Source organism: Prionailurus bengalensis, chromosome B1 (assembly GCF_016509475.1).
Source record: "Prionailurus bengalensis isolate Pbe53 chromosome B1, Fcat_Pben_1.1_paternal_pri, whole genome shotgun sequence".
Lineage (NCBI taxonomy): Eukaryota > Metazoa > Chordata > Mammalia > Carnivora > Felidae > Prionailurus > Prionailurus bengalensis.
In genome coordinates this window covers 103,747,073-103,819,161 of record NC_057344.1, presented here as the reverse complement: position 1 = coordinate 103,819,161, position 72,089 = coordinate 103,747,073, and the positions used below count along the sequence as shown (strand labels likewise).

The 72,089-nt window shown below is 38.2% G+C and overlaps 1 protein-coding gene across 1 annotated transcript; it reads right to left on the bottom strand.

The window, feature by feature from the left end:
• Positions 1-20,420: 20,420 nt before the first annotated feature.
• On the bottom strand, positions 20,421-68,153 carry TNIP3 (TNFAIP3 interacting protein 3). The gene is made up of 12 exons (XM_043569364.1): positions 68,030-68,153; positions 57,645-57,731; positions 53,840-53,920; positions 51,847-51,912; positions 50,268-50,399; positions 46,978-47,106; positions 42,250-42,369; positions 39,250-39,375; positions 35,167-35,217; positions 34,154-34,252; positions 30,949-31,009; positions 20,421-21,285 (listed from the first exon to the last, which is right to left on the bottom strand). Exons 2-12 carry the CDS (start codon positions 57,708-57,710, stop codon positions 21,254-21,256), a joined length of 963 nt encoding a protein of 320 aa, XP_043425299.1. The 5' UTR covers positions 57,711-57,731; positions 68,030-68,153; the 3' UTR covers positions 20,421-21,253.
• Positions 68,154-72,089: the final 3,936 nt, after the last annotated feature.

The window sequence follows — 72,089 nt, the reverse complement described above, 5'->3', positions numbered from 1 at the left end:
AGCATTTTTTGTGAATTTTCCATTAAATGGTAAAAAAAGATTCCTTACAGGTAAATTTGAGAGCATATATTTGCTCCAATCACCAATCAGAGCAAACTTTGTACTACATATATCTTTGAACATGCAACTCTTTGAAGAACGCTGTCCGTTGGAAACAAGCACAAAGAGACTAGCACAGAATAGACTTCCTGGTGATGTCCACAAGCAGGTCTGGGAACCCACACAGATCTTAAATCAAAAGAGCCACCACTGAGATTCAGCAAGCTAGGCCTCACTCGTGCATTACTTAAGCATTCCTAGATTAAGTGGCTTATTTGGCCCCAAAGAAATCACTGAAATAATTGGAAACTGAAATAGCTGTTACACACTGTCCTTCTTTCTCTGACTGCTGAACGCATCTCCTCAGTATCAGGTTTAACCCGATGAAATGATAAGTAGATCAGAACTACTACGGAATAAGCTCAAACCGGTGAAGGGGTTTCCAATAATCATCTGTGAGTGAGTGACCAACCTTTCCTTAGTATATATCAGTTAGATAAACTGGTCTATTAATAGGTCACTTTCAATCTACAAGCTCATTTGGGAAAGCAGTTGGTAATGGAGGCCTCATTCAAATGGGAGAAGCGTAACATAACACTTACTCTGAAAAATAGCACTGTTGGTTCTGAAAAAGAAAATGTGTAGGCACTGAATAAGTATCATAGGAAACATGACACAGTCTTATTAGGAATGCCGTTGGAAGTAGCTGTGGTGGAGGGTGGGGCTCAGTCCCTTTAAGAGGAAGGTTGGGACTATTGAGTTCCAGCGGCTCCTCTCATTAAAAGGGACTTAAGTGAGGACTCCTGACTGCGAAGGGGAGGACAGCCAGGCTGGGTGAAGGAGGAGGCTTCTGCTAACAAGCCTGGTATGGGGCCTTACACAGAAAAACCACACAATTGACTTCCTTTGTTGTTTCTACATGGACTGATGTATGGGAGAGAAGGCCCTGATGGGTTAGTTAGGGATATCCCTTTTGAGGAGCCCTAGAAAAGGGGCCAGATGGTAAAATAAAGCCTAGCCAAGATCAATGTGACACAGCCTCCCCAGCACCCTTTAGTTGTGGCTCTGTCGTTCTGGAAAAAAACGTGTTTGTTCCCCTTCGAGCCACATACTCTGCGTGTGTGGTGTGAGTGTCTTGAATGTGCCCATATAAATGCAAAATGCTAAGACCAATGTAGAGTGCTATTTAACTGTACACACAAAGGCACCTCGATTAGCCCTCTTCCCATGACGTAAGTATTTTCAAGGTTGCCATTCCTCACTCTGCATATGGGCTAGAGCCAGGTAGCCACAAATCTCAGATGGACTGATCAGGAAAGACTCACTCCGAGCCCACTTCAGTCAAGCAGCTTGTGTTCTGTTAAGCACTTACGGTGTGCTCAGCACCCGTATGTTGTCAGCTCGTGTGAGTATTTGGGCTTCTCCACCTTGGAGGATGATCTGGTCCTTACAGTTTAGTCCCTTCTGCTTTGCTTTCAGAAGATGTGCTCATCCTAAGTGAGTCCAAGGAAAAGAACAGATTCAAAGCTGGATAGTCATTATTGCAGTATTATTTTCATCAGGAAAGTCTGAAGATGTCATGCATAAATTTGTTTGTCTCTTTTAGACCGAATAATGTTTTGGAAGGTGTGTGAAATCAATGGGTATAACCTGAAGAAAAAGCGGCCAGATGAGGGTCCTGGAGGCTGGAAATAACACGATAATGGTGATTGTCATTTTTATGGCTTCATTTTCATTGCTTTGAAGGGATTCCCTAAAGAAGTTTGCTTATTTTATCAAAGCAAGACAGCTGACTTTGTTTCAGAGTATCTATTGCCGACACTAACACTAGCTCTCCAATTTGCCAAATAAGAATTCTTGCCATATGTTTGGCATCTTTAAAGTAGCTTTTCTCCTTATCTTCAATCAGTGCCAGAAGTTCAGGGATCTGATACAATTTGCTACAAGGCTCTAGCTGTGGTGGTCTTGATCTTGCTGGATAGTATTGTGTCGGGCCATTCAACATGTTTCCCCTCTGCTTTCACTTCAACTATATTTCAATTAAAAAAAACTTGTTGATGTTGCTTTTTTAAATTGTTAAAAAAAATCCTTAACTTTTGGGGGTCAGTCAGAAATTTTAATTATGATTCCATTTTGTGAAGAATCACATGCAATCATGGTAGTTATGACATTGTTTATTGCCAGGTAGACTGCTTCTCAAGACTTAGGCATCATTATTAATTTTGTTCATGACAAACCTAACATGAGCATCCACAAAGGAAAACCACCATTATTACCACTACCAACAGCAAAATACTAGCTAGGGGATGGGGAGGTTACCACATAATAAGCTAAAAATAAACAAGGTATTCCAATAAGAAGATTCTGGAATGACTGAAAACAAAATATTGGGGGGGGGGGCAAACTTGTTCTACGAGACCTTCTGTGACCAAAAGCCCTGCACAGGCATGTGTATGACTTTGTTTTCATACTTGAAAATCTCACTTTAAGCGTGGAGATCTTAACTATTTGTTAAAGCATTTCTAAGGACATCTGAAAAGACTTTTGGAATGAGCTTTAGAAATGGAGCTCACAAAATTCAATATGTCAGGATTGCGTTGTCTTGCCAGCTAGTCCTCAAAATATTTTTTTCAACATGGTTTTGGTCAACTGTCCAATAAGGGTTGGACTAGCCAGTGCCTGAGCTATCACCCTAAGAGTACACTCTGCCCCCAACCTTTGTTCATCACTATCTGATTGACCTTTTCCACTGGCAGGACTTTTGCTGAGGGAAAGTCAATCCCAGGTGGAGGCCTGCTTCAAAACTCTGTTTTCTGTGGAGTTCACTAGGTGTCTCAGTAACATTCCACAGATCGGGTGCCTCATAAACAAGAGAAATTTATTTTTCACAGTTTGGAGCCTGAAATCCAAGATCAGGCTGCCAGCATGGTTGTATTCTGGCAAGACCCTTATTCTGGATTATGGAACTTCTGCCTGCTTCTCTCTGTGTCCTCAAATGGTGGAAGGGCGAGCTAGCTCTCCAGAGCCTCTGTTGTGAGGGCACTAATCCCATTTATGAGGACTCTTCTCTCATCACCTAATTACCTCCCAAAGGCCCTAATACCATCACCTTGGGTATTAGGTTTTCAACATAGGAATTTGGTGGTGGGCAAGGGGCACAAACATTCAGACCATAGCACCAGGGTATTTTTAAGATGGAAAGGGACACTGTTATGGGTTGAATTGTATCTCTTCAAATTTTATATATAAAAATCCTAGCCCTAGCACCTCACAATATAATTTTATTCAAAAATAGGGTCATTACAGATATGCTTAGTTAAAGTTGGAATGAACACATACTGGAGTTGGATGAGCCACTGATCTAATGTGACTAATGTCCTTAAAAAAAGAGGAATTTGTGGGGCACCTGGGTGGCTCAGTGGGTTAAGTGTCCAAGTCTTGATTTGGGCTCAGGTCATGATCTCACAATTCGTGTGCTGACAGTGTGGAGCCTGCTTGGGATTTCCTCTCTCTCTCTCTCTCTCTCTCTCTCTCTCTCTCAAAATAAATAAACTTAAAAAACAAAAAATAGAAATTTGAGCACAGGCATGCCCACAGGCAGCATCATGTGCAGATGAAGATAGAGACGGAGTGATGTTTCTAAAAGCCAAAGAATACCAAGAAAATGGCCAATTAACCACCATAAACTAGGGAAGATGCACAGAACAGATCCTTGCTCATATCCCTCAGAACTAACAACCCTGCTGGCACCTTGATTTCAGATTCCTGGCCTTCAGAACTGTGAGACAATACATTTCTGTTGTTAAAGCCACCCATTCTGTGGTACTTTCTTATGGCACCCCTGGCAACGTAACACAGATGCCATTGTCTTCATTCCTGCTGATGCTACGCACTTCGGATGATCAGCCACTTGTCAGGATTTCTCTGCAGACGGTAGTGGTGCCATATAGCATATTGGGAAAGATCTTTCGTAGCAGTGGGCCGAGTTCTTCCTATTCGTCTTGCTCAGGTCTAAGCCTGCTGAGAGTTTCTGAGATAGTTTTACCTCAGAACTCACCTCAGATGTCACCTCAGATGTCACCTCTGAAGGCCTTTTTGCTTTCTGGTTTCTCTACACCTGAACAAAATTCTGTGAGGAACTCTAGGCTGAAGCTGTTCACCGAGTCGGGGGGTGGGGGTAAAGAAGGGGATATTCTTTTTGTTCCTCTGAGCACTGACCGCCAATGATGCCAAAAGGCCTATCTTGGAGGATCCTGGAAGCAGCAGCAGAAGTACACGCAGAGAGCTGTGGGAACCCATTGCTTTAAATAGTTTTGCTTCAGACATTTGGAATTAGTCTTTTTTCTTACCCCAAGGTTTGTCACCAGATTAGTTAATCTAAGTACATTTTCAGTTTCCAATGAAAGAACAGTTAAATGGATTTGATTTGATATGGAAATATATTTACCACTTAAATGTTAGATACATAGTACACTGGAACATATTAAAATTAATATTACAGGTGTTAATAATACTGTTCAACCCCACCATATTTATGCCATGGTGATAATGTAGTTTCTGAGGCTTTGCTGAAACATGACTACTGCTAATTACTACTGCCTTTTGAATGACTACTATGTGTCAGGTGATTTATATGCATTATTAATCTTCCAAAAACTCTGTCAGAGGTGGAAGCCTTGCAATTAAGATATACAAATTCTATGGTTTAAAAAAAAAAAGTCAAGTAAATTGTTTAAGATTGTTGAAGTAGTCAGTGGAAGAGCTGGGATCAAATGTAAGTCTGTCTGACTCCAAATCCCATGTGTTTTCCACCACGACACTTTGCTGTTATTATTTCTTTACTTCTTTAAGAAGAGAGAATGATTTTCGTATATTTGGAAACAATCAGATATTTTCGTTAAAAAAAAAGTTCAAGGTTGAATACAGTATAATCTATCATAATAGAAAGTTTGGTATCCCAAACTCCAGGAAAATAATGGATGCTTTCCAAAAATGCATTCATTATCCTTCATTGATTTCATTAAATTTCACAAAGCCTTTTTTACAGCATTTATCCAGACAACTTAACTTCTAGATTCCTTATGGAAAATGCCCTTATTTTAAAGAAAGCTACTTTATGCATCTTCACATTTATGATGCTTTTTTAAAAATGTACTAATTAACTTATGGACATTGAACTAAAGAATTGTCACATTCTAGTAAATTCTATTAAGTGGTGGCACCTATTGACGGTCTATGATATTGCAGTCTAACATCATTAGACTCCCAATGACTGCAAAAAGATTTTAGAAGAGAAAGAAACTATTTTGTCAAGTTTTAAAACTACAGAATGTATATTCCTTGAGAAATATGGTATATCTGGAGTATAAGTAGAGTGTGGTCACAGAATATGTATGGCACATCTTTCTGACATCTCATTTTTATTCAATATTTATATATGAAAACAAATTATATCATGACTTAGATGGCAACATTGGCCTGAATGTTCTATCTATGATGGAAATCTTTCACAAAGTGTCTATATTGCAAAGGTATTCATTGTTGCTTTACCATTAGAGGTTCTTCAGTGGGAAACTTTTAGAAACATTGGGTCAAGTTCATTTTACTTGTGTGAAAGGTGAGAAAATGATGTTCAGTGCTGGGTGTAGGCTCAGACACAAGTGCGAGGAAGACAGAGTTCCAAAATCTTATTCAACATTCTTTCCTATTGAATTCACCACAGGATCCTCATTTATATAGTATAAACCCAATTAAAAGTAGAAGAAGTGTTAAATTTAGAGAATCACAAACGTGTGGTCAAAAAAATTTGGGAAAATGTGAGAAGTTCCATAACTTTGGAGTTACTGAAAATTGGTAGCAACGCTAGAATAAAATATCCCATCTGAGAAATCTTTACAAGTTCTCAAATGACTGTGAAGGATATTAACAAGCACGTTTTTGAACCTGACAGTTTCTTTTTGCTGGAAATTTTAAAATTCAGTTCTCCTTGGAGGAGTTTTTGGTTGGGAATATGCCTTTAATTTTATCATGCCAAACAACAAATAAATCACCAGCATTAGTTTCATAACACAGTCATCACTCTGAAACACATCTATTCCCATATGATGAAAATATTCAGGGGCACCTGGGTGGCCCAGTCGATTAAGCGCCCGACTTTGGCTCAGGTCATGATCTTGCGGTTCATGAGTTTGAGCCCCGGGTCCAGCTCTGTGCTGACAGCTCAGAGCCTGGAGCCTGAATCAGATTCTGTGTTTCCTTCTTTCTCTGCCCCTCCCTCATTCACGCTTTCTCTGTCTCTCTCTCAAAAAATAAATAAACATTAAAAAGTTAAAAAAGAGAATACTCAAATTTAGGCCAAATTTTAAGTTCAAAGAATAGCTTTGAAATAAGATTGTGGGTGAGTCTATTATTTGATTTGTAGCTAGTTAGATCTCCAGGGTTTTTTTCTCATATATGCCTTTTGTATTTTACTTTTTTTTTTTTCAAAAAGCAAAGGGACTTAGGTAATAGACCACTTCAAAAATTCCAAGTGATTGCTCAAAATGAAATCAGACCGAGGTTGGGAAAGATAAGAACTAAAAACTTACAAGGATGCATTATTATTGCAAATAGCCAAGCTGTCTCAAAAAAATTGCAAGTTAGCTTGCTACCATATTGCTGAAGAGGCATGCCTTTAGCTTTTACTCAAAGTGGCTAGGTTAACATGGAAACTTTATTGTTGCACTTCACTAGTGTTTCAGATGTAGAGAGACTCCAGGGTTTGTTAATTCAGCAATTTAAGAATGCCATTAAATAAATACTCAGAGTCTTTCCTTTTGTTCTACCAACCTTGGTATCTCTGATAGGCCTCTAATGTTTGCAAAATGATTCTATCTGCAAACCATACATCCTCACAGATCAATGTCCAGGGGCAAAACAAGCACAAGAGCTCTCTCTCTCTCTCTCAGGTCCCTTTTTTTTTTTTTTTCAACGTTTATTTATTTTTGGGACAGAGAGAGACAGAGCATGAATGGGGGAGGGGCAGAGAGAGAGGGAGACACAGAGTCGGAAACAGGCTCCAGGCTCTGAGCCATCAGCCCAGAGCCCGACGCGGGGCTCGAACTCACGGACCGCGAGATCGTGACCTGGCTGAAGTCGGACGCTTAACCGACTGCGCCACCCAGGCGCCCCTCTCAGGTCCCTTTTTAAGAGCATAGAATCTTTCCCTACAAGGTACTCCAGCAGATTTCCATTCTTGTCTTAGTACTTAGAATCGGGTCAGGTACCTCCTTCTGACTCAATTTCAAAATGGCAAGGGAAATAGAACTACTGTATTATGTTTGGTTGAAGGTAATCAAGATTTGCCCTCTGGGGCTGAGACTGGACAGGACTAATCTTCCCTGAGACTGAATACCTGTGCCAAATATGGGTTTTACAATAAGTAAAAGAGCTCAGTAAAAAAAGCAAGTGTCTGCTACACAGCACAGCATAGAGCAACAGAAGTCAATCTCCCCCAATGGGGAGAAACTTTTAGCATGGCAGGTACCATGCTAAAATAGAATGTATAAGTGAAAGATACACTTAGAGGAACAAAAGAAAAGGAAAAAAAAATCAATGTTTTCCTCTATCTCTTCTGCTATTTGGGAATTTAATCTCTGACTTAATTTTTTTTAATGTATTTATTTTTGAGAAAGAGAGAGAGAGACAGAGAGAGAGAAAGGGAACAAGCGGGTAAGGGGCAGAGAGAGAGGAGACAGAGAATCCCAAGCAGAGCCTGATGCGGGGCTCAAAACCCACAAGCCACGACCTGAGCCAAAGTTCAAAGATCCTGAGATCACGACCTGAGCCAAAGTCAAGAGTCGGATGCTTAATCGACTGAGCCACCCAGGTGCCCCTTAATCTCTGACTTCAGGTTGTCAAAAGCAAAAGCAGCCTAAGATCTTATGTCCACTTTCACAGCTAGTGCATACAAAAGTAACAGAAGGATTATGGCTTGCCCTGAAGAATGCTGGGAGAGCAATCGTGTTTGGCTCAGCTGCCTCTTTCCCCTGCACAACTCCATGTGTTCTTTGTGTTTACACATACACAAATTCATGAAGGCTACATTTAGCGTTACTGTGTGCCTGATCCTAGGATTGAGGTACCCTGTGGGAGAAACGGCACAGGTAGATGAGAAGAAAGCCATTTTTTCTCAGGAAGAATCATGAGCTCTTTAGGTTCTATGAATTCAATTTAAAAGTACTGTCAAATGAAGTAGACTATGAAGGTAACACAGTGGAAACTAATGTAGATAATTTTGTTCATATTGCATATTCTTATTATGCTCTACATTACCCTTGAAAACTAGATGATAGGATTTTTTTTCTCAGACAAGATTAAAAGGGCCAAAGGGATATATTTTAATAAATCACCAAGCCAGAATTACATGATAGTATCACTAGAAGAGTTCTTAATCTTCTCTTTGGAAACTTGAAAAGCATTAAAGAAAAGGAAACCTCAAGAAAATTTTCTACTAGAAACTGGTTATAAACATTTCTTAGCATAAAATAAATAATGTACTTGGATAGCCTATCTAATAGTGAGTAATGTCCTAAAACCATGTTCAGCTAAGCCATATTTATACTAAAGAGAGCTCAGGCTTCCTTCAGATAATGTGATTCTGATAATTATGCGATTCTATGAATTACTGAATGTGTGTTGTTCTCTTTGTTATTGAGTATATCGGAATTATATATATTTGTTAATTCAGCAAATATGCACTGAGTTCCTAATATGTTCCAGGCACTGTTCTGGGTACTTGAGATACGTTTGTGAACAAAATCAACAAAAGATCCAAACCCCGATGAGTTAACATTCTAGCAGGGATGATAAACATAATAAATTAATAAATGTACTATGATAGAAGGCGGTAAGTGCAATGGGGGAGAGAAAAGACATGATAGAAAATGTAAATTTGTGATAACTCATACACTAAATTGGTTAAATATTTTATCTCTGTGTTTTCCATGAAGGGCTTCTAATGTAAAATAACTCCAAAATAATATTTTTGTAATGTTTTTGCTTTTTCTTGGTTCTAATATCTTGCTTATTTCAGAACATTCAAAACATTAAAGAGAAAGAAAATAAAACCATCCATAATCCTACTGCTTATAGATAACTACTAATATTTTAGAAAAATTCCTTGCTTTCCTATGCCTGTACTCTTTCCTTTTCCCTTCCTCCCTCCCTTCTTTCCTCCTATCTATCCATCTAGATAGAATTAAAAATAAATATACAGATGAATAAATTTTTTTCAATGTTTATTTATTTTTGAGAGACAGAGTGTGAGTAGGGAAGGGGCAGAGAGAGAGGGAGACACAGAACTCAAAGCAGGCTCCAGGCTCTGAGCTGTCAGCACAGAGCCTGACGCGGGGCTCAAACCCACAAACCGTGATATCATGACCTGGGCCGAAGTCGGACGCCCAACCAACTGAGTCACCCAGGCACCCCGGATATGTGTGTGTGTGTGTGTGTGTGTGTGTTATATAAAGGCTGTAGCATAGGTCTTCTATCCCTTACCTGAATTTTTGGAGCCAAAGTATGCTTGGGAATTGAGAATTGATTGGCTATAAAAATATAATGAGATATAAACTGTGTATTACATAATAGCCCTAGTGTGGTCTGGGGAAGGACCCTGCAATCAAATATGTTAATACTGAAATTTTGATTTTTACAATAAATAAGATGAATAAAGACTATAAATAGCCTCATATAAATTCAGGTTATATTTTGCTATTAAATGCCTTACAAAATAGTTTTTGCTATTTGGAAATTCTTAGATTTCAGAATTGAAGATGAATTGTGAACCTAAGTAGGTTTTTTTTAAGTGGTGATTTTTCTTTACTTACATAGTTAAGTTAAATTAACATTCTACTATGTTAAATTTTTGTAGATGACTTTAATAATGACAAAATGGCTCGTGATGTGTTTCTTAACTTATTTAACAATTCTCATATAGATCTTTGATCATATCACTAACTCTTTAGATTCTTAGAAGAGGACTTTACTGGATCAAAGAGTAAGAGCATTATTAAAACACATGGTACATGGCATCAACTGCTTTCCAGAAAAGGTAAACTAATTTACATTCTCACTAGTAGTATATGAAGGTTCTAGGCTTATTTTAGATGGAATAGAATATAAGTGCTTAATCAATATTTGTTAAATAAATGTGCTTTTAAAAATTTATTTTTTATTTATTAAAAATTTTTTTTTATGTTTTTATTTATTTTTGAGACAGAGAGAGACAGAGCATGAGCAGTGGAGGGGCAGAGAGAGAAGGAGACACAGAATCTGAAGCAGGTTCCAGGCTCTGAGGTGTCAGCACAGAGCCCGACGCGGGGCTTGAACTCAGGAGCCGTGAGATCACGAAGTCGCTGAGCCGAGGTCGGACGCCCAATCGACTGAGCCACCCAGGCGCCCCTAAAAATTTATTAAAACTATTTATACATTAGGATGTTAGCCAACTGTCCATCATATGAGATGTACATATATATTTCTGGTTTATGTTTACACATTTATGTTGTTTATAAGATATTCACCTATATGTTACATGTAAATACCACATATGGTATTTATGGTGTTTGCCTACACGTTTTCCTAGTTTATAGTTACATATTTATGCTAGCATTTTATAAATCAAATATATTGGTTTCAGTTGTTGTTTCTTCCATTATGCTAAATATTGCTTATAGGGTTTTATGTATATATATATATATACATTTTTTTACTGTTTAATCCTTCTAGAATGTGTTCTTTAGCTACAATGTATGTTTAAAATATTTTTATTTAGACATTCACATGGATGATGTGTTTTCTGAGCTCCTGTATATGGGAGCTCGTGGTACAAGATTTTGTCAAGTACATCGGGTCACAGTATTTTCTTTTCGCTATTTTATGAGGATCATCTCTGACTTTTGAGGGCTGGTGTCAGCCATGTAGAAGGCAAGGGAATATAGTCCTGACCCTCTGAGGGAAGGACCACATGGTTTAGCATTGCTGGTGTTGGGTCAATATGAGGAGGTCCTCAATCAAATACCATCTTCAAAAAACCAAAGACAGTAATTGTGAGTAGATGAAAAAGTGAAGGGGGGAAAAAGCAGCTTTTTTCTTAAGAAAGTTTGTGGAGAATAAAAGAAGAAAATCCAGTGATTTTGGTAAATGCCAGTATAGCAGAGCAAAGACAGCCACTTTCTGTTGTGGGCTCTCAGAGCTGACCTGATGTTAGCAAAGAACAGAGAAACTTCTTAGGCTGTGAACTGTGTGCTCAGGTTCAAAAACTCCAGAAAAGAACATGATGACTTTTGTTTCATAAAGAGCCATACAGATGGCATTACACAGAAAAGTTTCCTGGTGGCTGGCCCGGTTGATGGTCACAATGTAGCTTGTAGTGGATGCTAGTTTACCAGAGGACCTCAGTGCTTCAAAGACATTGGCACTTAAGTTGACTTCAGGCTGTAACGTTCCCAGGGTTTGCAATTAAGTGAAGCTGTTTTGTTTTGCTCATAGATGCATCAGATGATGGGTGTTCTTTGATGTTACCTTTCCTCCACCTCATCAATCAACCCTTCATCTCTTTGTCTGCCAACTCCTTACCCCTTACTTTACAAGCCTAGTAAAATCAGAAGGTTGTAAAGGGGGCAGATTAGATGAAAATGGGAGAAGAATTTCCTTTAAGCTTACTACACTCTGAGTTCTGCTTCTGATTCTAGCAATCTTCTGTCCACGAACATGCAAATGCCCCACGAGCATGACTGTTTCTAACTTTTATGAGCTGCATACAACATCCTTAGCAATCAGTTTGGATATCTCTTATAAAGATTCTTAAAGGGGCGCTTGGGTGGCTCAGTCGGTTGAGCATCCGACTCTTGGCTCAGGTCATGATCTCACGGTTCATGAGATTGAGCCCTGCGTGGGGCTCTGTGCTGACAGCATAAAGTCTGCTTGGGATTCTTTCTCTCCCTCTCTCTGTTCATCCCCCTCACAAAATAAATAAATAAACTTTTTCAAAATAAGTTCCTTCTCTCAAAATAAATAAATAAACTTTTTTCAAAAATCTGAAATGAAATGCACCAGGTGGCATGTTTATTGGTACAAAAGAACTTTTGGAAAGCTATCAAAAGAAAGAAAAATATTTTTATCAGAAGCTTAGTTCTTCTTTCATTATTACATTTCTGTTAGAATATTTTAATTGTCTATTTTGTGTTACACTTAAGAAATATATGCATTATTTAATATATATAAATTGTATATAAGTTGTTTTGACAGATTCATTATAAAGGAAAAATATTTGGATGTTATGCTTTTTACCACTGATTTCCTCTTACTTAAACAAATAGCTTCAGGTGTATCTTTGGAGTACTTATGCTTCTAATTTTTGAAATAACCTAATTAAGAACTTGGATACATATTCTGTTGAAACTAATCAACGATCTAATTGTCTTTTGGAATTGGAGGTGTCTTGCAGACATTACTATCACGAATGTGCCCGAACCTGCTTTACCCTGGAATATTGTCAGATCTCCAAAATTCCTCTATGTAAGGTGGCATATGTAAGTTTGGCTTCATTGAGGGTGGCTACAAACTAGAAAATTATATAAAAAGCTGTAGTTCTGCTAGATTGGTAACTCTATATCCACATCTGTGATTTAGTTTCTCCTTCCATGAGATGATTTGTTTTTCTAAGGGATATAAACACGAAAACCTGAAATCTGAGTTTTACTTGAATTTCTTCTGAACTGCAAGATAGAATAAAAAATTATAAAAAAGGATTTTGTGCAATGGCCAAAATGTAAAATGTTGTTAGGTTTCAAAAATAAAACATTTCTTAATCAAGTAATCTTTGGCTTGAACTTTGACCTATATATTAGAACAGTAATAAAACCTTCAGATTTTCATAACTGGAACATAAACTCTCAGGGAGGCAGGCTCCTTGCATTGTATCACTGCTACACTCTAACTAACCCTAGATATGATAAAACTTATATGTATTTTTAAAAGTACAAATATATATTACTAAGAAATAAGGTATTTATAACTGCCTTATAATAAGTTATTAGGAATTACAGAGTAATTTATATAAAATTTAATATAATTTCAGTGTATTATTTATATACATTCAGTGTGTTATTTACATTGATACCTGAAAGGTGAGTGAAAAAGTAAATGAAAAATAAAAGTATCTTGCAAAGAAAAAATGGCAAGTGCTACTCCATTAATGTTTTCCTGTATGTCGTGTTGTCCAGGATTGGTTGGTATCCCTCCATTGTTCCTTTGTAAACCAATTGATTTTTTTAGCTTGAAAACTTGTATCAGAATTATTTTTAAATTCATGATTATTATATTATCTTTGCAATACAGTTTTTTTTTTTTTTCAGAATGTGTCCAGATATTCTGCTTCATTTTTTCTGGATCAGGATGAGCCCTTTTGATTTGCATGCGTTGATCTATTTTCAGTCACGTTCAGCTTGAACAAAATTCAAAATTGTTACTCCTTGTTGGAATACATATTCCCTTGTCTCTGTCTCCTTCTATTTGGCATATCACACCCATTCACCCATATATAATATCATAACCCTTCCTGTGTGTGGTCTTATCTTTTAATAAACATAAAATATCTAAATTTAGTAAAGAATTTAGAATTTTATGCCTCTTTCTTGCAGAGATCAATCTTGACTGGCATCTGATTTTTGTGTGAATTCTATGTATGTTCTCCTTACCAACACAACTTAAAATCTTTACATGTTGGGAGAAATTCACAGTGTAAGTTTTGCAATTTGCAATTTCACGTGAAGAGATATGAGAGGTGTCCTACAGTAAAGGCTGAGTTGGATGAAACACATCTTACACTCATGGGGATGGAATCCTTTCCTGTACAGCTCCTATTTCCCTTCCAACAAGCACATTTTAGGAATGCTATTCGAGAGAGATCTCTTTAACCATCACAATAAGCAGAAGGAAGTTAATGTATACTGAATACCACCCAGGGCCAAACATTATATATTTGATATGAATTAATTTTTATAAAAATCGTCTGAGATTGTTTTCTTACTGTCCTTTTTCAGTTACAGAAACTGAGGTTCACTGACTTACACACACTTGTTCGTGTTCACACCTGGTACAACCAGGAGTAGAATCTGTACCTGACTCCAAACCCATGCTCTTTCTACAAAATTTTGCTATACCCATTCATTATACTTTTTTTTTGCTAAAAGTGGATCTCCTGAAGGATTTAGAATAAAATCTCTTAAACTACCTTGGCTACTTCTATCGGCAAAAAACAAAAAAAAAAAAAATGAAAAAAAAATCACAAAAACTTATCTTTACCTGATTATTTTTTCATCTTACTGGAAATCAACTTAACACACGCTGTCTCCCCAGTTGGTAGAGGAGTGAAGGAGATAGATCCTAAATTATTTGGTGATGAAGCAAGAAAGAATGTCCAAAGGAAAATTAAAAGTTTGCCAAATAGTATTAGCAATAATTTTCTTTAGGGAAACATGATAAAACTGGAAAAAAATTAAATTAATTTATGCCAGAACATTGGCTCTCCACTTCATTGAATCTAAAAAAAAATCCATTTTAACTTATAAATTTTCTTAATAATCTACATTCTGGGATTGACTTTTAATGTCTTATGAGAAAGGTGGATTTCTGTCATACTGCTAGAGCCATATCGAACTAATAATACTATAAAAATAAATCAAAGGCTAGTTGTCCTTTTGGAGAAAATTATTCTAGATTTTGCCAATTATTAAAATAATACATTTTTGTAAGAAAATTTAAAAAATTTGCTAGAGCACTTGAATATTATAATATTTTGCTTAATATAAATTGCTAAATTCTGACTATCTTTCTTCTGTGCTTTCTATAAAAGGATGATACTTCCAAAGATGTTGAAAGGCCGAAATATATGTTGAAAATTAAAAGGAGCTTCACTCTCCCTGGCTTCAGTCCGTCCTCCCTACAAGTGCTAGAATAATTTTCCTTAGACAATAGAAAGAATAGAAAGTGCCTCTATTTCTTTTACATCACCCATCACTACACACACATTTTTATGCAACAAAACATCTTTTTAGTGAGTGGCATTGACAAATAATAACATTCAAAATAGATATTTGATCAAGATGAGAGTTAGGATATGTGTAGAATTGAATGTACTAACTCAGATGATTTTGAAGCCATCAGCAATTTTACCTTAACTTCTCATTGAGGAATTACCCTGTATCTCAATTAACATTCTGTTACGGAACAATCCGAAGTTTATAATGTTAGAGTTTAACTTTGCTGGGGGAAAACAAAACAAAACATCATCCCACTGAGATGTTAAAGCAGAATTCATTTGGTATAGTTCCCACACAAAGGAATTCTATTTCCTATAATTTATTTATTAATACCTATGAAAATGTAAATTAACAGTTATATGCAAGTTAGTACTTCATAAAAGAAATAGGAAAGTTAGACACGGGCTTTGGTGGTTTTACTTCATTGGAACTTCTCCCAAGTTTGCCTCATTAAAATATCTTCTTGAAGGGTTTTCAGATTTAGGAGAAAATTCAAATGAAGAGGTATATTTTATTTTTCATTGTGGTATTTCCACTTTAAAAGATATTAAAATGTATTGCACCATGATCCAAGATAATATTTTGTAAGACTGGCAATCATGACATTTAAATTAACCCATCTGATTATATTATTACAAGGTTGACTTTCCATTTTTAAAGGTATAAAAAATGTGTCTGCATAACGTATATTTATTTCTCACAATATACTTGACGGTTACTTTCTGACCTTTAACTCTCACACTTGCAATTAATTAAGATTCTTTTCTTTCAAACTCAAGAAACTCTGACTTAACAAATTGATTGGAGAGACACTGGGTTACTCACATCAAAGTGAGTAGAACGTGATCTACAATGTGTTGTAAAACATGACCAATTCTAAGGTGCCAGGTAATGACCACAGCCGCCCCAGGACTATGCTGGCTTAAAGTTCAAATTCCAGCAATGGAGTGTCCACATAGCCTGGTGTGGATCACATGGTTGCTTCTTACCTAGGAGAGGGCAGGGCACTTTATGTCAAACCGGTTCCGGTGGGGGAAAGATAACTCTCCTAAAGGATACTGAGGTGCTATTCCAACAAACAAACAAACAAACAAAGATGGAGTGGGCATTTGGAAACCAAGAAACAAACAAGTCTCCCAAGTTCATTTTTATTTTACTTCAGCATTGCGAGATCTGCCTGCAAAGTAGTCTCTGAATAGAGGGGGTCTCGTTCTTATTCTTGCCCTCTGTGTGTGTGTCTGTGGTTGACTAATGTGGGTCATCATCCTTTGGCTGTAGACATGAGAGAGGGAAGCCGTGAGGTTCCCCCATGGATGTGCAAATGAAATCACCAGTCCATCTAAGCACACCCCTGCCAGTCAAGAGCAGACTCAGGAAAATCAGTTAATAAGATGGATTCTCCCAGCAAATTAATTCTCAGTAATAAGCACATGAGGAAGCCCTAAGGGTTGGGTTTAGTTTACCAAACAGTATTTCCTGAGTCTCATAAATTGCGCTCTTCCTTCTGATGTTGGAATGGAATAAAGTCAAAGGAGAGTAGAGAGGAATTATTTTAACTTTCCGTGCAGTACACAAATTAGTGAGACTCACATGCTCCCATGAACATTAAAAGTCCCCTCGTATTACTCAGCAGTTACTGGCAAATTATTTGGTTCTAGATCTCAACATTATCACTTCCTGCAGGAGTTTAGGATAGAGTTTGTCAGTATTCTTGGCAATATATTATGCACACAGGGATTTGAGGCAAAATGGAAAAAAAAATTAGCTTTATTATGCAAAATTTCCCATTGAATAAATCTACCCAGACATAAATGGAGAAACTAGAGGCCTAAACTGTTGCTTGCAAGGTAGAGAGGTAGAGGCAGGGTGTGTGTGTGTGTGTGTGTGTGTGTGTGTGTGTGTGTTATATGTGGGTGTGTGCATAGTGCGTGCTGGTAGAAGTTTCCTTTTCTATAGAATCACAAATGCTTGGAGTCCCCCAGAACACCTTTCTTCCTTGGACCAAAGACTGATGAGCATGAAGAGGTAGATAGGTAAAATGGTGATGAAGCAAGAGAAAATATTTCTAAAATTATTAAAAGTAGGGATTATAGAAAATATTTTCCTTTCTTTCAAGCTGTATAATTGGAGATTAAGCAATTTTGAGGCAGGGAAGGAAGACCATAGTGTAGCCGCAACAGCAACGCAAATGATTCTATATCACCTTCGGATCTAATATTATTGGGGTCCCTGGGAAGATGGGTAGAAAAATGGCAAAAAGGAAAAGGGGGCAAAGGGGCTCTCAAATTGAGGAGAATAAAAGCTGCTAAATGACTCTGCCTCTCCCCACCCCCAAATACATATTCAACCAAAAATAGTGCACAGAGGCAAAAGCAGTGTGAGATGTTTTGTGCTGCCTAGACATTTTTGAAAATAAGCCTGTATTCATATAATAATTGTTGTGCTCACTTACGCAGTATATATAGTAAGATTAGAATGATACAGAGAAGGACAGCCTGGGTGGCTCAGTCAATTGAGCATCTGATTTCAGATCAGGTCATGATTTTGCAGTTCTTGGGTTCCAGCCCTACATAGGGCTCTGTGCTAATAGCTCAGAGCCTGCAGCCTGCTTCAGATTCTGTGTCTCCCTCTCTCTCCCCTTCCCCGCTTGCTCTCTCTCTTTCTGTCTCTCAAAAAAAAGGAATAAACATTGAAAAAATTAATTAAAAAATACTGTTAAATTGAATTATTGAGTTGGGAGGTCATAGGTCTTTTAGATTTGATTTCACTAGTGACTGAGCTATGTTATGGGGCACATGGATAGCTCAGTTGGTTAAGCGTCTGACTTTTGATTTCAGCTCAGGTCATAATCTCACAGTTTGTGAGACTGAGCCCTGGGTTGGGCTCTGCACTGACAATGTGGAATCTGCCTGGGATTCTCTTTCTCCCTCTTTTGCTGCCCTTCCCTGCTCTCAAAATAAACAAACATTAAAAAATGTATTGATACATGAAAGCAACCATTCAGGCCCATACTTGTACCATGTAATGCACTTTATTTTATTTTAATGTTTATTTATTTTTGACAGAGAGAGACTGGGAGAGACAGAGTGTGATCAGAGGAGGGGTACACAGAGAAAGAGGGAGACACAGAATCTGAAGCAGGCTCCAGACTCTGAGCTGTCAGCACAGAGTCCAGCATGGGGCTCAAACCCATGAACTGTGAGAGCGTGACCTGAGCCGAAGTCAGATACTTACCTTATTGAGCTCCCAGGTGCCCCTCATGTCACTTTAACATTAAGTGTATATTTTTCTTTTCCCATGTAGTTGCCTAAATGAGATACTTCTCGTATTTATTTATTTATTTACTTATTTTTTGAGAGAGAGAGCGAGAGCAAGCAGGAGAGGGGCCGAGACAGAGGGAGACAGAATCCCAAGCAGGCTCCACAGTCAGCACATAGCCCGAAAGGGGTTTGAACCCACGAACCATGAGATCATGACCGGAGCCAAAACCAAGAGTTGGATGCTCAACCAACTGAGCCACCCAGGCACCCCAAAATGAGATATTTCTCTTCACTCCAGGGGTAACTTACTAAATTCTATACAATATACAGTATTTTCCTTATTAAAATACTTTCTCCTAACAAGTATGTTCTTGTAATGCAATTTTGTGAAAACCCGAAAGAACTATAAAAACAAGAACTTGCTGGGGTAACCTAGAAAACAGAATTACAGCGTGCACAGAACTGGGTGGCCCTGGCCCACAATTTTGAATCCTGGCTCGGCCATTTCCTTGCCTTGAGACTTTGCAGAAATGACTGAATCTCTGTGTCCTAGATTAATTATCTGTAACAAGGCAGTAATTATACCTCTCTTGCTGGGTGATGGAGCTCAGTAAATAAACTAAAGAAAATCATGTGGAACTCTGTCCATAATTAATAATATTAGCAAGTTAGTCTGAAATGTCCTTTTTGTTGAAAAGAAAATGAGGTAAAACTCTATGCTAGTAGCAACAGAGGCTGGCCTAACTCCCAGACCTAACCAGACCCCAAGGAAGGTTTTCTTTTGACTTCACATCACAATCAGGACAAAGTGAATGTGATACCTTCAAGATCAAATTCTCCACGATCATCAAAAACTTAAAATGTACCCTAATTGTACATTTCCTAGATAAAAGAGACTGTGTGGTAGGACTTCTGCCCCTCAGCTATTCCTCACACAATTTCCACAAATTGTGTTGTGATAATGAAGCAAATGCCACAGCTGAGGATGACCTTTATTATGGGCTGAGACAGAAGTCCCCAAACAAACGATTTGGGGAGAAGGACCCAGGAGGGACTGGCTGGCTCTCGGGCCATGGCCAAGGCTGTAGACATCTGTCTTCTTGGAAGCGTAGTTGTATTCAGAGCAAGGGGTCCCCTTCTCACATTTGCAGTCACCCACTGGGAATTCAAATTAAATTAGGTCTCACTTAAATTGGAGTTTTTCCCATTACATTAGCATTGGTGCCATCTTGCCAATGTTTGCCAATTTGCTAATTAATAATAGGAAGACTTCAGTAATAGTAATGGGATGGTAAAGTCTTGTTTTATTGCTGTTGGATTGACTTAGAATGAGTCCATCAAAGGGTACTTCTTGTATGTGTGTTCTGTTCTTATTCTGACAGGCACATCTCAGTTGGTAAACTTAATCCACCACTCAAAGTTGTTACTGCAATGACTTTTCCACTAATTCGAGGAAACAGAAATTTAAAAAAAAAAAAATGTGTTTCCATGAAACTGACTTATAAACTCCATTGTTTTCCTGATTCACTTATGCTGAAGTATTGCTCAAGAATGGTTTGTCTCTTTAATAAGGAGCAGCGAAAACAAAAACAAAGCTTCAGAGAATTAACGTAAGAGGATAGTTCTTTCTCAGGAATTGTGGTTTGAGTAGCTGGACTCAGGCTGAAAGTAGTTAACTTTCTAAAGCTCTTTCACTTCTCCATTACACGAAGTTTCAAGTATATTCAGAAACTGAAAAATAAAACCATCTGAGCTGGAATTAAGTAGTCTAACTTTGGGAAGTCGGAGCTAGATAGTTTCGGCAGTATCTTGGATTGTTTTATGTGACTTCAGGTTCAGCAGAACTCCCGGTTTTCTTTAGGTACGTCTAGGATCACAGATATCTGTGGATCTCACGCTCCTGTTATACATCTCACAAAGAGGATCTCTGGTTGGTCGTAGCAAAACCCTTTTTAAATGGATGAACGGAATACTTTTAAATCTGCTTAGTCTTTAGACATCTGTCATGCCACTGTACAATTTAATTGCCACACAATTCGGATACATTCATTTTCCATTTTAATAGGTTCGAGAAGTCAGACATGTTTTTCATCAATAATTACTCAAATCCACAGGAAGAAAAAACAGATTTAACTACAAATCCACGTATCTCCAAACTACTACTGGACGTGTATATGAACACAGCCAATACCATCATCATCACAGTAGGGTTTTCTTTCATAATCTAGTCCACCTAGAAATGAAGTAGGCTCACAATTTCCCATCATCTTAAAGGAATGATCTGTTTAAAGAACAGTTTCAAGTTTATATGTTATTCAGACTGAACCATTCATTGAGTTTCAGGAAGTATATACACCTCTTCAGTCCTATTGACAAGTTCACTGAGGCCAACAAGGATGAACACAGTATCTAATCAAACAGGGTAAAGAACCAAGCCCCTATACAACTAACGGGAGCAATGTTACAAATTTACCCCTGCAGATGCTTTTCCCCCAGGGAATACATATTTCAATCAACATATAACACCACTGCACCAAAAGTGGAGTCGCTGAAATTGGGAAATCACCTCTGTAAAATCTGACAGCGATATGCTGAAGAGAGTTTCAAAGAATGGCGCATAATCTGTCTGCTCAATCTCATGCCGAGGAAACTGGAAGTTGTGTTTGGTTGTGTCACACTGGCTTCTCAGACTTGATCAGGATCTTAGCCGTCACAAGTCTTTTCCTCAATCCATGCCACAGGGAGACACTGCCGGGCACAAATAATGGAGTAGATGGTACGCAGTTGTGCAGACGCAAGCCACGGGAAAAAGAGAAATGAGGGCCCTCGGCCAAGCTCTCCCTCCGCCCGTACGCTCTGCACGTGTGTGTGCTTCTACTGATTGACTTTCTTTTCTGAGGAGAAGCCTATGAAAAACAGCAGGAAAATGTTTCAGATTAAAAACTGAAAATTCATTTCTTTTCTTCTGGCTTAAGGCTAACATAAACATTGAGGCTGGCAGGAAAAAAAAAAAAAAAAAAAAGAGAGAGAGATTTTATTCATGAGTTCCCATCAGTTTACACTGAGAAATCACGGGGTGGGAAATGGAGGGCTATTATTTTAAGCACTGACATATGCTTACCACTTTGTGAAATCAGCTGTGGCCCCGTTCTACTCACGCCTGAAGAGGAATAGTCGGTACTACTTCGTATCCTTGCTGGCATTTTGGTGGCTCAGGCATTTGCTTGTGAAAGTAAGTCATATATGATACTATGGGGTTCAGTACGTAGCCCACAGAATGACAGCTGTCACCTAAACTACTTTAAGTGTGGTAAAGGGTATGTTATTGTCAAAGCAATAGAAAAGATCACAGTTCTTAAGATGTGTTAATGGCCCATGAAGACCAATATGAAAAACACGGCATATTTTAGTAGGACTACAGGAAAGCACTATAGGGAAGACAAAATCAAAGATCTCCTCATGGCAACAGAAAAAATATATGTAACTTTTAAAATATAAAAAAAATAAATAAATAAAATACATACAATTATATAAATTTCAAGAAATAAGGCGTTTTCCTATTCATGATAACAATTTTGAATATATTGAATGTTTTATTTTTGCTGGCCTGCATTTGGTATTTCAAATAAACAAACGTTTAAATGGACTCACTAACAGTTTCCTTTCCAGGTTTAAAAAATATTCTTCTAAGCATGGTGGCCATTACATTAAAAAGGTATCCAATATGTTAAGAACATAAATTTGGACCCAGAAGCATAGTCCACAGGTCTAAAACAATCTAAAGTTTAGATTTAATACATTAATGATATCTTAAAGCATTAAGAAAAATTAATTCTTCTGTAGTTTTTACAGCACTCTTGTGAAATAGGTACAGAGGCAAGGGTCATTATCTCCATGTTTTAGATGGAGAGAGGTTGTGACCCACGAGATAATCCATGGCAGAGTGGAAATCTGAACAAAAGCAAAAACAGGTCTTCAGGTCCTTGAAGAGAAGGCAGAGTGTCCCCATATAGTGAATGTGGAAGAGACTTCTGTCATCAGACTTGGCTCCGCAGTTCTGATGGCAGGGCAAGAGAAATGCCACAAGGGAATCATGGGTTCTCACAGTGCTAGACACAGTCTGCTTTGCCTTATTGGTTGGTAAAGAATTCTACTCACTAATGTGTGGCTTATTATCTATTAATGGTATGTGTTACACTCCATGCTTTTATGTTCACAAGAGTGCATGTTAAATAGCATGATGCTGAAGTGATCTGAATAGAACCCAGAGATCTTGGTGGCAGAGGCCATGTCTGACTCTACATCAAGGATTAGCTGAATCTGAAGTCCCCTGAGAGGAGAGGGTGCACCAGTGCAGCAGAAAGGTTAAAAGGATTGAGGGGACTTTGCTTTCTCTTTCTCTCTTTCTCTCTCTTTTGAAGACACAAAACTTAATTTAGTAGAAATTTTGTAGCTCTTACATTCTCAGTGCGAACTGAGCTGTAACCCACTGCCCCATGCAGAAGTGGGCCAGTCTTGGGAGCAGGGAGGAAGGGAGATGGTGGGTAGTGGTCAGAGCTCAGGCCCTAGGAGCCCTGTTCTTCCTCACTGCTGAGGGTTAGGGATGCCACCCTCTTCCCCTGTCCCCCTCTGGGATCCAGGAAGGAGAGCAGATGGAATCTTGGGCCTGGGACCTCTCCCCGACACTCCCCTGTCCCCTCAGGTTGGAGGGGAGCTAAGGAATCTGGGGAGAGAAGGGGACACAGAAGGCAAAGATATCAATCAAGAAAGAGGAGGATCATGCCCACTCACCTCTTAGAATGTGGGTGCTTACGCATCAACAGTAAGGAAACCTAGGGAAGTAAACATTCTTCCCAGTTGAGACGCAATATGAAATATAAACCTCGCTTCCCTACAGAATTTTATCTTCCATTTAGGAGGTATATTGAAATACCTAGTGGAATTGTGACTAGTCTAGCCTTATTGTGTGCATTTTTCTCATCTAGGTTCTATCTACCTACCTATATCTATATATAATGTTAACTAGAATGTTTAGTCTTTGCTTATAAATCAGTGTCTGCATAGGAATATATTTACCACCTGCATTTTCATATGTTCCTGTACATATAAATATACATTTACACTTTATTTAATATTCCCTTAGCAAAATCACTTAGTTTACCAATAAGCTGAACTTTATAGCATTATAAGGTGAGGACACCTTATAATTTCTCCTGCAATTCTTCTCTGAAACTCCAGAAATGAAATAGGCATAAAACTATCTGTCTCTAATTGATTAATACTCTTTATTAACTCCTGGTAAGATAATTATGAAAGTAATATATTTAAATTTTTTTTTCACATTTATTCGTTTTTGAGAGAGAGAGAGAGAGAGAGAGAGAGAGAGAGCGAGCATGGGTGGGGGAGGGGCAGAGAGAGAGGGAGACACAGAATCTGAAGCAGGCTCCAGGCTCTGAGCTGTCAGCACAGAGCCTGATGTGGGGCTCGAACTCACCAGCCATGAGATCACGACCTGAGCTGAAGTCAGACACTTAACAGACTGAGCCACCCAGGTACCCCAAGTAAGTAATGTATTTTATAAAAGAAAAATATTCTTAATATTTTACCCATCTGTAGTGAAAACCACCCAATGTAGCCTCTAACTTTCTTCTGTTTCTTACATCTCTTAAGTAGCTTTTACTGTTTACACTGGTTCCTGTATCTCCTCATATCACCAGGTACTAAAAAAAGTCCAACTAATCCAGCCGTCTTACCAATGTAAAATTACCAGTAATGGTTAGATACAAAGACAGTTATAAAAAGACACAAAATGAGAAAGATTCTGGCTTTCAGCACAGGGCCTTAGAATTTATTTAAATAGGGGTGCCTGGGTAGCTCAGTCGGTTAAGCTTAGGTCTTGATCTCAGGTTCATGAGTTCAAGTGCTGTGCTGGGCTCCCTGATGATAGCACGAAGCCTGCTTGGGATTCTCTCTCTCTCCCTCTTTCTCTGACTCTACTCTGCTTGCCTGTGCATGCGTGTCTGCTCTATTTCTCAATAAATAAATAAATATTTAAAAAATGAATTTATTTAAATAAAATATATGAAAACGACAACACTACTATATTTTAATGTATAGCCAGGGGTTGTCCATATTGCTCAGTGGTTACAATGTGGGCTTTGGAGCTAGACTGCTCGGGCTTGTTTATGTTGTAGGCAATAACCAGCTATGTGGATTGGGACAAGTGACATTACGTCTCTGGTCCTCAGTTTCCACAATTATAAAACAGGAGCAACAGTGGTACTCATTTCATAGGGTTGCTATAAGGTTTTGAGCAATCCTGTGCCAGACACAGGATTAGTGATATGGGTTGAATTGTGTCCCCCCAAAAGATATGTGTAAGTCTTAACCCCTGGTACCTGTGAATGTGACCCTTTTTGGAAACTGGATTTTTCATACAGAATCAGGTTAATATGAGATTATACTGGATTAGCCTAATCCAACAGGACTGGAGTCCTTACAAGAAGATGAAAATTTGGACACAGACAGGTAAGAGGGAAGACAGCCATGTGAAGAGCAAGGCAGAAATTGGTGTTCTGCTACCACGAGCCAAGTACATTCTGGGGCTACTAGAAGCAGGAAAAGGCAAGAAAAGAGCCTGCCCTAGAGGATCTGGAGGGGGCATGACCCCAACACTGGGATTTCAGACTTCTAGCCTCCAGAGTGTGAGAGTATAAATTTCTGCCATTTTTAAGCCACCTAGTTTTTGCTCCTTGGTTATGGTAGCCCTAGGAAACGAATTCAGTAAGTGTTCAGTTAATGAGTTATTATTAGACGTTAGTAAAGGCCAATTATAATAGTTGGACTCTGATCTTCTGTATTGTAAAGAAATAATTATGTTTTCTCACAACACAATCTCACATGCCTACATTTCATGTCTTTCCAAATATGTAAGAATTGAGCCCTAGCTCATTAGACAAAGTTCAACTCTGCACCATATTTAAAATTTGGAAGGTACAGAAGTGACTGGCAGGCAAAATAGTTAGAAAACATAGCCTTTTTGACATTTCACAAGGAAGAAACAAAACATGTTTTCAAAGTTATACTAACTCAACTATGTCATAATTGTTCTAGAAACATGGAAGTCATTTTGCATCCCATTCTGATAACAAATGAAATGAAATTAAAATGTTCTCTGTAAAATCACATTTTTAAAAAATTTTTTTTAACATTTATTTATTTTTGAGAGACAGAGAGAGACAGAGCATGAGCAGGGGAGGGGCAGAGAGAGAAGGAGACACAGAATATGAAGCAGGCTCCAGGCTCCAAGCTGTCGGCACAGAGCCTGATGAGGAGCTTGAACTCACAAACTGCGAGATCATGACCTGAGCCGAAGTCGGACGCTTAACCGACTGAGCCACCCAGGCACCCCCGTAAAATCATGTTTCTAAACAGAAACTGTAACCCCTTAACATCTGTGTACTTCAATATATTAAAATGCTATATTAAAATCTAGTGCTATGAAGAGAGAAAGCCATGCAAGTCTTAAATGTCTTGAAAACCTTTATTTAAATCTTTAGTTTTTGAAAAAAGAATTTTCTTTTTGTGTGTGTGCATTCTTTTTTTTTTTTTTTTTTTTAGAGAGAGAGAGTGTGCATGTGCAAGTTGGAGAGAGGGGCAGAAGGAGGGAGAGAGAATCTTAAGCAGGCTCCACACTCAGCACAGAGCCTGATGCAGGGCTCAATCCCATGACCCTGGAATCATGACCTGAAATCAAGAGTCGGGTGTTCAACTGACTGAGCCACCCAGGCACCCCAGAAGACTTAATTTTCAATGCATCCCCAAAGCATTCTATTTTTTTTTTTAATTTTTTTTTCAATGTTTATTTATTTTGGGGACAGAGAGAGACAGAGCATGAACGGGGGAGGGGCAGAGAGAGAGGGAGACACAGAATCGGAAACAGGCTCCAGGCTCTGAGCCATCATCCCAGAGCCTGACTCGGGGCTCGAACTCACGGACCGCGAGATCGTGACCTGGCTGAAGTCGGACGCTCAACCGACTGCGCCACCCAGGCGCCCCCCCAAAGCATTCTAAAATAACCAGAGACAGTAACTGAGAGAAAAGATGGAAATTAGTTTACTCAAAGACTGTTCAATAGACTAATCCTTGGCCAGGGAGTCCTTCATTAGTCTACACTTATAGAGGGCCCTGCTGTGGTCCTCCTCTAGCCATCTCTCTCCCCCGCCTGAGTCTGCTTTCTTCTAGAACAAGCTGTTGATACCCACATGCAGATCCCCAAATTTCCTGCCCAACCGACCCTATTTCTGCTTCTAGGCCTCATGTGGTCCTCTTTCCCAAGCCTGAAGTCAAGGGGTGATGTTGTAGCATAATGAGGGGTATATGGATGAAGCTGGGATGTGCAAACGGGCTGTACTCAAATTCACACTCAAGACCCCTCCCACTGGAAAGGTGGGAAGAGAAGGGAATGCGCCATGGCTCAGGTGTTCCTGTGCCACTGTTTCCTGGAACAGAACTGGTTGGAATATGAGCATTTTAAATTTCATTCTGCCATTCCAGGTATATTTATCAGTAGGAGGATAGACTATAATAGCTTCTATGCTTGATTCATGACACTTAAATATTTAACATGAAGTATGCAGCTCTCCATGTATTCTTGCCTCAGGCCCTGGGAATGTTAAAGGAGGATCTAGTGGTGTCAGAGCAATTTAATCACTCATTACCCACTGTACCTTTGAAAAATCACAAGGCTACTGCTCTACAAACACTTCATGCATAGACATCAGAGCCGCTATTTCAGGTTAGATGATCTTAAGAGGAATAATTATAAGGATCAAAATATAATGTGCTATATATATTGCGGTAAAAAAGTAAATTTGTCAGGAGTCACAGTAAATTAATAAAAAACTGAGAACTAGGGCAATGTACAAAGCACACATACAAATTAGTATTAATTTAAATACCATATTTCTGAAAGGATCATTTTCATTTAAATACAAGTAAGTTACTTACATAGTTATTATATGAATAGAATTTATATGAGTTTTTAAAAATACTTTCTGGGGTGCCTGGGTGGCTCAGTCGGGTTGAGTGTCCGACTTCGGCTCAGGTCATGATCTCACAGTTTGTGAGTTCGAGGCCCGCATCAGGCTCTGTGCTGACAGCTCGGAGCCTGGAGCCTGCAGCCTGCTTCTGATTCTGTGTTTCCCTCTCTCTCTGCCCCTCCCCCACTCATGCTCTGTCTCTCTCCCTCTCAAAAATAAATAAACATTAAAAAATACTTTCTGTTTATAATTTATCAGAAACAGAACCTGATTTTCCACTCATTTCTCCTTCCATTGTTTGATTGTTGGTATTTATAGCCCAAAGAATAGGGTATATTGGCTAGCAGTATATTCCTGAATAGTGAAAGATAAACATATTAGCCATATAGTAAGACAATGAGTACTATTATTTAAAAAATCTGTATAATAAAAAGATTTCTAAACTCATATTTAATAATACCACAAAGCTACTTTTAAGGATTTTGAGCAACTGGGAGCACCTGGGTGGCTCAGCTGGTTGAGTGTCTGACTCTTGATTTCAGCTCAGCCCACAATCTCATGGTTCGTGGAATCAAGCCCCTCATTGGGCTCTGCGCCGAAAACTTGGGATTCTCTTTCTCCCTCTCTTTCTTCTGCCCCTCCCCAACTTGTGTGCACATGCTCTCCCTTTCTCTCTCTCTCTCTCTCAAAATAAATACATAAACATTTGAAAAAAAGAATCCTAGGGGCACCCTGGTGTCTTAATTGGTTAAGCATACAACTCTTGGTTTTGGCTCAGGTCATGATCTCACGGTTTGTGAGTCTGAGTCCTTGCATCAGGCTCTGCAATGACAGTGCAGATCCTGCTTGGGATTTTCTCTCTCTCTCTCTCTCTCTGCCCCTCCCCTCCTTGTGCTCTCTCTCTCTCTCAAAATAAATAAATAATATTTAAAAAAAAAAAAGGAATTCTGAGAAATTGGGTTGGACTTACAAATCAAAAGGAGCTTTCCAATTAAATGAAAGAAAAAATAAGAAGAATCGCCACTGAAATTAAATAATGGCACATGAGATGTTTTTGTTCTTGTTTTTGTTTTTTGACAAGAGTGATTCCAGAGCTTTTGGCAATTTTTATGACCTGGCTTGAACTTTAAAATAGCATCAGCTTTGGAAGCTAGAAGAGGAGCAACAGAAATCAAAAACAGGTAGATTTCTGAGTAGGGAATTTCTTTCTATGGCCTGGCCCATGATCAGCCCTCTTCTCTGCTACAGAGAAGCCACAGTTAGCTGCAGAACTGTGTTGGTATGGAGAAAGAAAGGTTTCAAATGGCAACACATCCCATCAGTTTCTACCAGGGCTGCCCAAGCATGAACTCATTGATAGCATTTATTATGTATTTAACCTTGCATTGTACTGTGTCTTTTATCTATGATATGCAAAATATCAAATGAGTAGCACAAATAACGTATGTTACAAGTTCATAGGAAGAAAAGACTATTCATGGTTAGATTCTGGTCATATAATTATCCAAGTTAAAGCCCCCATTCTCACTTTATATCAATCATTTTAGAAAATTTTAATATAGTGAGAGGGGGGTTTTCAAGAGAATGATAGGATGTGATTCAAAGATAGGTTTTAAAGTTCTATACATTTGGAATCTCATCTCAGGGCTAATTTTTACCAACTGCGTGATTTAGGCATGCTACTTAAATTCTCTAAGCCTCAGTTTCCTAATCTGTAAAATGGCATAATAACAAAACCTATTTTATGGCATATTGTGAAGATTTAAACAACATTTTAAAAATACTCAGGTTGCTACATAACAGAGGATTTTTTTTTTCTTACTATAGTTTTAAATCTATAGACTGTCACACAACATATTACACACCACAAATTTCATTATGTTTCTTCCCAAGTAGACAAAAATCTGTGGGTCTTGCACACTGACTATAATATTCTATTTTTGCATAATTTTATTTAGTTTCTGAAGGTCATGACAATTCATTTCTATTTTACATAATTATTAGGTTCTATTATATTAGTCCAAGAAGAATCTAGTAGTGATATATAAATGGCTTTATGATGTTACTGAATTCTCTATGCATAATTGTATTTTCTAGTGATTAAACTCCACCTCAGAGAGAAGATATCTTTAATATTCATTCTGGACCAATATAATATGAAGTGGAAAATTATAATTGGGTGGCAGTTCAGCTATTATACAACAACGGATTTCAAAAACACAGACATTATACAACAATCATTATGGTTAATAGTATGCCATTCTAATAAAAGCTCTCTGTTATGGCTGGAACCCAAGAACTTCATTAAAGCCAAGGGCTATATTCATAGTAAAAAGAAAAGAAAAACAAAGGCCCACAGTTTTCTGATAAATAACTAGACATTTTATTATATAGCTCTCACTTTTTACCTTTTTTTTTTTTTCTATAAGCCTTCTGTAAGCTATGGCATTTGCCATTCCTAGTGCTGCTGGGTACAGATGTCCAGGTTGTATAAAGCACAACTCTTTGTTGTAGGGGGCTACATTTGCATAGACTACCATGAAGAACTCTTTGGACTGTGAAGTATACAACCCGGAAGACTACATGTTATCCCTAGCTTTCTATTTCCACTCCATAATGGGCTCCTTATACTAAAAACCAGAATTCTATGATCTCAGATCTGAACTAAATGAGATCAAGTTTCAAGTATGACCTGAAATTGGAATATGGCTCATCTTCAGCTTTTGTGGATAGATTCAAATCTCTGGAAATTAACAACATAGAGTCACAAGTGTGTGTCACAGGAGATTTTTAAGCATGTAGCAGGCATGGCTGACTTTTGACGATATGTGATGAAAACAGAGGTAAGATTATGGTTATAGCACAGTTTATACAGCCCATTCCTAGATGGCCTCCTGAGACCATAGAAATAAGTAGTAGAAAGTATGGCAGATTCTGGAAAGAAGAGGAGAATTGTAAACCAAAGAAAAGTAAGATAAAAGAGTAGTTAGTTGTGAGTACTTTCTAGGTGCCTTTTTAGGTTTTTTCCAGTGTACTTAGAGGTGGGTGTTGTGGGCTACCTTGGCCTAAACTTGGAGTCTGACATTTAGTCACTAGGGAACACAGTTCTGAGTCTTTGTTTCCTCTGTCTGTCTGCCAGTGACATTTAAAACATCTGTCTAGCAAACTCAACCTGGAAGAGTGGATGTGCATCTGCCCTTTGTAGTGGAATCACAGAGCTTTGTTGTTGTTGTTACAGTATAGCTCTACTTGAAGTTTTCATTTCTAACCCCAGATGGGATACTGACTCTGAGACTGGAATGGGAACAGAAGCCAGGACTGAGATTCATGCATTTCTGCATTTGAACATTTTCTTTTTCTGAAGGAGTCCAATTTAACCCCAGGTGCATCAAATTAGAGTTGTGTATGCAACACAACTTTAGAGAAGGCCCTCCCTGAGTACGAATGAATGTATGTTGAGTAAACATCCCGAAAAGACCCCATTAAAATGTAAACATGAAAGAATGCTCAATACAGCTGTGGTCTTACCATTTGCCTTGTGCTGCACATCTGGCGGAAACTGGTCAGGAGCATACCACTGATAGTCTGGCTGTGTGGAACAATGCAACATTATAGCAATATGGACTTCAAACAAAACATAGAGGCGCATTAAAAATATAATTATACTGTGTGGCTTTTATTATGCAGGCAACACAAAAGTAATTTTTGTCCAAACCTGTTGCCAATCACGATCATCTCTCTTACCTCCGTCATCACTATTACCATCTCCCAACCCCCCTCTAAATCCACACTGTGCACTGTGCTGGCCAGAATTTCTCGTACTTTGGGGTTGTGTCATGGTGTTTTTTGTTTTTTTGTTTTTTGTTGTTTTTTTTTTTTTTTTTTGAAGCAGATGTGTTTTGGATATCTGCAGAAGTATAAACACTTCTGTAAAACTTACTACAGCCCATAAACAAAACAAAGCAGTTTATCATCAATAAATACAATGTTTAAATCCCTCACACAGGAGGCAAAAGAAAGACCGAGAAAACAATTACAAGCTCAACGTTTTCTGGTACAAGGAAGAAAGCTAAGCCGTTAACTGCGGACATGGCTTGTAGAGGCTCAGGATGGTGAAGCAGGGCAGATCTTTCTCTTTGTAGTGTTCCTCCGTGGAAACTCTTCTCTAAATCACTCAGGTGGTTTAGACTAGAGAGGCAGTGAGAGAAAAGGGCAGACTTGGATTTGCCCTGTGGGATTTTCTTCTAGGTTTCACCAGTTAAGAACATCTAGATATTGAGTATCAAGGGACATGTCAAACAAACTGCATTGAATAAATCATGAGCTATAGACCTGCATTTCAAGATTCAGTTCTAAGATGAGAGTCTGTGTTGAACCACTTGGAACACAGCAATCTCAGGTTCACCTGCCCCTGAGGATGGTCTGTCTTCCTGCTGCCAATGTTCACCCCTGCCCCCTTCCTCCCCCAAGACACGGAGAATACAGACCTTTTGTTCTATTATTCAATTACCTCCAGAAAATAACTCCGGGAAATTTTCTCTAACAATGAGCCAACAGGGAGCATTTACAGGGCTGCCAGACCACTGAAAGTAGCCTTAAAGTTCAATTATCTGACAAGACACTAAGAAATGCTGCATTTAGTACAGTCTGACCCCACTTTACCCCCACTCAGACACCTAGACTCTTGGCTCCTTTTGGTCCACGAAAAAGCTAAAAGAGGAAATGAGATCACCTCTGTTTTTTATCTCCTCGTTTATTTTTAGATGTCTCAAATAACACGTAGGATAAGTGACGTGAGCCTCAGTTTTATATTCCAGGAGAGTTGCCAAAAGAAGGCAAATATACTGTAATTTTACAAACACTATCGCTTGTGTTTTAATTCAGGCTTAGAAATAAGCATAGAACACTAAATATTCTTTTTAAATGAACTCTGGGAGTTAAATTCTATTGTTATAGCAAGATTGTGTTTAACTGAATACTGTTTAACTGAATACAAGCCATTATATACATGACTCAGAATCTTTTTTCAAATACAGACCTTTATTTGGTAATAATTTTACAAGGTCTGGACCACTCCTCTTATAACTGATCAGGAAAGTTTGATGAGCTTTTAGACTACGTGAATTTCTGCCTTCTTTCCATAAATGAATATTTGAAGACAATAGTCATTTTTACTTCTAGATGAGCTTGCCTGACTCATTGGCTTTATAAGTTAACCTTTCACAAGAATAATTCTACAATTTCCCAACCTGTAGGAGATAACTCCAAAGTACATTTCTGTCTCTTTCTGTTTCCCCCAATATTAATTTACTTCTACATTCTGAAAGCAAATTTAGGGAATTATACCTATGTTTGGGAATTCCAAGGAATGTTTCTGGTGAAGATTGAAAAGTAAGCAAGCAGGTAAAGAAAAAAGGAAATGGGGGTGGGTCACAGAAGTGACATGGGGCAACAACACAAAATGAAGCAAATTCTCAGCAGCGTGCTGTGTCACACTGGGGTCAACTAAAGGATGCTCATTAAATTCTGACATCCTTCTGCCACCCGAAGAGTCATTACCTCCTCCCTTGGGAAAAGGGCTTTGAGTTACACTCAAATACAAAACTATGGCAATCAAAAGAATCATGCTCTCCATACATGTTCTGCTAGGAAAATCCCAGGTAAAGGGATTCTCAAGATTCTTTGCATAATTAAAAACACAGCTAATAAAAACTAAGGAGGAGGGGAGTTGTCTGAACAATTCCAAAATGCAAAAAAATGTATAATGTTTTTTCCGGTATAAAGATTCTGTCTATGTAGCCAAAACACAAATTAGAGACGCATCCAGACCATGGGGGAGGGTGGGTGGAATACCGCTATGGAGAAAGGAAAGAAGGGTGCTTTGGTTCTGACTTATTCGGGTTGACTGTCCAAATCAATTCCACTCACAAATAATTGCTCCACTATTCGTTTCATTTTGCCTGGGTAGACACAGTCACAGAGAGCAACTTAAGTGGGTCACTTTTTCTTGGATGTTTTAGGAATATCCTTTTAATTGGAAAATGTCAAAAACTCTGTGGCACAAATGTAGCAATGTCCACAGTAGTTCAACATAAGTTTATAGCTGAAAAAGGCATCTCTCAGACTTGCTATATTCACTTTGCTTTTCTTTATAGACAAAAATGTCCTCTTGGAAGAGTCAGGCATTTCATTTAAAAGGACCCGTATAAAAAGTTATATGTTCTTTCAAAGAATTACAGCTTAACTTGATACATTTCAGTTAATTCATTCATATCTATGTGTGGTCTGTGGGTCCAGTGTCCCCAAAAGATGATTATAGTGTAATTGACCACTGTAACTGTAACATAGAGGCTGGGATTAAAAGAGGCTCTTTCTGTGGAGAATATTACATGCTCAGATTACAGAGACAGACATGATTTCTTTTTTTTTTTTTTTTTAATGTTTATTTATTTTTGAGAGAGACAGGGCATGAGCGGGGGAGGGCAGAGAGAGAGAGAGGGAGACACAGAATCCAAAACAGGCTCCAGGCTCTGAGCTGTCAGCACAGAGCCTGACGTGGGGCTCGAACTCACAAACCGTGAGATCATGACCTGAGCTGAAGTCGGACACTCAACCGACTGAGCCACCCAGGCGCCCCGAGACAGACATAATTTTTACCAAAAAAAAAAAAAAAATACCAGCACTTATTAGATAATATAAGCACTTATATGTTGAAATGCAAGCTGTTACTTACTGGGTGCTTATGTAGATCTTGTGCAGTCCCAGGGTCTGCCAGTGTGCATGGATCCCGCAGATGGAAATTCAAGCCACAGTTACAGATTGGGAAATACATCTGAGGAGGATAATATTGTCCGTTCACTGGAAGTGGGTAGAACTGGGGAGCCACATTGACACTTCACTGATACTTGCTTCATACAACCACAGGTTTGGCTTAAATCTTAAGGTTTAGTCTAACTCTTGCATAATCCTAACTCGACATAGTAGATGTATCAATGTAGACTCTGGACTGATATAGATAAGGCTCGTGGGTCAAATTTCACTTAGGGTGAAACTCTAATTAGCTTTTCATTTTGAAGAAGTTGGAAACACTTGAAAAGAATAGAGTTAACATGATGTTTTTGAGTTATCTTCAGAAAGGATCCTTGCTTAAGAAGAATCAGCCAGTAAGCCATAAAACAAGTGTTCTTAAATTGTAGCCAGAGATTCCTACAGCATAACTAAAGTCCAGAGAGGAAATCAAGAATTAAGAGAAGAAATATTCATTCCTGAAGGCTACTAGAGAACCAATGGGACAGAATGTTTCAGTGCCCAAGAAGATATAGTATTTTCTCAAAAAAAGGCACAAATAATTGATTTAATTTTTGAAATGTAAATTGTGTAAGCAATTGCAAAAAATACCAAGGAAATATATTTCCCAGGTGTTCGTGGGTCTGTAACGAGATCTTCATTTGTATGAACACACACTAAGGCTTGTGCTACTGCTAACATGTTCCGAAAAGCATGTGTTTTTCATGCACATTAGGGTTGAGAAACTTTGGATGTGCCTAAGCATTATGTGTCCACTGACATTTTAGTTGATAAGGAAAAGCAGGGGTGTTCTGGGCCATCTTTAGCAGAGCTTGAATATGTCTTTAATTGGAACCACGAAGAACTGCTGTGCTTGGAAATACATGCGGGGGTGGAACATAAGGTTGCCATTTCAACTATGACAAGAAGATTGTGGAATTCAGGTCACGAGCAACATACCTGTTTTAACTGCTTTTCGAGTTTTTCTTTCTCCATCTGACAAGCTTTTATCTATGGACAAAACAAAGACATCTGTTTGTGAAAGAGTTCACATGGTTTGTTCTAAAGTTACTCTTTACCATCTTTTTTTAACGTTTACTTATTTACTTTGAAAGAGAGAGAGAAAGAGCGCATGCAAGAGAGAGGCAGAGAGAGAGAGAGAGAGAGAGAGAGAGAGAGAGAGAGGCAGGCGGGGGAGGGGGGGCGCGTAGAGAAAATTCCAAGCATGCTCCACACTCAGCATGAAACCCGACGCAGGGCTTGATGCACCGTGAGATCATGACCTGAGATGAAATCAAGAGTCAGACACTTAACAGACTGAGCCACCAAGGTGCCCCCTAAAGTTACTCTTGCCTGACCCAGCCGTCAATGACCTGCTCAGACGCCCAAGGGGTGAAGCACTGATAGCAGCAATGCCAACGGTGAAAACAGTCAAGTTTTGGATTTTCTAGAAGTGTACTGGTTCTATCTTGAAATTCCCAAATGAAGTTTTGGAAAGTTGAATACAGTTTTAAACTCTTCTCCCTATTTGTTGAAAGTATTGTAAGTCTAAGTTTTAGGCTGATATACTGGGATATAGATATAAATATCTAGAGACATAGGAATAGATACAGATACAGAAACAGCTTCCACTGCCAATTGAATGTACTGGAACTGGTCAGCTGTACACTCAAAAGCTTCCATCATAAATGTTAGAAGTTGTACACGTACTTAATCCATGCCAGGCACTGATCTAAGTGCTTTCCGTATAGTAACTCACCATATCCTCCCAGTGCCTCTGTGTGATACTTAAATATTATTATCACTACTTTGCAGATGAGGACGCTAGACATGAGATGTTGAGTAACTTGTTCAGAGTCACACTACTGTACTTTCTGGCTTCTCACTGTTTAAGATCCAACCTCTTCAGTCAGAGTCACCCACTCTGGATTCCTTCAACCTCTGACACAACGACAGAAAGCTGTTTTTTCTTGGACTCATTAGTCATGCTATCGTCATCCCTCCACAGCATGGTCCACAACCCTGTGAGGCATATATCCCCACTGAATGATACCATTCCAAGTCTCACCTATCAGAATTATTCTCTACTTCCTTTGTCCTCCCATTTAACATTATACATTTTCCGTGTGACTTTTTATAGTCCAATGTGTATTGTGCACAGTCGACTTTCATTATCTGCGGTAGTTATGTTCTAATAAAGTCACCATGAACACTAAAGTGGCTAACTGAACCAGGGTTCATAGAGAAATGCAGGGTTAGGTTCCTATGAGCCTCTGGTCATACCATTTTTGTTAACCGATCAATATATAATTTTGTTTTATGCATGATTCTGTTAAAGACATCTCACATATAATGTTGATGCATTAACATTGAACTCTTGGCCTACAGCACTATGTTAATCCCTAACCAAAGCTTATCTAGCATGTGTCTTTTTTCTGTAAGGCACAGCGCAGCCTTCCTGTGCCAAGGAACACTAGGTAGTACTTCAGCACTACGTTCGAGGGCCATGTTAAGCAATGAAAGAACCAACAAAAAGAACAAGAATGAGAAAATGTGACACAACATAAACCATAAAAAGGATATTTTTTATAGTCTGAGAGCCAAATCGAGGAGGCAAGGACTTATTGGACCTCAACTGGGAACAAGCATATAAGGTGACTCAAGTTTTTCACTGCATGTTCACAAATGACTTTAGGTGGCACTAGTATTGATTTTGGTGTGAGTAGGCAAATTCACAAACATGGAGTCCACAAATGATAAGGATAGACTATATATGTCCCCCTCATTGTACTGTGAGTCTTTAATAGTAGCAAGGATCATTTTTTTATTTCCTCATAGTATATAACAAAGTGCCTTGCAGAAAGAAAGTGAGCATCAAAATTAAATTACAAGGAACTAAAGGTGGCATGTTAATTGTACAACTAAACTCTATTTAAAAACGTCCCCTTCCAATAGACAAAAATCATTTGTGAAATACCTGTGATCCATGACCGAAGCTAGATGTTTTTGTATAGATTGTTTTCATTTAACCCAGAAAACAACGTTGCGATGTCTATGAGGTAGGAACCATTATCCATATTTTACAGGTGAGTATAATGAAAATTAGTAACTCACTTTTAGAGACAGAGCTTTTAGAGTTATAAGAAATATTTTAGAGGTCATCTGGTTCAACTTTGTCATTTTACAGATGAAGGAAGAAAAATGAAGCACAGAAAAGTTGGAGAACTTGCTCAATGTCATTCCTGATTGTCAAAGCAGGAACAAACACAAAGCTTTTACCCCTAAATTTCTCCTACTCCTAAGTATCTCTAAGTATCTTGCCCTTCATCACACTTTTATTTTATCAGTCATTGACTTAAAATATCCTTAGTGATAGAATGAATAACCTCTGGTATATAAGCAACTAGGGCCAGAATGATTTGACCTAAAAATTCCTTTTTGGTCAAATGGCCCATTTGGACCACAGATAATATGCTATTCAAATAACATCATGCCGATTCTATTATATAATGGCATTTAATCTGCTGTTAATACATTTAACATAGATTGTTAAGCCATCTACCAGTTCCCTTTGTGAACTCTACCATCCTTTTACCAGAGTGAGTGAGACTTTTGAAAAATAAATGTTTGGACTATCATTATTTAAAGAAAAATGTTGGTAGTTTTAAGATATCATTAAGATTATCCCTTAGTTCATTAACACAGTTATCCCATACTGTATGTAGACAATGCATTATTTTGTTAATATCAACAGAAAGTTAGTTTGCAGATGACACAGAAATGAAAATTACTTGTGGATTATAGTCTATAGTATAATTAGATGGTTACGTGTTCCTGGATGCACTAGACATTCTACAATGACAAGGACATTGCCAATTTCAGACATAAACTTATCATCAGTCTGAACTTAATACAGTAGAATGAATCAAGTTAAAATATGGCTGGAGGTAAGATAACTTGTGCAGTGACAACTTAGAACAAATTAAGGGAGCTCTGCATATAAAGGATACAAATTCAGAGTGATTTCCTCACCGAGAGTAATCAGAACTGAACTATTTTCACTATTTTCATTTTATTATATTTTTACCACGATTTTATTCCTTTCCATTTCTTGGAAAATAGTTCTGCCAAATGATTTTTGCATGTAAAATTAGGAATTTCAAGTGAATCCTTGAAAAACATCGGAAAAGAAATTAAATTTAATTCACAGTATACTTTCTATCAGGAAGAAGGGGATGACAAATAGTTAAAAATTTCTTTGGAGACTAAGAATCTTGCAGTTCCAGAGCTGTCACACCATGTCCCGCAACAATTTCCTATTTACTTAAAGTATTGGATGATTTTGCAAATCAAAAATTCTGTGGTTCATTTTCTTTTCTTAAGCCAAAATTGTGTTAGCTACATCTTCCTCATTAACGTCAATATTTACCCATCGTGGCAACTTGCTGAGTCTACTCTAAATATTTCCTACTGCATTTAATTGTAATGTGCTTATATTTAATATATTTTATTTCAATAAACTGGCAAATGCTATGTGGCTTCCTTGAGAGTGTGCCAGTCACATTTAGCTGGGGAACCCAGTGAACAAAATTCTCAGTATTTTATCTATATAAATGACATTCAGAGATATGTATGTTTTTGGAAGACAGGAACATTCCACCATAGACCTTCAAAGAAAATGACAAGAGTTTAGAAACAACTTCAATGTGCTGACGCATTTTGGATTTGAATTTTGAGTACTAGGTAGTTCAACTCCCATTCCACCAAGATAAATATGAGAAAAAGATCAGAAGAACTGGATTTTATACACGACTTTGGAATCCAAATTCTTAGGTTACTCCTTAATACACTTAAGTTAAAAGAAATCTCCAGTCATTTTCATCTCTTTATGAGATTGTTTAAGAATGATTTCATCCCAGGTGCTTACCTCTCAGAGAAAATCAATGTCAATTAACAGAAGCCCAAAGTCTTGAAAATTTTTAATGAAAAAATTAAAAACAATACGCATGAGCTGGTAAAGATTATTTTTGTTTTGACTGATACCTGAGAATTCAGCCTATTCAACTCGGATTGAGAAGTTTGAATAATTTGCTGTAGAGTCTCTTTCTCTTGATTAAGTCTTTCTCGGTCTGATCGTTCCTTTTTGAAGTCTTCTTCATATATTTGCACCTAGGAAATATTGATTTACTGTTACTGTGAGCATCCTTTTATCCTAAGTCATTGTAGATGGATTTCAGAAGAGGTACTATCTGGGTTTGTCCAATCTGAATAATCCCTATCCTCTTCATGAATATTTTTTCATGGTGAGACTCTATTCTAATGAATATGGCCAAAATTTCATCTCTTGCTTTGTTTAGAATGGCAGTTCTCAACTTTTTCCTCCTTGAGTATGTGTCAGGAATTCAGAACTAAGGTAACAGCACGGATATTTTGGAAAAACAATTCCTCTCACCCATTATCCTCACCCATTGTCCTCACCCATTATTCTGCTGCACATTTCCTTATTGTGATGAGCCCTGCCCCTCAGGGTTAACTGTCACTATCCTGGAGCAAGTCACCCATCCCTAACACAAGGCTTTGATGTACCAAGGGTGCTTGAAGTTCTAAAAGACAGTTTACTGACAATAGCTGTTAAGTGAAGCCAGTAAATATTGGCATGCTAGGTTCCAAATATAACAATAAGTTGAACACAAGATAGAAATGAAAGGCTCATGGATGTGGAAAAACAAAATGATTGTTAAAAGGTATTCACAATTTGCCCCAGTAATTTTGGGGGTATATCATTAAAAACAAACAAACAAACAAACAAACAAACAAACATAGTAATATTTTAGTGGAGTACCTCTCATGAAATACTCCAAATATTCCAGAAAAGCAATCAAACCAAAAGAAAAACAGATTTAATCATTATTGTTTTTAATTGGAATAGTGTCGACTGATGGCTTGGCGGCTAGTATATGGAACTATGAAAATAAATGAAGCTTAGGGAATGAGTTCCTTTAAGACAAGGATTTAAAGTACAACTTACATGGGAACTTAGTAGCTAGATTTCTATTAGTACTAATGCACACTGCACCTTCACCCCCAATAATGCAGCACATTTTAACTAGAGGCTGATTAAAGTCAATAATAATAGAACAGAATATAATAGGCAAGAGAGGATGAAATCAAACATTGTATATATATATATCTAGATGAAGATATACACATTTAATTTTGAAGGTTTTATTCACCAGAAGCATTGCAAGGGAACTACACCCAGCTAAGCTGACATTTTGTTTTGGTTTTGGTTTTAGTTAAGGGCTGAGGCTCAATTCCAGACAGAGTCAAACCAATGCTCTGTAAACAATTACCAGAGGCATTTGAAATGGGAAAAGCTCATCTGATCAAAACTGAACACTCTTTATCAAATACAATATGATAGCGTTGTCATCACGCAGTCAGGTGGCCAAGATTCCAACTCAGTTTCTTTGTGAATTTAACTCCTTTAGTGTATCATGTGACATTCAGTGAAACAGTGATTGTGGCTGAGCATTTAGAAATATGCACAGTTAAAATGTGTATGCATAAAGTTAGCAAAAGAGCCACAGAAAAACTAAGAAGATGGATTCTGGACCTCTTGAGGATAGTGAAAAAAAGGATACCTGCCACTGTCTGCATCCAACATGAGCTAAACCCTTGCTGTAAACTCCATGCATGTGTAAGAGTGACTCACTTGCATGTGGGATACATTATATGAGAGCATCCAAGATGATTCAAGTGTCCGAACATAAGAAGTAGTTTTTTTTTTTTTTTTTTTTTTCAGAGGAATCCTGGCTAGTGCCAATGGTACTTTAGGAGTTGAGAATTTGGCAGAGTTTTAATACTCTTACTCTCTTCATAGGCTTATTTTAAACTATGTATTTGAAGCTAAATGTAATGAGGCAGATTATTCAAATGGGGTTGACAGAAGAAAAAATTCAACTTTAACATCAGCTTCTCTGAATTTTTTACATTTACAGATAGGTTACTTCCTATGAAGTAATAACAATACACAGCAACAACAATAATACAATTGCTTAATTCTTTGGTGTATTGCATCAAAAGTCCTTGTAAATGGCCTTGCTCAGAGCAAAACAGTCAACAAATCAGTTCCAGGGACATACTTCCCAGCCCTTTGTTCCATAACATCCTCTCCCCCATTGCTAATATATTACTGACAATGCATGCTTCAGAAATTAGAATTCCTGCATGTATCCTATATTTACTGACATCGCCATGAACTGTCCCAGCTCTTTACCTTCATTAGTTTATTTAACCTTCTACAGGAAAAGAGATGTGTTATGCACGGGTGGCCCCTCGGCTAAGCTAGCTCCAGCTGGCTGAACTAAATTTAGACCCAGATAGGTTAGGCAGTGCCCACAGCCCTATGTTGCCGATATATATAGAAGCTTAGAGAAAGCCTCCTTTACTCTTCTGTCCACTTGGTGACATGGAATGAGGTTGGGTGAGTGGGGAAGAGGAAGGAGAAGTGCATCAACAAATTGCTAGGTGGTGCCATCCATATGTGGCGGTAGATGAGCAGATCTGGCTCTTCAGAGATTATGATCACTGCACAGTATTTCCCTTTAAAACTGCCCTCATTGTTCAAAGGCCTGGAAACCAGCAGCTACGGAGTAACAGCGTGGCTGTTACCATTTGCTGAAAAGGTCCAGGGTTTGGGTTAATAGTGTTTTCAAAATAAATCACGTCTACATGAAGTTCTCTGGACCAGTGCTAATTAAACCTCACCAAAAAGGTTAATTAGTAAGTCCTTCTTTTAACCGTATGATCTTGGACAAGCCATTCAACCCATTTGAAATTTAATTCCCTCTTTCATAAAGTGGAAGTTGGGCTAGCCGATGTATATTCTCTTATCAAGCTTTAAAATTACATAATTCTAATGAAAATAAATGCAATAATTTTGGACACATTTTGAATAGGAAGACTTCCAAAACCATCCAGAGGAGCATGAACAATGGGCCTTGTGTTCTCCACATGATCATGTCACTTTCCACTTCTCACCTGCTGTTTGAGAACTTCCATTTCTGTTCTCATCTCCTTATGTCTGCACTCCAGTTCAGATTTTCCCAAACAATCCTCCGGAAATGAAGAACACTCGATTTTCAAGGCATCTTGAAGAGCCTAGGTTATAAGATAAGCACACCGTTGAACTGAGAGTTACCACATCTTATGAATTCTATGATTATTAGAATTATATCAAATGCCCCCCCCACAAGAAAGAACTCCATTTTGATGCCCCTTTTATGACTGAATTACTTTTCTTCCTTCTCATTTTCTAGCATATGATTTTTTTTTTCAGAATCTGTCTTTTCTCCATGATGATGCTTATGTTATTCAACTGTCATTGTTATTAAGGAGGGCTTCCGATACTGATGTCAGGGATGTCCTGCTCCACCAAGCCAACTATGAAAAGAAAACATATCAATAGCCCTTTTTCAGATTTCCTGCTTCAATCAAAAGCAGACTCTATCAATAATGTTCAAACATTAGAGTATCAGAATCAGCTGGAGAGGTAGCAAATCCTTGGGCACCTTCCCCAGAGATCCTGAAATAGTTGATCTAAGGAGATGGTCTAAGAATCTGCAATCCTCAAAAGCTGACGCTGCTGGTTCCAGATGACATTTTGAGTGATACTGTGTTCTACAGCCCTGCTCCCAATGGGAGAGAAGAAAACCCACAGAAATGTGAACATGTGCAGATCACTATTCCTTAGATCTATTGTACTGTCCTCCTCAGTATACCATGCCCTGGCTTATCCAGTACAACTTATTGGCTTTACTGTGGGGTGAGGAGATGAAGGAAGCAAGAGTCTCTTAGACAACCATCATTATTCACTAGACCATAATACCTTACATATCCTATACTTTGTCAGATCATATAGAATACATTCTCTCTATCCTGAAGACCTTGGTTCATGATCCAGTTCAATAAAACGGCCGCCAAAATTATGACACAACACACCTCATCCTGGTGTGGTCTCAGAGCCCACATACGATATGACTACTTGCTCATTATCAAATGATCCCTTTATACAAACAGAAAAGTTTTGCTTTCAGAACTCCAAGACTTCACTTCCTCTGAATTTCTTTAGTAGCTTCAATGACGTTCGTTCGGTGGTACTATTTGTAACTTACTTTCCTGCATTACTGTACAATATGATCATAAAAGTAGGAAAAACAAAACAAAGTTATGGTCTTAAATATTGTAGGCAGGCTAGGAATTTCCTAATAGAATGTGTTTATAGTCTATAGATACTGTCTAGCCTAATGTAAATATCATTTTTTATGAAGTTGCAAGAGAAACAAGAACTTTTTTCTTTCTCCAAGAAGAATTTAAAGAAACAATAAAAGTTGTTTCATAATTTATGTTTTGTTAGAACTTGTTGTTAAGCTACATGGTTTTAAGAAGTAGTATATTAGTTACAATTTTTAAAAGTGGAGAAAATCTAGGATGGGGTGAGCCAAATGAGTTAAAGACAATCAACTATGCCGATTTCATATTCTACACCTATGAACAGACTATTTTTGTGGGTGTTGTTATATTTGAATTTCCTGGTCTACCTTTCATGCTATTCAGGCTTCTAGAAAATTTTCAAATGAGTCATAACTGAAAGGTGAGTTTAATAGACATTTATTCCATCTTGGGGTTTTTTAACTTCCTTGAACAAATACCTGTAACCTATTCCAGAATAGTAATTTACTATCAGCACAGGCATACTAAACAGATCTACCCATCTCACAATGGTGAGATGTTGGACAAATCAATTTTGCCCATGGGTGGCATTGGCTGACGAGCCTCAGGTAATTTCTCTCACTTTGGTTAAACATCTGGCTTCTCTTTAAGAACTCAATGAAAACAATGCCCTTGGGTATTTCCTTCAAAGCAAATAAGCCGAATTGAGTACACAGAGTTGTGTGAACTTCTGAAAACCATATGTTAATTACTAAGCTGATATGCTACAAATTTCTGCTGTGGTGAATGGGTCAGCAGGGGGTCTGCTAGTGCAAGCAGGGTGGGCCCTGAATTCCAGCTGTGATGGAGGGTGTGCAAAATCAACTACCCAAATGAACGTTTTAAGTAACTTTTATTTATTCCTGTGCTAAGAGAAGAAACAATCCACAGTGTATGTATGAATAGTAATTGCTTACGTTTCCTTAGATACTAATACATTCACTAAATGAGAAAAAAACCTTTCATAGCTCATCACTTTCTATCTATGCTTTTTAAATGATATTTTAAGGTATAGATGTAGTGGAAGTACATCTGGCTTGAAGTATCCTTTTATTACCTTTTTTTCACTACTCATAAGTAATGTGTTATGCCTGCTAAAGCATGAATCTTGGGGGGTGCCTGGGTGGCTCAGTCGGTTAAGCGTCCGACTTCAGCTCAGGTCATGATCTCACAGCTCGTGAGTTCAAGCCCCGCATCGGGCTCTGTGCTGACAGCTCAGAGCCTGGAGCCTGTTTCAGATTCTGTGTCTCCCTCTCTCTCTCTGACCCTCCCCAGTTCATGCTCTGTCTCTCTGTGTCTCAAAAGTAAATAAACGTTAAAAAAAAAAATTAAAAAAAAAAAAGCATGAATCTTGGGGCCAGAATTGGCTACTGAACATATTATGTACCAGCTAAATTATTTAATTAATTTATCCATTCAATAAATATTTAAGAACATACTGTGAGCAATGCCCTATTGTTGGCATCCAGAACACAGGAATGAAAAAATTAGAAAAACTTAGGCTACATTATGTTGTATTTGTGAGTCCATTCCTCCAAATAAATGCATATTAAAATTATGTTTCCTACCTGCATTCTTACAAAGATGAATATATTTCATATTAATATGAAAATGTTTTTTTGACTTAAAGGTCCATTTTTTTTTCAGATTTTGAGAGAAATTAAACATATTAATAGGCCACTAAAAGTATTATGAGCCCTCAATACTGTGCCTACTATGCCAAATAGAGAAGTCGATTGTGCAGTCCTACCCTCATGGAGCTTACAATCAAGATTGGGAGACAGGAAACAAATAGAGTAATTAATATGAGACATTAAATATATATTAGATAGCAATAAATTCCAACGAAACATTAAAATAGGAATATCAGAGACAGAATATGTAATTTTAATTAGGGTAGCCAGAAAAATCCTCTTTGAGAAGGTGACATTTGCATAAAGGCCTGAATTTTACTCAAATTAATTTCTCTCATTTTCTCAATTTTACTATAATCACAAGAGTTAAAAATTTTTTACTAACTTTGAAAATATTAGACTATAAATACAGAGACACAAAAATTAAGGGTACACATAGGAGCAAAAAACAGAGTTCATGGCTGTTCTAATTTCTATAGGGGGTATATTCTTGTATCAACATTTACAGAAATGAATTAGAGAGCAGGAGAAAACTTATCAAATAACATATCACAGATGGGAAAGATTTCAAGCATAATCCCAACATTAGTTCCTCTAATTCATCTGTGGAGGATTTCCAACAGAGGATAAAAGGGAAAATTTATTTGCTCTAAATTTGTATCTCTGAACACTGTTTCCTCTCATAGAGGATAGAGAAGTGCATTGTTTATGATGTTAGTCTCTACTTTCCCATTTTCTCCTGACCAGTAACTTGCCCCACAAACAGATCAAATGCAGCATCACATTTGTAAAGCATTCTGTCAACCATACAGGCACATACTCAACCCTTTGGGGATCTTTAAATGATCCTCTGAACACTAAAAAGATACACAGTCCAGACTAAAATATACACAGTCCGAAAAGCACAGGCACTGACCACTTTTTCAAGGCCAATCACCCACTCTTGTTTTGGAAGGCAATTTCTATTACTTAGGTCAAGAGATATCTAACTTGAGAGATGAATATCTTGACTCAAACATGTACTACCAGTGCTCCTATGGTCCACATCTGATGTGGCCCTTTGAAAAACCAACAGCAAAGGATTTAATTGCTAACTTGAATAAGTGAGCAATCCCTTCCCCAGGGAAATTAAGCTATCTGTCCATAAAACTCTCTCTCTCAATCTCTCTCTCTCTCTCTCTCTCTCTCTCTCTCTCTCTCTCTCACACACACACACACACACACACACACACACAAATGCACAAATTCTCTAGAGTCATCCTTTGGCAGCACTCCACAGGTAGCCCCTTCGAATAGTTAAGTTGAGGCCAAGGCACTTAACCACTTGTGTTTTTCTAACACACCTACCTCCATTCCTCCCCCTCATCCCCCAGACCCCACACCCTAATTAAAAATGAGTTTTAGACTTCTTCTCTGGAAGGCCACCATATCAGCCTTGGGGCTGGCCTTTAGCATGATTCCATACAGTCTGCATCATACCCAGCTCCATAGTGATGATTTTAAAGAGCAGCCTGTTTCCTCAGGAAACTTTTGTGGTTGACCAAGAGATATGCTATTGTTCCCAAACACCCACTTGCTTTACGTGGTTCTTTGAACTAAAAAAAAAAAAGTTCTTACTGTCTTCTGAAGTTACTCCTCATTTCTCTTTTTCATGATGATTTTTTGCAGGGACATGTATTCCTTAAAGCCTTGGCTGAAAGATGCAGCTACGAGTGACTTATAAAATTACAGAGAAGCTCCTGTGCAGGCTCCCAAGACCAGGAGCTGTACTGCTGCACAGATTGTGTTGTGACTCTCAGTTAGGAATGTGCTCTTTCTACAGGGACCTTTCCTTCCAGCTGCCCAGATTGACCTGGACTGGTACCTTATTGAGGCGCTTTATTTCACATTCATACTGTTCCTTCTTCTTGCTCGCAAGAGTGTTTTTTTCCTTCAAAAGCTTATTTTCTTTCTTCAATTCATGTAATTCTTCACTTAGGCTCTCCTTTTCCTTCTGAAATAAACAGCAAGAAAATAAAACCGAAATCAATAAAATTCAGATGAGATAATGTTGTAGGAATACTTCTGAAATACAATAAAAACAGAACCTGCTAGATTTTCACTTAACGTTCCTTTAAATTTTTTTTTTATATTTATTTACTTTTGAGCGAGCGAGAGAGAGAGAGACAGAGCATAAGAAGGGGACGGACAGAGAGAGAGGGAGACACAGAATCTGAAGCAGGCTCCAGGCTCTGAGCTGTCAGCACAGAGCTCAAGGAGGGGCTTGAATTCATGAACCGAACTGTGAGAGCATAACCTGAGCAGAAGTTGGATGTTTAACCAATTGAGCCACCCAGGCGCCCCTTGACATTCCATTTAAGCAATATTCTTTGGTTGGAGGACAGGGTTCAGATAGATAAAAATATTTCTTTGCTCCTTAGTGCTACTAAGTAAGTTTCATGACCCCAGAAAAAGCTCAAAATCCTCAGTCCTCACTTTCAAGGGTCAAATGGGTTCAGAGAATAAGCAAGTTCCCATGTACTGTTACAGAGTGATGGGTAAGCGATTTAGTAAAAGTAAGTAAAGTTCTACAAAGAAAAAAAAAAGTATGATTGCAATAAAAAATATGAAATATCTGAAAGACCAATCCTGCCTGCATCATTCTGAACTGGAGGGAGAAGAGGATAAAACTTCAGGCAAATAAGACCCTTCACTACAGATAATTACTCAGAGCACTGTATTGTTGTGTTCATTGCTTTGAAAAGGGAGAGATCAACAAGTCCAAGTGCCATCACTCCTCCATGTTTCTGATTACCTTCAAGAAGTCCTTTGTTTTACATAACTGAAGCAAGGTTAGTTGACAATATCTATCTTCTAATTCTTAATTTTATATTTTAGATAGTAAATTTTTTGTGGAGTGAATTGCAATTTTTTTTAAGTTTTATTTATTTTTAAAGAAGGAGGGGTGCCTGGGTAGCTCGGTCGGTTAAGCGTCCGACTTTGGCTCAGGTCATGATCTCATGGTCCGTGAGTTCGAGCCCCGCGTCGGGCTCTGTGCTGACAGCTCAGAGCCTGGAGCCTGTTTCAGATTCTGTGTCTCCCTCTCTCTCTGCTCCTCCCCTGTTCATGCTCTGTCTCTCTCTGTCTCAAAAATAAATACACGTTAAAAAAAATTAAAAAAAAAAAGGAGAGCAAGCTCACGTGAGCGTGGTGGGGAGGGGCAGAGAGAGGGAGAGAGAGTGAGAATCCCGAGCAAAAACCACGCTGTCAACGCAGAACCCAATGTGGGGTCAATCCCACTAAACTTGAGATCATCACCTGAGCTGAAATCAAGAGTCAGACACTTAATGACTGAATCACCTAGGCACTCCTGTAATGAACTGAATTCTTAATGGCACTGAAACTTTAACCTAATAAACAAACATCCCGGAATTTAAGTAAATCAAGATGAGAAAATAGCTAACACACATGTTAGAATATGTTGTTTTAGTAATTAATATTTCCCAAAACAATAATTAGATTTAAGATATCTATGTGGGGTGCCTGAGTGGTTTAGTCTGTTAAGCATCCAACTTCAGCTCAGGTCATGATCTCACCATTTCAGGGTTCAAGCCCCCTGTCGGGTTCTGTGTTGACAGTTCAGAGCCTGGAGCCTGCTTCAGATTCTGTCTCCCTCTCTCTCTGCCCTTCCCCACATTCACCATCTCTCTCTCTCTCTCTCAAAAATAAATAAATGTTAAAAAGTTTTTTAAAAAAAGATATCTACGTGAGGTGATTTTTTTTTAAATGAAAACATTCCTATTTGCTTTCACTTAAATAGAGTGGGCTTATATACACTTAGAAAATGAGCCAATCATTTTCTAATTTGACATAATCTAAAAGTGACTTCAAATTGTAAATGGTTCCAACTTCATGAGGGAACAATTATCATGATTCCTGGTCAGGAAAAGGAAGGGACTGCAACAAGGTCAGAAGGGAGTTGCTAAACCTTGTTTGTTTTCCTCTGACTCACTGGGACAGGGAGAACCTTATCGAGGTAAGAAAATCTACACCAACGGCTGTCTGCATTGATTTCAGCTATTGCCTTAAGATTGGTGCACGTGTTAAAATACAGCCAATGCTTCATGATATCTGTCACAAGGCTACACCTGAGACTATTTACACTTATTTTTTCTTAACATACATAAAAAAAATGTGCATCCATTAGGGCTTAAGATTTTCCTCCCATTTTCTATAATATCCATTAAGCCCCATAACTAAGAGTAAAACCGAGAGTATTTTAGAAGACTGTCACCTTAATGGCCACCATCTTGCTCTCAGTGGGGATTAATGGAGATTTCAAATTTGGAGGCTGGGTTCAAATCCCATTTTCCCAGGTACTAGGTTGGCAAGCTTGGCAAGTCCTGGAACCTCTTCACATCTCAGCTTTAAAATGGCAAAAATAGGGGGCATCTGGGTGGCTCAGAGGGTTTAGGGTGGGGCTCCTGATCTCAGCTCAGGTCATGATCTCCCGATTCCTGGGATTGAGACCCACATCAGGCTTTGCATTGACAGTGCAGAGCCTGCTTGGGATTCTCTTTCTCTCTCCCTCCCTCCACCCCCCACTCTGCCCCCACTCACACTGTCTCGGTCTCTCTCAAAATATATAAATAAGCTAAAAAAAAAAAATTGCAGAAATACCATTTCCCTCACAGATGGGCTGAGAATGTTAAGTGAAATCGTGAAGGTGAGGCAGTTTTTTAAATGTTTTATTTTTTATGATTACAAACGCAATACCTATTTGTAAAACTATGTAAGCTCAAAAGCAGCTGTACAAACACAAGGTAGTGTCCCATTATTATTAACACTTGAAATAAAAACTGTATCTGAGTAAAAGCAAAAGGGTAAATTTAATCTCCTAGGCTGAAATGCTCTAGAAAGATGGCACCAAACCTATGGATCAGCACTCTCTGCGGGTAGAGCCTGGCACGCAAAGGCCTGCTTATTTGGACAACAAAGGAGGACGCAAGCTGGGCATCTCCTTCCTTCAGTTCGCAGAGAATCGGCCCGGGGACTTGCGTAACCCATCCGCTCCTACGCACACCAATCTCCGCCCACCACTCCCCGCCCACCACTCTCCGCCGAGCGTGCTCAGGCCCCGGGGCCAGGAAGGTCTTCTCCCTGAGCCCCGCCCACCTCCTCGAGCTGCAGCCGCTGGCGGGTTTGGTCGTGCAGCCGGTCGCTCTCTTTCTGACTTTGAAGCCGCTCCTTCTCCTGCGAGCTGAGGAACCTTTCTGCGGCGTCCAGTTTCATTTTCAGCTCTGCGACCTGAGGAAGTCGTATACACAGTGTGGCAGACACCACTTCTGAAATTCACACCCCCTCCCACCCCCGGATTTATTCCCCCACCCCGTGCACGCAGGGACGGACACGCCCCCACTCCTGGGCGGCCCCTAAGAGAGGTTCTATTTCCCACCAGCCTTAGCAAAGGTCAGGACCTGTGCACTTAAGGAAGAGCTTCCCCTACCGGTAAAAGTAAACACCGAAACAGCCTTAAGCCCCTTGCCTCCTTTCTCCAAACCACACCACTTCCGAGAGAATAAAGATTTAGATCTTAGACGGGGACGCTTCTGAGCCTGCCATTCTATTCCTAACTCTCAAAATGTGCCTTGCCTGACCTGAAAAGGGCAGCATGGGGTTAGGGGGTGAGTGAATTTGCCTGGGCCAGAGAAAAACAGACATGGCTTTTAACTCCTCAGTTATCTGCAATGCTTGACGCCCTGCGAAATGCCAAGCTAGTTCTCAGAGCGATGACGGTCCAGTAAGAGAGGCCTTAGAAAAGGGTGTTTTAGCAAAGATGGGAATTATGCCCACTGTTAACCAAGGGTCTTCACACACCTGCAGGCCGTTCTTCCTGAGCAGCTTACACATTTTCTCTGGGACCATGTTCTTTAAAATTTGGAGACCCCAAAGCTGCCCCAGACTGAATATAACAGGCCTGCTGTAGTGGGAGCATTATCCTGCACTTACTAAATTTAATGCTTCAGTGTATCAAAATGGGGAAGAAGAGAGCAATACTGCTCTGTTACTCACTTGTGGTCAGGTTTCTTAATTCTGAATTATTTAGGGGAATTTACTTTCTCCTTTTCTCTATTTTTGAACGTGGAATAATTTAAATTACAAATTGACTTTGACCTATTAAAAGATATTCTCTCCAAAAAGTTCTTTCTCATCAAAGCAAAAGATTCTTGACAGAGAATATGCTGTAGGGGGAAGAGGGAATGCCCCACTTCCCCTCACACTGTCACTGTTACCATTGTTCATTTCTTTATCTGTGGAAATAGCTTATGCCAACTAATTAAAGAATTAGAGAAATGGCCTTGTATAAAACAGTATGAACTTTAAGCCATATCCTACCTCACATATAACTTTGTGTATTTGTGGCTGCTAGTAACAAATCCAAAACAGGTTATTCCATGAGCTATGATGAATGTGCATAAGAACTCTAGAGACATCGCCAGAGGCTAAAGGCTATTTTTAGTACCTTTTTTTTTTTTGTCATGCTCAAGATAATTCACTGATATCTTTCACTAATCTTCAGTACCAAGAGACCAATAATGCACTCAGCACCTTCTCCCTACCCACCCCCCCCCCATCATTTTTTCAACAGTTGGCTAGCCACATGTCTCCTTAAGCTGAAACCAGTGAGAATCTTCACAGACTTGGTCCCCCAGCTTACTGATCTAAAGCAAATACTAAACAGAGAGGTGTTTACCTTTCGTTCATATAACTCTTTCATACTTCTAAATTGCTGATCCCATTGCTGGTTAACTTCCAGGAGCTGAAATTATTAAAATTTGGTGAATCAATATGGATTTCTGCCCATTTGGAAATTTGGCCAAAATGAAATCACTTTTGGGGGGCTAGTAAGATTTGCAAGTACGGTTGAACACAGTATTCCTTCCACCAAGTTCTTGTAGGGCTGGGACGATTGAATTGAGCACACTCCCTCTTTTCATAACTGGCTAACATATGAAAAACCATTTAGCCTTACGTATATCTTGACTAGTCAGCTGAACTGCTATTAGAACTTTCAACTTTGCTTGTTATTTGAAATTTTCATCTTTGTTTAATACAATCAAAATCCAGTAAAACTTTGGGAGTATTGATGGTTTTCTGTAAGATTTATTAATATATGAGGGTCTTTTTTCAAACCTTTCCATATTTTTCTGTGTGCTTACACTGATTATTATAATTAAATATTTCTTCTACCTTTTCTTTTTTTAAAAAAAATTTGTTTTTCAACGTTTATTTATTTTTGGGACAGAGAGAGACAGAGCATGAACGGGCGAGGGGCAGAGAGAGAGGGAGACACAGAATCGGAAACAGGCTCCAGGCTCTGAGCCATCAGCCCAGAGCCCAACGCGGGGCTCGAACTCACGGACCGTGAGATCATGACCTGGCTGAAGTTGGACGCTCAACCGACTGCGCCACCCAGGCGCCCCTCTTCTACCTTTTCTAAAGCAGAATTTATATTAATAAATTCCAAATCCCGATAACTTACCATCATGTGCTTGCAATATTGTGCTTTTTAAAATCAACACATGACTTGTAATGTATATGTAATGAATGGATAATATCACCGTTTTGAAATTATAGATTTTCAAGGAATAATAGTTTTGTCATAAGAATATTTAGAAATAATTTAGGCTGCAATTTAGAAGCTTTAAAATTATGTGCTAATCAAAAGGAAGAAAAAAACCTATGTCCTGTGTTTTAGTTTTCTTGTAAGGGAAGCCTGTAACTTCCTACATCAAGAGAAATTCCAACACTTTCAATATGGGACAGATTGAGAAGATAGTTACAGCCACTAAAAGGAAGCAACATATTCTCCTAATTATAAAACAAAATATCTAATCCAGACACCCAGTCCCTAGGTAAATCTTATGCTGGAAATAGCTATGGGTATTTAGTATAGACTATATATTATATTATTATATAAAGATATCTGTTGGCATTTTAAGGATTAACATTTCTATGCCATGGTAACATTACCCTGCTATAGTTCAATAATTTTCTAGAAGGATACAATATTTTATGTAATATCAAAGAGGAGTAGAAGACACCATACAGAAGAACATGAAGGATAAAACATATACAATGGTTTAGGAAACTAATTTAAAATTTGACAACATACACAGTGTTAAAATTGTTACACTTTTCACTTCTTCATCTTCAAGAAGAATAAAGAGGTTCTAACATTCATTAAACTCAGAAAAACAGAACTCATAATAATATCCATCACATTCCTAATGGCATTTTATAAACAACAAAAAAAAATTTTTTTCAATAATGCTCCTTAACCCCTATGTGGCTGGATACCCAGTTCATGAAATCATAGCACCTAAGTCAATTACACCTAAAGCCTTTGACAGTTTGAGTTTCAAGGTATGTCAAGTTGCAAGGCATAAGGCACAGGTGATAAGCTCACATAGTCCATGTGGAGGAAACATCTAAGTTTTGAGAAAAATTAAGATAATTATTAGATTTATGACTGTCATTTTTCACTCATTTACACAAACACTGAAAGACTGGGTAAGAGAAATGTAGGTGAATAAGAAAAAAGTACTTCCTCTCAAAATAATGCAGTCCAAAATCCTAGAGATAAATACTGTGACCCAATAACAAAAATAAAAGACTCTAGACTCTATTTTATACTCAGCATTAACTCATGATACATGTTGCTTCAGCTAATATTTGTAAATTACCTCTTTTCTCTGTTTTTCCAAGCACCTTATCTTTTGTTCAAGAGAACTTGTCAAGTTCTTTCTGCTTGATGATTGATCATGCTTAAAACAAACAAACAAAAACAAAAACAAAAAAAAAGAGAAATTGTGAAACAAAATCTTCTATAAAATAAGCAGGAGAAATGTTGTCCTTCACAAACTCTATGCATTTGGCTAACTCTCCGATGGTGATTTATAAAAATATCTTATTCTAGGGGTAACAATCCTCACACCATTATTCCTTCATAGAGACCTGTTGACGAAGAAGCATTATATTTCAAATTCCTTTATATGAATTAATTAACAAAATAATTCTCTAATAAATTATAAATGTATACATTAGTCAAACAAGAAATTAGGATTTTATGAGTTTGGATTTCAATCCTTTTCCCAAAAAATGGAAATTCAGAGTATAATGCTTATGGAAATCAGATAAGTTTCATGGATACATTTTGGGTATTTACATAGTAATAAACATTTCTAAAATGTCATTTCTGTAGACATGTCCATATCTGAAGAGTGGCCCTGACAAAAGTCAGAGGAATGACAGAATCATCAAGAAAAACAGACAAAGACATAAAACTAAAAGGCAGCAAATCCATTCTAAGACTGTAATGAACTAGCTACCTCAGTGTCCTTCATACAATTATGTTATACAGAGATTGACATAGATTATCTGGTATTGTGCAATTTTAACCAGCCCTTTGAATAAAGCCAGTAGGTTATAAGTTTAAATAATAAATCATTGGCACAACGAAAAAGTTAACCATCTTTCTTTTCAGTTTTTTTTCCCCCTCAGTGTTGGGGGTATTTATTTAAAGAAAGCACAAATGCTCTGGAAACTGTGGGCCATCTGTCTAAATGGACCACCAACAAAGCTCACTTAAGTGCTGTTTTCTCTATAGTAACTCAATAGTCTTGTTACCATCTCATCTCTGAGTCATATAAACAGTACAACAAATCTGGTGATGAGGGTAGTCCTAAATCTGCTACTTAGTTTCAAGCTCAATAGTTATGGAAATTAATTAAAGATATTCATGAACAATTAAATATTTTCAAAACATGTTGGCTTTTGCCAAAAGCACTTACAGGGAGTGTTCTTTTACAATCATCATGGTGTTTCAAGGACTCTTTTCATTAGAAATGATTTATAAAACTATTTTTCTATCTTTTCTCTGCTTACCTATGTCTCACTCAATATTTTAGGGCTGGATCATATGTTACATCTTTATAGAAGCTGCCCTTAGTTTTCTTAGCTTCTTCCTAGACCCATGTACAGTTAAGACCTTATTTTATTTTATTTTATTGTTAATTTTTATTAATGTTTACTTATTTTTGAGATAGAGAGACAGAGCATAAGCAGGGGAGGGGCAGAAAGGGAGGGAGACAGAATCTGAAGCAGGCTCCAAGCTCTGAGCTGTTGGCACGGAGCCTGATGTGGGGTTTAAACTCAGGAGCTGTGAGATCATGACCTGAGCTGAAGTCGGACACTCAACTGATTGAGCCACCCAGGTGCCCCTAAGACCTCATTTTAAAAGATATTCTTCCATGTGTCTATAAATTCAGAATTATTCTATTTGCTTCTGACCTCAAGAAGCTGGTTTGTCTGAGTTCCAGAAGTAACATCAAAATCCAGGTGACAGATATGTTGGGTCTTAAAATTGGGCTTTCCCTTTTTTAGGAAGTCTAGACTCATTCTGGATCAGAACAGATTGAATATTAGGTACCTTTGATCTGGAAAATGCTGTGAGCCAACTGTATGTTGTGTAACCTGAGCTCAGCAAAGCAGAGATACAGTGAGACCAGATTCCAGATCAGTGGTTCTTACTATAAGAACGCATAGAAGTCACTATGGAAGCGTGCAAAATGTAGGCCACCACAAACACTGAAAAAGAATTTCTGAAAAGGGAATCGTAGCGTCTCCATTTTTTTTTTTAATAGACTTTATTTTTTTAGAGCAGTTTTAGGTTCACAAGAAAATCTAGCGGAAGGTGACAGAGTTTTCCCATATGCTTTCTACCCCCACACCTACACCTTTATCAACATCTCCCACCAGAGTGTTACATTTGTTACAATTGATGAATAGTTACTGACACATCACCCAAATCCATAGTTTACTTTAGGGTTCATTCTTAGTGTTGTACATTCTATGAGTTTGAACAAATGTTTAATGACATTATAGTATCATATAGGATAGTTTCACTGCCCTAAAAATCCTCTGTGCTCAGCATATTTATCCCTTCTCTACTTTAAATAAATTTCAGAGGTTTTAGTGATTCACACTAAAGTTCAAGGTTCTCCTATTTCAGACCTTTCTTGGGAACACAGATTTGGGGTCCTTAAAAAGTTCCCTTGCTATTTGTGATAGAGACAAAAAAAATCTGTGTCTAGCAAACATTTGTATGATTTAGCCTTCGGGGAATCCAGATTAAGATTAAGTTAATTATATACTGTGCATTTTTTTTTTTTTGCCATATATAACTTTCTCTGGAAAGAAATAGTAAAACTTTTGGACTTTGATTTTTTATTTGTAAATAAGAGTTACTGAAAAGCTAGATACTAAATCTGCAAGTGAGAGAGAGAAAGCACAGTAATAAGAATTGTTTAAAAGCCATAAATGTATCACCAGGAGTTTCTCTGGAGATTAATCAACGTTTATTTTACTATGGTTCATATGTCTCAGGTATGTTTTAAAATGGAACAAAGTCAATCAAACACAAAATTTGGGGAAATTTTTCATTTGTATTTGCTTTGCTTTCCAGTTGCTAATGAAGGTATCTGATGTTTCAATAAACACAAAGATTTTTAGTCATTAGTTCTACTAAGGGCCCCACTTACAGAACAATTATTCCTTATATGGTGCAATGTGTGTTTAAAGTGTCTGGGCATTTCTTTCTCATTTACCATAACACCTGGACCAACTTCTAAGATATTCAAATCCTGACACGCTAAATTAAGTATCTAAAGAACAAAAGAGTTCCCTTAATTTGCTATTATATCTTGGCTTATCTCTAAATACAACTTTAAGAAAGAACATTCATTCATTCATTCATTCAGTCATTCAGTTGGGTAAGTGTTGCAGTAACCAGTAACCAAACAAAAACTATGGTATTCATTGTAGATCCATAAATATTTTACTAGGGATACTTTATTGCTATATTGTATTCTATTTCCAACTGTACAAATATTCTTTTTGAAATTTATATTGAACCAAATTTCTTTAAATCAAGAGCAAAATATGGAGCCCACAGAACCGGGGAGCTGTAGGGCCTTTGCACAGGATTTAATCTCACTTTGTAAAAGAAGAAATGGAGCTCAGAGGGATCAAAGAAAATGCAACAGTCACCCAGATACTTTTTCCTCCTTAAATAACATTGATTAAAGACAAAGCAAAGGGGTGCCTGGATGGCTCAGTCTGTTGAGCATCCGACTTCAGCTTAGATCATGATCCCCCTGTTAGTGATCTTGAGCCCCTGGTCGGGCTCTGTGCCGACAGCTCTGAGCCTGGAGCCTGCTTCAGATTTTACTTCTCCCTCTCTCTCTCTCTCTCTCTCTCTCTACCACTCCCAGGCTTGTGTTCTCTCTCTCTCTCTCTCTCTCTCTCTCTCTCTCTCTCTCAAAAATAAATAAATAAACATTAAAAAAAGTTTAAAAAAATACAGAGCAGCTATTATCTAAAGAAAGCAAAGTAGCCATTTCTACTCTTATCCATCATTGCATAATTAACCATTAAAAATGCAATTGATGCTATATATGGTCAATTCATCCCCTAAAGATGTATTCTTACCTCTCCGTGCTCCGAAGAACTTTCTGCAGCACTCATTCTAGTTGTGCCCTGTACGCAATATGCCATGGAAGCTGTTTTTCCTGGAGTCTTGGAAGACAGAAGGAAAAAGAGAAAGAAAATGTCTCTTGTGGTATCTTTTAAAGTGAAACCAAATATACAAAATTTTTAAAAGACCGCACTGTTAACTCATGGTGGAAAATAACAGCAATTGTTTTTCATTAAAAGTGAACAGAAGTGACTCTGTATATGAATTACACAGAATAAGGTTATAAGCACAGCATCTGTGATTTTAACTTTTCTTCTCTTCCAAATAGGGATTTCCCAGGATGTCTCAAGTAGGCAGGCTGTGACTAAGGGAGAGGCCGATTAGCCTCACTATGGTATGTAAATTGTCATTCTTCCTTTACTGGCAGTTTCTCCCACTGGAGGAGGAAGTTACCACAGAAAGCCTGGGCAAACCAAGTCTTTCCTCAGTAGCCAGACTGCCATAACTTCATTGTATTTCCCAGAGAGTTAGGTAACTATTGACTTTTTGACAACTCGATTACTTGCTTCCCTGAAGGCAAGATTTTCTGGCAATGCCTTCTAACTGTGAGCTTAGCTGTGTGGAACTTAATGAGTCATACGTAATTCTGTACGTGCTACTAATTCCTATGGAACTAAAAGAGAAAATTCATTAGAGCAAAAATGGGCATTCTTTGGAAAGCTAATGTTTTATACTGGCAGAAAGTTTAAACTTGGTTCTCAAGTTTAAGACTGTCTTGATGGTAATTTGTTAAGTCCAGATTTCTCCATGATCCATTTGCGGTTCAATCTTTTGTTTTTTTGGCACTAATATTTTAGTGTTCATGAGTTGACTCATACGGTATTGAGGGAATGAAATACTGGGTAATGCAGATAAAAGCGTGCAAAGATGATGCTTGGAGCTACACAAATGAGTCATGGTAGAACAGAAGACCTCATTCCAGACTTGGAGGAGAGGGACCACAGAAGAGCCAGGAATACAGAAAGAAAAGAATGTGTTGCTGAAGGAAGAAAACAAAGAATTTACAGTCAATTACTTAATTTACATTTTTGTTTACACCTTCCTATGAGATAGCCACTTGTATGCAGGATAAATCCTACAATTCCTGAAATTCAAATTCTTTAAAAGAGAATGATGAGTATCTAAGATGTGGCTGTTGTCTTTTTTTTTTTTCCTACTTCATATCTAGCTCCACTTTCTAACCCTGCCTGTGATCCAGCCATCCTGAACCCCCTTCATTTCCTGAAACAAGCCATGTACCTACCACCTGCTGCTTTCTCTGGCTGGAACATTCCCCTGTCTGGGCCCCCTCCAACCAGTTGACCTGGGAAATCTGCCTAATGCTTCTCTTATCCCATAACCTTATTTGATCTCCTTTTACCAACCAAGCAGAACCTTTACTTAGCATTTACATAGTGTATTTACACGTTTGTTAAGTTCACCTCCGTATCTACAGTACTGTGACACACAGCACATATTCAACACATTCTGCTGAGTGAATAAATTGATGAATATCTACATGCCACATTTACAGACTTTTTGCTGTGTGTGTGTATGTATACATGGTTTTGTTTTTTGCTAGTTTCTTGGTCTGGTTTGGGGGTACACTTGTGAAATGGAGTGATATTTCCTTTAGGCAATATCCAAAAATGCAGGTGGGAATCAAATTGTTCTGATTTCTAAAAGTAAGAGTTATGACTCACATATGATCTGATTTTAGGGGACATAAGCAGAGATTTCCTGGAGACTGACACTTCATTAACACTAAAACCTGCTCATCCAAAAAGAAAAAGAAAACTCTAACATGAAAATAGTTTCTTCCAGGGGTGCCTGGATGGCTCAGTTGGTTAGGCGGCTGACTTTGGGTCAGGTCATGATTTCTCAGTCTGTGGGTTCGAGCCCCACGTTGGGCTCTGTGCTGACAGCTCGAAGCCTGGAGCCTGCTTCAGATTCTGTGTCTCCCTCTCTCTCTTTGCCCCTCCCCGCTCCCACTCGGTCTCTCTCTCTCCCTCAAAAATAAATGAATATTAAAAAAAATAAAATATTTTCTTCCAAACGCTATCCCCCACAACATAGTTATATATAGATAGAGATAGAGACAGAGATAGAGATAGAGCTACAGAGATAGAGATAGAGATATATAGATGTAGTTCAAGGTTCCTTTCAGCCTTATCTGTGTATTTGGTAGTAATAACCCAGTGGATATGGTAACATTGACCTAGAAAAGTAGTTGGAAAGATCATTTCTTTTTTTTTTTTTCTTTTTTTTATTTTTATTTTTCAACGTTTATTTATTTTTGGGACAGAGAGAGACAGAGCATGAACGGGGGAGGGGCAGAGAGAGAGGGAGACACAGAATCGGAAACAGGCTCCAGGCTCTGAGCCATCAGCCCAGAGCCTGACGTGGGGCTCAAACCCACGGACCGTGAGATCGTGACCTGGCTGAAGTCGGACGCTTAACCGACTGCGCCACCCAGGCGCCCCTGGAAAGATCATTTCTTGACAGAAAGTACAGTGCTTGGCCTTGGTGTCTTTTGGGTCTCCTCTGTACAGTATCCTGATGCATACTCAACTGTTTCAGCACAGCGTGGTGTGATGGCTTCCATTGAATGGAAATCCTATACCATTACATTTTTCATTACAATTCCTTTGTGTCTTCTGCTATGCAGTTTAACAGCAAACAGATTTTCTATTAGCTTCAGAGAGACATGTGGTAATTTATGAATTAACAATAACTCTTCTGGAGAGCTCCATGTTTGGATTGAGAAAATAGGAGCTTGCACTAGGCCAGTCTTAGAAATAAACTGGACGTTTTCTGTTACATATACCCTTCTTACCTCACCTCCGGCCCGCTTACATGTACTATGTACTTAAGAGGATGATTCTTAGGGGTATCTGGGTGGCTCAGTTGGTTGAGCATCCAACTCTTGATTTTGGCTCAGGTCATGATCCCATGGTCAGAGGATCAAGCCTTGTGTTGGGCTCCACCCTGAGTGTAGGGTCTGCTTGAGATTCGCTCTCTCTCTCTTTCTCTCCCACTCCCCCATTCATGCTCTCTCTTTCTAAAAAAAACAAAAATAGAGTCTGGCTTTCAGTCAAGCTTTGTTTTGTGAGAAGTCTTACTAGCTGCAATAACTCTCAGAGAAAAAGACGTGTTTCCAAGGGGATTCTGAAGAGCCTTCATTTTTCAAGTCACTAAAATATTACACAGAGAAAAATAATTAACAAAGAGAGATATGGTGAAGAAAAAGGACCAAAGAACTACCAGCCACTAGTTAGTTTGTAACTCTCATCTGAGTTGATGATAATTCTCTCAGAACTAGTGTAAGACAGATCATCACAGTTCTACAAATGCTAGGAGGCATTCTTTATCAGGTAAAATAAACATACCCCCCCCTTTTTTATTATCCTTTTAGAATGAGGGTTGAAAACCTCTTTTGCTTCCTGAATCTATTTGCATGAATTTTTAAGTGAGTGTGTTATCCAGGCAGGACTGAGAGCCTTGTCTGGTGACAAAAAGGTCTGACTCTTGACTCAGGTCATCTAGATTCATATGTTGGCTCTCCCATTCACTACCCGTGACATTGGGCATGATGCTTAAGGCCTCTAAGGTGCAACTTCCACATTTGTAAAATGAGAATAGTAATAGTGTCCTTCTCCTAGGGGCCTAATAGTGTCGTCTTGCTACTTGCGAGAACACATATAAAAACTTAGATACTACTGCTAATAATATGATCTTAAAGATAAGGGGACATTGATCAAATTATTTGTGCAACAAATAATATGAAAAAAGGAAAGAACCATCGATCATTTATGTTTCACATGGCACTGAATGGATGCCAAAAGAAAATAAGCAAAGGTCCCTGCTTCCAATTAAATTAATATGTATACACATAATATGTATCTGCTTGCCTGCAAGAATTCAGAGAGAGAGCTCACTCCCAGCCTTAATCCTTATGGAAGGAGCTGTACTTTCTGCTGGGCCTTGAAGGGTGGGTTGGATTTTGATAGATGGTAAAAGCTGAGGTATATTGCTATAATGTGAACAACATAAACGGAATGGAAGTGGACAAACCTAAGTATGAAGAATTGTAACAAGCCCACTGTAACTAGAGTAGAGCTCATCTAAAGTTGATTAGGATCAAATTGTGAAAGACTTTAAATTTCACATTAAGAAATTTTGAGATTATTGCATAGGCCGGGGGGAGCCACTGAAGATCCCTGAGAAAAGGAATTTTACATGATCTAAGTAGAGTTTTCATGAAAATAGACCTCGATATATGCATTATGTAACAAATGAGTGAGATTGAGAACTGCAATACCACTTCATAGATATTATCAAAAACAATATTTGAAATATTTAACAGCGTGTGGTAATCCAGATATTTAACAATCAGTTCATCTAGGGCACTCAGAATGAATCAGTAAAATTCCTATATTAATTGTCTTCTTGTCATCTCTATCTGGAGTTACCTCTTTCTCTGCTTGCGTAAAACCTATTTCCTGATCTTCCCCATAAAACTTGTCTTCCCCATTACAGTCAATGGTGACTTTCATGCTCTATATTACAAATCTTGGAGTTTATATATTTGATTTCTCTTTCTCACCCAACCTGCATCCAATTTATCTGAACATTTTGCAGGCACTTCAAAAGTATACCAGAAAGGAGAGCAACACATTGGCACAAGACCCAATTTAATGAGAGAGTGGCAAGGTGAAATAAACATGCATTTTAATAACTTTTTCAAAATGAGAACTTTAGGGTTTGTGTCCTGATTTTATTCACATGAAAATTTTTTAGAGAGCATCCAATAGGGGCTGAAATCTGACTTCGTGTCACATCCTACCTCTATGTTTACTAGTTATGTGACCTTGGGAAGACGCTTAGCATCTTTGGACTGATCAAGCCACCTGCATCCCTTACATGGATTATTGCAATAACCTAATAGCCTCTGTGCTTCCACTCTTGCTCCCTTCCTCCATCTATTATCAATATAGTAGCTATTGTGAGTCTTTAAGAACATGTCATTTCATGTCACTTCTCTGCACAAAACCTTTCAGTGACTTCTCATCTCACTCAGAGATGAAAGCAGAACTCTGTAGAGTGTCCCACAAGACCAAATACACTGTAGCCTGTGCTTCTCTGGCCTCTTAGTATTCTTCCTTTTGCTCACTCTGCTCTGTGTCCTGTACACACTGCTGCCCCATGAGCCTGTTATGCACACTCCTTGTTCTCTCTGCTTAGAACTTCTTTTTCCTAAGTATCCACATGGCTCATCCCTTCACCTTCAATAGGTGATTGCTTAAATGTCACCTGTTTCTTGAGTTCTTACCTGACCTCCCAATATAAAATTGCTCTCCAACCCAGCATTTTCTATCTACCTTTCCTTCTGTATTTTTCCATAGTACTATATATGATACTATATATTTTTCTTCTTTGTTGCTCTCCACCATTAGAATGTAAACTTCATTGACAATAATTTTTGTCTCTTGTGTTCATTCCATATTTCTCAAATCTGAAATAATGCCAATTATTTTAGTACCTACTCACATGCACATAATGTTCAGACACACATAATGGCCCCTCCCTATCCAAAAACTAAATCAAGAATATTCCTGAATCAGCTATCTTCTTAAGAGACTATGAAAGATATAAAGATCAGAATTTCAGCTTCTTAGCCTCAAAACTAGTAAATCACCTCTCTTTCAGACCCCAAGCCTGGGCTTGGACTAAGAGAGTTGGGTGAGAGAGGAGTCCCAAATCCTATAACTTCATGGGGGCTAAATGCTTATGTGTCTCCAGCTTGTAACTCTGAAGCAATTTTTTCATGCAATTTACAAGTGTTGCTTGAAGTCTGTTTCCACTATATACTTTTAGTTTTTAGTGTATCTCAGATACATCTTAGGGCAAATTGACTTTTGCCAACTAGTCTGTAGTCTTTACAAAATTGCAGACTTTATGCAACTTCCATGTCTGAAGGTTTCTCAGCACTGCACAAAGTATTAAAGGAGCTGAGCCAGTTTGACCATCAGTGCCCCTCTGAAGTCTCCCTTGGCTCTCCAAAGTAGTGTTAGTTACTTCCTCCTTTGTGATCCCAGGGTGCTCTGTGAAGTATCACTTCCAGTATTTACAGTAAAACAGTCATGAATTTTATGTACCTTTCTTTTCTGTGAGGCTGTAAGCTTCTTGAAGGTAGTAGACTCAATTTTTATCACTTGAACATTGGGAACTAACATGGTACCTTCAGAGTTCAGAGTAGTGATACTGTTCATTTTTATTGAATGAATCAGTTTATGCATGAATTTTCAGTAGGAAATCATAACACACCTCTGCTTCTCGTAATACAGTTCAGAGGATAACGACCACAGTGATATACAAAGTTATACACTTTGCCTCAAAATCAAAAAAGATCAAGTAGGAATATCAATGTATTTTTTTAAAATTTTTTTTCAACGTTTTTTATTTATTTTTGGGACAGAGAGGGACAGAGCATGAACGGGGGAGGGGCAGAGAGAGAGGGAGACACAGAATCGGAAACAGGCTCCAGGCTCCGAGCCATCAGCCCAGAGCCTGACGCGGGGCTCGAACTCACGGACTGTGAGATCGTGACCTGACTGAAGTCGGACGCTTAACTGACTGCGCCACCCAGGCGCCCCTCAATGTATTTTTTTTTAAACTGTTCTATTTCATTCACTTTTTATTCACTTTATTCTCTTTATGTATAAATATTTTACCCTTTCCTATTTTGGTTATATGATCTATCTATCTATCTATCATTTATCTATATCTTTCTACCTATCCATATCTATGTATCTATATCTATATCTATATCTATATCTATGTCTATATCTGTATCATCTATATCTATCTCCATAAAAATCCCCCTTTAATTTTCTCTTACTCTTGATTATTATTTAATAAATAATCAATATAAATAATTGTACAAGCTATGGGGGAACTTTTGTTATTTTTTTAATGTTTATTTATTTGTTTATTTTGAGAGAGAGAGTGTAAGTGGGGGAGGGGCAGAGAGAGAGGGGAAGAGAGAATCCCAAGCAGGCTCCAAGCTCAGCATGGAGCCAGACCTGGGGCTTGATCGCACTACCATGAGATCACAACCTGAGCCAATATCAAGAGTCAGATACTAAGTGACTGAACCAGCTAGGTGTCCTACTATGCGGGAATTCTTAAAAGGCATAAATGTGATCTTCAGTAATATTTCCTAAATGTGCACAGTGCTTTTTACATCTTAGGAGACAAGTTAATATCTTGAAGTATTAACTGATGATCCCTCCAAATGAACACTGCTCTTTGTTTTATGTAACCACTCCTTTGTTTACTTGGTTAATGGTATCTTTTGTCTCCAGCACTGATTAAATTTGCTGTAAATGCAAAGGGAGAAACAGCCCTGTTCAACCTGTCATTTTCAAAATAGACTCTCCAAACTCTGGAGACCAAAACCAACTTTGAAAACCAAAGCTTTGAATTGCAAAAGCTAGTATTTTTTTCCTGAAAATTATGTTAAAAAAATTTAAAGACTAATTCCTTTCGTGCAGTTTATTTTGGAATACCTCAGAAAATAATGTGGATTTTATTTGATTGATCCAAAATCAAATGTGGATTGATTGATGGAAAGAGGGGTGAGTAAGTGGATAGATGTGTGGTAAATAAGTAGAGAAAAACATTGGTGGCAACACTGAGGTTGTGGACATATAGGTGTATGTCATAAAATCCTTTCAAGTGGCTATCCTTTCAAGTGGTTTCATGGCCTGAGGGAAATGAGGAAGATCAGAGTAAAAGAGTATCTGGATGGTTTTGAGGATTCATGAAGAAATGGAGCCCCATTCCCCTACTTCTAGGGACTCATCCATCATGTATCCAATTGCCCAAATTGAACAGCAAAGAGCAGAGACAGCTTTAGCCTCACCCTTGGGTGAAGCCTGGGCAAAGGGCAAGTCTTGAAGAGAATTTCTCCATCCCATCATGGTACCTTGCTGAGATTTTGTGGCATGTCTAGGTAGAGAGGTCCTAAGACAGGTCAACCCTAATGTGCTGTGGAAGCAGAACCAGAAATTTGCTACCTTCTTGAGAAAAATGTAAAGGTGGTCAATTGAGGAAGATGGAATATTTACCATACGGCCCTGAGGATAGGAGATGAATTGAATTGTATGGAAGCTTGAGTGACTGCAGTGAGGATATAGGTCAATGAAAAGACCATAAAGAGTACTTTAGATTAATCCCAATGGCATCGTGAGATGGCGGATTATTGAAGCCTAAATGTTTTCACCCTAAAGTTGTCAAAAAAATACAGGACTTCCAGATAAATTTGGATTCCAGATATAGTTTTTGTTTATGTATAACTATGCCCCATCCAATATTTTGTTGTTTGTATGAAATTCAAAGTTAACTGGGTATCCTGTACTTTTATTTCTACATCCGACAATGCTACTCCACTTGGATTACGTCACAAAATCTGCTTCACAGACCCTAGGTTCCATTATGGGGAGAAGGAGGGAGAGGAGAGAAGTTTTGCAATATAAAATTGCCTGAGAAAACAATAAAATGACTGACATTTCCTGTAGCCAACCAGATTAAATTATCTTCTATGAGATAGGATGGGGGTCCTAGACCAAAGGTAAATTCAGTTTAGAAAAAAAAAATATGTATATATATATATATTATATATACATATATATGTATGTATATGTACATGTATATGTATATATATAATATATATATATTATATATAATTTCACACACATGAGCTCTGTGGTTTGGAACATTTTATTTGCTTTAATTTGAACTTCATAACAGCCCTATAAGCTTGTTAGGAAAGGTATCTTTGATGGTAACAAAGATTAAGTTGAAATTTAGAGATGGTAACTGACTTGAATTTAATCTTTTCTCTTCTCTTCTCCCTTACCACTCCATATTAATGCAGATTGCTTTATTTTTATCCTACTTAGCTCATGCATTGACCTCAGTTTCATTCATGTATATATTCTTATAACAAATATTTATTGATCATGAACTATGGATTTGGGACTATGCTAAGTACTAAGATATAAAGATGCACAAAACAGACATGTCTTTCACATATTTTCTGGTTTTTGACTATAAATCTGAAGATCAGAGGGACCACTGCATTGATGATGACATTGTTTCTGTGTCATTTCATAATTACCAAGTAATTAGCTTGGACATTTTATGTAGAAGAGACTACTTTCTTCTTGAGACAATACATTCCAACATCATATACATAGATTTAGGTACAATTCTTAAATAAAAATATAACTAAGTATAATTAAGAAAAAGCACGTGTATATAAAGATGATGCTGGAATCAGAGGAGCCTGTGGTGATAACTCAGTGGAAACACAGGTGATGCAAAGAGTGTGTATTAGGAAGGTTTTTGTCTAAAAATGAGCCTGACTCAAAAGAAAATATGCTAGTCTGAAAAATTGCAAATATTTTGTAATTGCTCTTTAGTGATGAAAAAAAGTATTTTAAAAAGTAAAGCTTCCTCACTGAAAGGGAAAAAAAAAAAAAGAATTGATCTCAGTTTTTGCTACTTACCCCAGAATCCTGTAGGAAAAGACATCTATAAACTTTATGGGTCGAGCCTTATTTTCCCCACAAGTACAATATAAAGTAAAAAAAGTCTTAATACATTTCATCTAGAAGGTAGCCATTATAATGATATGAGCATTCTTCAGTGAGAGCTGACAGTGCCCACTTGGCTAGTACTTTTCCCACACTTGTGAAAAGAAGTTGTGATCAACCAAACTATAAGTGGGAAGTCTTGCCTGAGAAACAAGGCTTTTGAGACATTGGATTCCAAAATCCAGCCAGGCAGGGTTTAGAAGTCCTTATGAGTGATCTACAAACTGTCACAAAACTAAACAGATCACGAACATAAAGAACACATTTGCTTAACAACTCTTACGAACATATGACTCACAATACCTCCGAAGCCAAATATTTCACTTCTTTAATACTATCACAAGTTTTCAAATTTCTTAACCCAGAGGCTTATGTTATTCTTCTTGCATAATAAAGAAGACATAGCTAAAGTTTTTTTTTTTTTTCAAATTTGCTTGTTGAAATCATACAAGTGTGGGAGAAGACAAGCAAAGGCAGAGTAATAATTCTAAAAGGAAGGATAACACCTTTGACCTGTTCAGTAGAAACCCTGAGATTCTGAATTCTCTTTCTTCTCTTTGCAGACTCCTGGATACCTTATCTTCTTTTAATCAGTTGGAATTATAAAATCAATTATAATTTCCACCCAGTTGTCACTCTTCACTCCAAGTCTTGGTGGCTTCCTCCAGCAGCCACCCCGCCTCCACCCCAACTCTTACCCCATGTTGTCATGCTGTTCTTCCAGACCCAAGTGATCAAAACTGGAGCTGCCAGAATTATTATTTTCACTGAGGCAGAAAGAATACTCTTCCACCTATTGCTTCCATCTTTCAAAGGACAACCTGCATCTTCCAGTTTTCTGTAACTCCCTTTCTTGTGGAACTTGGGGCAAATCCTCCCAGCAATGGAATGAGCAACATTTGAGTAAGGAAAAGAGTGTCCTTCCTAAAAGTGTTTCAGTTTATTGCTTCACTTCTCTTACCCCAAACAGATGCCTCTCAAATGTTAGGGAGAGCTTTTGCCTTCCTTCTTTTGTAAGAGTTAATTTTTGCATCTTAGAGTGCAGTTTTAGCTTACAGACCCGTGTCTCTATTTTCTGTTGTGCCAGGTGGTATACTTTACTATAAAATAGAGTTCAAGATGGGCATACACAGCAAGATCTCTGTATCTGGACATGTACCTGATAATCATGCATTGTGGAAGGCTTTAAAAATCTTTGTTATTAATGGAAGAAAGAATAAGTCTTAGACTAGCCATGGAATCAATTTAACTCTGGAAATATTTTTGGGAAACATAACTTGGCTTCTTTACCCACTAACCTGTTTAGTTTTGAAGTTTGATTATACTTTGAGAATTAGAAGACTCAAAACTAATAGCTGCACTTACAAATGGAGAAAGATACATGGCTCATGTAAGTGACTTCACCCAGGTTGCCAACACTGAGCTTCAAGCACAAGGTGTGGCAGCTGAGCTAAGATAGGCCTTCTTGGTGCCTGGGAACATGCAGGCAGAGCTTAGCTAGCCAACTGTGCAGGCATTTCCTAATGAAGAGTTAACAAATACTCATGTAACAACACATATTTTTCTGTTAGGAAGAAAAAAAAGGGTTAAAACATTCCAAAGCCATCACTACTGAAATTAGACAATGGGATTCAAAGAAGCTACTCATTATATGAGAAAAATGGAAAAAAAATGGAGGGGGTTCAAGGTCACCCTACTACCATAAACATAATGGCGATGGTGATGGCAATAATGCTATGCTTGTTTAGTTTAGCTCTTTATACTTATGAAATGCTTTTACTTTTTCACTCACTTTGTATTCTTATCACAATCCAATTTACAAATGAGAAAATGAGATTTAGATCATCAAAATTGTATTTTGATAAAGAATACTAGCTTAGCTTTCAAAAGAAGGGAAATAAGGAAGAGGAAATTAGCTTTTTTTTTTTTTTTTTTTTTTTAACAATGTGGTTACAGAAAACGTGTGTCAGCTTACTGTATTTTGCAGGAAGTTTTTCCTTTATTGTCTTTCCAAGTGTCATAAGTTTATATTACTCTCTGAATCATCAAAAGACTTTTCCCAGGGCTTTTTACATTGGGAAGAATGGATCTAGAATTTGTCCTCAGTTACTGGGAAATCCTCCCTCAACTTGTGCAAAGTTACTAAAAGCCAATTTGGGGTACTGCCTCTCAGTTAAAACAAAATAGAATCCAGAGACAAAACAAGGTTCTTAAGCAAATTCAATTCTAGTGAATCTTATTAAAATTTGGACAGTTTTCTTTCTCACTCCCAAGTTGCATCCTTGTTTCTAAGAATTACTGGAAATAGGGGTGCCTGGGTGGTTCAGTCAGTTAAGCATCTGACTCTTGATTGTAGCTCAGTCATGATCTCACGTTTCATGAGATACAGCCCCGTGTCAGGCTCCATGCTGATAGTGCAAAGCCTGCTTGGGGGTCTGTCTCTCCCTCTCTGTCTGCCCCTTCCCTCTCTCTCACTCTCTCAAAATAAATAAACTTAAAAAAAAAAAGAATTACTGAAAATATATTTGTCCAAAAAATACACTTTAATTCTTCTCTCATTTTCTTTTGTATTTAAAGACCTACAATTATAGGGTCCCAAATTAATATTCATATATTAATTTTCTCATAGCATTAGGACCGTGTCTTGGCTTAGTGTAACTCGTACTCAACATGCATTTTGTAATTTGAATATTTTTCTTGCTTAGGCAATTATTTTTCTTTTGTTTACCAGACTTTTGATGCCCTTTGTTTGCCAACCGTCTACTTCAACTGTCCCAGCATGCTCTCATACTGATGGAGTTTCTCATGGTCATCAATAATGTTTCTCTGTTTCCTCAAAGTACAGTCCTTTTTCCTCAAAGTACAGTCAGTCTGTTCATTTTCTCTTCTAGTAATCCTCCCTCTTATTCTTGGCAAAGGTAGTTGGGCAAAAAGGGAACTTGACATATGTCTCAGGTTCTTTCATTAAAACATGTCTCCTTCATTCAGCAACACTTTTCCCATCTTATAAACTTATAAAGAAATTCATTTTCTGCTCCTGGAAAGGAAGTATACTGTACTATTATTCTTATTGTTATTTCATCCAGTGGAAAACAAGAGACACCCCCAACTGTCACTCTGTCATTGGCTCACTCTTGTCTTACACCAAAAAGAAATTTTCTTATGCTTTTTCCAGTTCTATCAATATCTCAGTGAGAATGTAAAAGTTTTCATTTTGTTTTGAATGTAGAAGTCCCCCTGTAGAGTGCTTTTGGGTAAATAGTAACTCAGCCAAGATTCCAGCTGGAAATTAAACTATGTTTACTCAAGGAGTCAAATATTGGAAGATACTTTCAGACGACAATTGAGAAAGATATGCCTGAAATCTATTGGGATGAAAAAGGACTCCCAGGGGTTGTTTTTGGCAAATTTTACTCATAGACAGAGTAAAAGCACAAGTTTGTTTGTTTGCTTGCTTTTGTCTTTGTGGAACACTTTATTAGGGGAGGGTCACACATTCTGACTCTGTCTTAGGCCAGAGGATCACAAAAAGGTGCCAGAAGCACTGGGACCCTGATGGAAGCTTCAGATGGAAGCTGTAAGAACCATATCCAAAGGGCTGCTCCTCAGTGCCTCAGTTTCCCCTTCATGATATGGGAGGGTTATGCTCCCTTCTGGGTTTGAAACACTGTTTCATAAGATAAAAGTAGGTCAAAAGCTACAAAGAGTTTCTCCACTCCCAGGACCTGCTCTGAAGCTCCTACCTCATACTATGGAGCCAGAAAAAGGGAATTTTCCCAAGAAACCGTGTTGCTCACTGGTCCCTGCTGCAGGGGTAGGGGGAGTGCAGCTGTCTCTGAATACCTGGATGCTGGGGCAAGGACAAACGGAGATTCTTGTCTGGACAACATCTTGGTTTTCCAGGAGGGAAAACTGACCTTCCTGAGCCTTCAGGGCAGAGGCAGGGAACCTCAGCCTTGTTCATTCGTCACAGTGGCTTGATCCAAGGATATGCTTCAAGTCCAGAGAGGAGGGGTTGCTCTGACAACAACATCACTCCTGATAATAGCTTGAGGTATGGCCCAGTTGCCAAATTATTTATGTGAGGGAGAGGGAATTAAGAGCAGGAAGTTCAATTCAGGATATACAGAACTGAGTTTAGGTCCAGAGTCTAGTTTCCATTAGACCGTAAGGAAAATGATTTAGCCTCATTATTCCCATCTATAGATGGGTAAGGATTGTATATAAATGCTTTTCAAAGTGCTGGCCCAAAGTAATCACTCAGTAGATGGTAGCTAAAACACCCAAAATAGAAAACCATACACATATCTCTGTGAAACACTGGATCTGTAAGGGAGCATTGGGAGCCTGTGTAGCTAAAATTAGGAAAGAAAAAGCCTTCCCACTGAGGTGGAGACAGGAATAGTGTTTAGCTGTATTTGGCACCCTGGAGGCCATATTTCATGCTGGGCATACTTAGTACAGTGAGTGGTGCCATAGCAGTCCCAAGGGTGGTACAGCTGACATCTAGAAGTAGCAGTGATAGGTAAGCACCTGACAACCATTGACAATAATTTAGGAGACCAGAATGGGCAAGAACAAATGGTACTTTCCACACAAAGGATAAGACTCTGGATCTATGAGTATACCTTTGAGATTCCCCCACAAACTTTGAGAATTACTTGTGGATGGACTCTAGAGGCTGAGTGAAAAGCTAGCTTTATCAAGGTTCATGAAATCAAATGTGTTGTTTCATACTGATACCTCCTAGAAAAACCT

Excerpts from the sequence above, each read along its gene's own strand:
- TNIP3 (XM_043569364.1), bottom strand. The coding sequence starts at position 57,710 with ATGGCATATTGCGTACAGGGCACAACTAGAATGAGTGCTGCAGAAAGT. Across the intron at positions 42,370-46,977 it reads AAATAAAGCGCCTCAATAAG|GCTCTTCAAGATGCCTTGAA; the intron begins GTACCAGTCCAG and ends CTTATAACCTAG. Across the intron at positions 35,218-39,249 it reads TGAATAGGCTGAATTCTCAG|ATAAAAGCTTGTCAGATGGA; the intron begins GTATCAGTCAAA and ends TTTTGTCCATAG.